At 37.3% G+C, this 64,118-nt stretch overlaps 1 protein-coding gene across 2 annotated transcripts; it reads left to right on the forward strand.

The window, feature by feature from the left end:
- Positions 1-4,171: 4,171 nt before the first annotated feature.
- Positions 4,172-56,188, forward strand: LOC106878491 (BRCA1-associated RING domain protein 1). Of its 2 annotated transcripts, none has more exons than XM_089351114.1 (8): positions 4,172-4,278; positions 14,961-15,041; positions 29,245-29,417; positions 32,201-32,303; positions 35,142-35,271; positions 47,237-47,338; positions 53,529-53,650; positions 54,852-56,188. In XM_089351114.1, exons 4-8 carry the CDS (start codon positions 32,217-32,219, stop codon positions 55,200-55,202), a joined length of 792 nt encoding a protein of 263 aa, XP_089207240.1. In that variant the 5' UTR covers positions 4,172-4,278; positions 14,961-15,041; positions 29,245-29,417; positions 32,201-32,216; the 3' UTR covers positions 55,203-56,188. The 2 variants fall into 2 exon arrangements, with proteins under 2 accessions (XP_089207240.1, XP_089207241.1); XM_089351115.1 differs by lacking the exon at positions 4,172-4,278 and adding an exon at positions 11,839-11,976.
- Positions 56,189-64,118: the final 7,930 nt, after the last annotated feature.

Below are 64,118 nucleotides of genomic sequence, written 5' to 3' on the forward strand. Positions count from 1 at the left end.
CTGGACAAAATCGTATTATCCCCCTTTTATACGATGAAACAATACATAGTTTCTGATCCTTATTGAGAACAGAAAGCACTTTCATGCAGATTGTACCCTCACCTTTCACTATTAAACAGACAATGACTTCCCATTATTCCATTAACTATATATCAGCTGTGCCGATACTGCCCATAAGAAAGGAGCAAATAATACAATGTGCTTGTATGTCATAACACTCGGGCAACACCAGGATGCATTGCTAGTGTATATGTGTGTGTGTGTGTGTGTGTGTGTGTTTGTTATATTTTAAAGATGATATAGTGTGATTTGAAGAAGATTTAGATGTTATTTCTAGCAGATTCAATAATGGTGTAGAGGTTTCCTCATAGGGTTTTGTTATAAAATGTGCATCTTGTTAATATAATTATCACACTTAAATTATAATATTCATAGTGGGCATACACTGTCACATTCACAACACACAAACACATGTACACAGACCAATCATTACATATGTATACCAACACACATCCTAGTTCTTACGCACGCTTACTCATACAGATCTTTCCTCACACACACTTGTGTTCATATTGATTTTCATCTACTTTCTTATTTCATATACTTTCACATACCTCCATTTACACCATCATACAGCCTCACTCACATCTGCACGTACATGTACGTACTCACAGCCTCACACACTCCATCACTCATACGCAACATTACTCACACACACTCCATCACTCACACACACTTCGTCACTCACACTCCATCACTCATGCACACACCATCACTCATACACACTATCATTCACACACCATCACTCACTCATACCTTCTTTCACTTGCACAATCAATTACAAACAACTTGCTCACATGCACCATCACTCTCTCTATGCATACACACATCTCACATCAATTCCCTATACATTCACACACTTAAATACACACCATTTCCCCTACAAATATATACATTACCCTACTCATCACACACACATACACATCATCACTTCATCACCACCATCATAGAGAGACATACAGATACATTTAAGTATTCATGCCTGTAAGTACAAACATGAGAATATAGGTTGACTTAAGTGTTTAAGAATTTCAAATGGTGAGATTTTAGTTGACTTCCTCAATGTTTGTAATTAGTAAGTTCTTATATAAGCTGATGCCATCTGAACCATATTTTATGGAGATTCTTTTATATTTCTCATTCCCTCTTTCTTTTTCTTCTTCATATATTTTTATAGTATATTCATTTCACTTTTTAATTAATAAATATATGTGCTCCAGCATGACCACAGCCGCATGGCTGAAATGAGTAAAAGAATAAAAGAATTTAAGATAGAGAATATACATGTTTATTATATGAAATAACAACTTATTAGTATTTTGTAAGCAGAGCATCATGCTAGATAATAATATATACTATAAGTATTACAATTTAAACATTTATGCTGCAGTGTAGCGTTGTCAGTGCTCAGGTCACATTTTCGAGTGAGGAAAATTTTGACACCATTTTACAAACAATAAAGGTTTAAAGTTTTTGGGTGTTTCTGAATGGCTAACATGACTTCCATGCTGAAATCGTTTTAGTTTCAACACACAATCTCAGATCAAAACACTTGCCTGGCAAATTATATTTCTATTCAACATTATTGAATTGCGTACTCTTTTAATGCATATGAATACATAAAATATATATATATATATATATATAACACACGCACGCACGCAGCTGATTATGTTGGAGTGATACTACATCAAACTACCATCAAAAATGTGTGCAATGGACAAATAGTTATTGTATAACTTTCCGTATGAAATCATTTATGTCCAATGGTATTAGAAATGGAGTGGTACTGAAACAACTGTAACCATCATAATGATGTGCTAAAATTTGTTCTTCATCTTCGTAATTGTATTATATGTTATTTTTTGTTAAGACTCATACATTGCTTTTACCAGTGATGTACTTGGAATTTCTGTACCAGTGGACTTTCAGGAGTGTAGGTTGAGTGCTATATTGGAAATACACTGTTTTCTTCTCTATCAGAACCTACCCTACTGTATTACTTTGTGTATGTGTGTACAGGGCATTCAGGTTTAATTTGACAGTTTGTATAAAAGGGTAAGAGAACACAACATCCTATCCAAAAATTAAAATATTTTAAAAAATTAAAATATTTTAAAAAATTAAAAATCTAACAATTAGATTATTGCTGGGTGATAACAGCTTGCTCAAAGTAGCCACTCTTAGCCTCTACTATGACCTCAAGACCACTCCAGAACTTTTGTGTTCCGCTAGCAAGAGATTCTCCTTTTCCAGAAAATTGTATACTTCATCTGCTACGAAGCCAGTTAATAGTTTCCAGGAAAATGGTAAGCAAGTAATGGCCTATAATTGCTGACTTCCCCTCTCTTTTCTTTGCCCTTCTGTATCAGCACTGTTATTTCTTTTGTCATCCCTGTTGTTGTTCCATCTTTTATGCAGTCAGTAAAGAAATGGCTATATATAAGTGTGTATACTTGGGAGATTCTTGAGCCAGAAACCCAGGCACACCATTTGGTCCAGGAGTTTTACAGTTTTGTATTTTCTTAATCATCTCTTATTTTCTTATCCATGATTGTTATATTTTCTTATGTCATTTCAACTTCCATTTCTCTTTTAAAATCCTGTTTACCAGTCTGCTTTTATACTATATTAGGCTTCTTTACTCCAGATTTCTGCCCAGAATTTCCTTGCTGCTTCAGTATCTGACATGTCATTTCGCTGGTGATATCTACATATATTGATCAGTTGTTTATAGAATTTTCTTTTGTTGTTCTTGAAAAGTCTATTCTGCTGGTACAGATTTGTTCTCTGTTGGTATCTGGGGTTTTTTGTTTTTTTTTTGTATCCAACACTGCTTTGATTTTTTTTTTGTATCCAACACTGCTTTGATTTTTTTTTTGTCTTAATTCCTTTTTTCACAACTTGCAGTCCTTTGTGTTTTATGTTGTATTTCCTTTGCAGTTCCTGTGTTTTTCCCTCACCCTTTTTTTTATGATTGCAGATATCCATTCAAGATTTCTGTTGAGCTTTTCAATTTGGTTCTCAAGCCTTTGTTCCCACTATGGGGCTTTGCCCTTTGTTTTTCTTTCACTTTTAATCCAAGAGTTTGCACAGCAACAGAAGCTGCACAGTAAGATCTGTTGTGTTTTTGATGTAGATTTTTGTTCATCTATCTTTTTCACTATTTTGTAGAGTTTTCCTCTTTTGATTCCTCTCAAAGCTGGAAGCATCTTTCTTTCACTATTTCATGCCTCATTAAGTAGTTAGTTGTTGTTGTTGTTGTTCTCTTTTAAATTCCTGTAACCAGTCTGTTTTGTATATTATGTTGGACTTCTTTACTCCAGATTCCTGCCCAGAATTTCCTTGCTGCTTCAGTATCTGACATATCATTTCCCTGATGATATCTAATTATATTGATCAGTTGTTTTTATTATTTCTCATCTTTGCCTTCTTCATTTTTCATAGCTGGGCTAAGGTTTGTGCTCATACCATGTCTTGTCTCTCTCTAATCCCCACTTTTTACAGTTTCCAATGTAGCATTTTTGCTACCAGATTGTGTCACCACAACTTGTAGTGATTTGCAGCAAGTCTGGGGTATTTGTTCATGACATGGGCAATGGTTTCATCCACTTTATTGCAGATGCAGCACAATGGAGACACTTGCTCATTCCTAAGGTTAACCCTCCAGTTCATGACCAAAACTTGGTCTTGCGCTGCCAGTATAATGCTCTGTCTCTTTTTTTAGTGTTCCTTTCATCAGCCAATCCCACCTAGTTTTTCCAATAACTTCTGTTGTGGTAATATGGAATTGATTGTGTCGTCCTTTCTTGTGTAATTCTTTTCATGTCCTTTTTGTACTTCTTCCCTTATTTTTCCCTTTTTCTCTGCTTTCAATACTCCTTTGTTCCTAACTGTCACTAGCAACGTTTCCTTACTTTGGTTTAGGTATCTCATTAAGCTCTCAAATTCAATACACATGCAATCTTCCACACTTATTAGTCCTCTTCTTCCATTTGTTCTCTTCATGTATAGGCAATCAATGTCTATATGTGGATGATATGATCCATGCATTGTTAGAGGTTTTCTTGACTTCCTGTCCATCTCCTTTAGCTCCTTCTCTGTCCATTTCAGGATTCCAGCACCATATCGAACTACTGAAACTGCACACAAGTTTATTGTTGAAATTATGTTTCTGGCATTCAGCTTTGAAACCAATATTTTTCTCACTTGCTGCAGGTACTCTCTTTTTGTCTTTTCCATCATGTTGTATTTGATTCCATCTGCCTCAAATATTCCCAGGTATTTATAGCTGGATTGAAGTTGAATTATCTTCATCATTTCACCACTTGGCAACCTTATGCCTTCTGTCCTGACAAACTTTCTTCGTCTCATTACCATTGTAGTACATTTTGAGAATCCAAACTCCATCTTAATATCATTGGAGAAAATCTGCACAGACTAGACTGGATTGTCCAGTTCTACCTCAGTTTTTGTGAATAGTTTCAGGTCGTCCATGAATAGCAAGTGGTTCAGTTTTCCCTTACCTCTTCCCAGATCGTATCTTAACTTTGTTTTCTGTAGTATTTCCCTCAAGGGGATCATTCCCAGCACGAAGATCTGGGGGGGGGGGGGGACACTGTCCCCCTAGAAAATTCCTCTCTTGATTTTCACCTTTCCTAATACTTGATTACCTGCTGTCAATTTAGTTCTTCAGCCCTTCATGTTATTCCATATAAGGCTTCTCATATTTTCTGTTACTCTATACTTCTTCATTGTTCTTATTATCTAGGAGTGTGGTGTCATATTGTATGCTTTGCGATAGTCAACCCATGTCATGCTCAGGTTTGTGTGTTTTCTCTTACAGTTCCTGATAATTGGATTATCAAGTAAGAACTGATCCTTTGTTCCCCAGCTCCTCTTTCAGCACCCTTTCTGTTCTATAGGTAGCAGCCCACTTTTTCCCAAATATCTACACAGTTCACCAGTCAGAGCATCTAACATTAGTTTCCACTTTAGTGGAAGGCATGTTATTAGTCTAAAGTTGGATGCAACATTTCCCTTTTCAGGATCCTTGTCACATAACAATGCCTTTCCCTTTGTCATCCAGCTGGGTACTGTGCCTTCTTGCAAGCACTCTTCTAGCTGTTGCGCTATCCTTTCATGGAGCCCTCTCAGCTTCTTCATCCAATGACCTCGGACCCCATCTGGTCCTGGGTTCTTCCAATTTTGGAATTTTCTTAACTGCTTTTTTATCATTTCTGTAGTTATTTTTATGTCTTCTTGGTCTTCTATATTTCTTAACCTATCTTGGGGTTCATGCAGCCACTCTGCTTCATCATTATGCTCTACAGGTTGGTCCCAGATCCCTCTCCAGAATACCCTGCTTTCCTCTGCATCTGGTAACATTGTTATGTGTAATTGTCCATCTAGTTCCTGAAGCAGTTTCTTCTCATTTACTTTAAACTTTGGTTTGAATTGTTTTGATCTATTGTCATATCTTTCCAGTTTTGCTTTGATTGCTACTACTCCTTGTTTCAGTTCTTCCAATATCACATCACACCTTTTATCTCTTATTCTATATGGTCTTTCCAGCATTATTCTTATGCTCTTGTTCTACAATTCCCCTCTTCTCACTCTATCAACTTATCCTAAATGTCTTTTTAACTTTATTTCTCACAAATTTGTCTATGCCAATTTGGTTTTTACGTTCTGTTTGTTCTTTTTTTTTTTTATATCCAACTCTGTCTGCAGCAACCATAGCTGCAGCCCAAATAATCTTGTTAGTTTCAGTTATATTTCTTGTCTGGAATAGCTCAAGGACCAAATCTATCTTTTCGGTTTCAACTTTGAGCTTGCATCGATCAATGTACCTCAGATTAGTGGGTGTTTGATCCTGGTCTTCTCTAATATATTGGTACAGCATCCTCACTATATCGTGTTGGTCATCATTGTATTTTTGTGATATAGCTCTTCCTATTACTTCTGCTTCATATGCTGAGAATGCATTTACACTTTGCTCTATATCTTCACTGCCGTCATTTATTTCTCTGTTCTCACTGGGGAGTTGGGCTACAATTGTAGTCTTTCAATAGAGTTGGTGAAATATTATTGCTATTTTCTACTTTCCTTTTTATCTCTTCAATTTCTATATCTGTTAGTCACCTTTATTATTATTATTATTATTATTATTATTATTATGTTAGATTGTAAAATGAATCCTGTCTGAGTTTATGTATATATCTAGCAATAAGACTTAATGTGCTTTTCATTTTTAATGTATCCTTCCATTTTTAAAGATAATATTGTGTGATTGAAGAAGATTTAGCCATTATTGCTATTTTATTGAATGATAACTTAGAAAGTCCCAGATTGACCTGTTTTCTGTTGTATTTCTAGTTTTTACTTCTTGGACAGTCCTAATCTATCAGACTTGTGATCAAAGATATTCCTGCCAAGATCATCCTGTATTTGATTTGACATTGTTATTTAGAACTACATTATCAAGCATGTTTTACTATTTTTTTGTTTTTGTTTTAAACATTGGGCTGTGATTTAATAGAGATCTGCACTCTATTTCTAGTAGATCAAACAACCACATTGAAGGTTCTTCATTTCCTATTGCCATACATCTGGTTATACAATGTTGTTTCCCACTACTTCCTTCTAATAGTTCTTATCTCATCAAACACTCTACTGAAAGACTACAATTGTAGCCCCACTTCCCTTTCTCGCCTTCCAGCAACCAGTTGTGGACACTTGCATAATTCCCATCACATATGTTGTTACTCTCTGCAGCCATACCTTCATGTATCTCTCTTTTCTTAATTATTCTGTTGCTAGTTCTTTCTTTTTATTTTATTTCCTTCATTCTTTCTCTGTCTTTTCTTTCTGTTCATATTTTCTTCTTTATTTCTTTTTCTCTGTCTTCTAGCTTTCCTTCATCCTGTTATCAAAAACTTATATGAAAAACATATAAATTTTCTCAAGAACTTCTCTTGTTCATAGTTGGTTATCATTTCATTGAAATGCTTCTATTTCCTAATACTTAGATGCTGATGGATATTTTTTTGTTCTGTCCATCTGGCTGTAAGTCATTCGTGATTCCTTCCTAGAGCAGTGTACAATCTGCTTCAATCCTTAGCTAATACTAGATGGTAGGGTTGGAATAACACTGTTGATTTTAAACCAACATAGAATATATTCTGGTAGCATGCAAGTCACCTCTTAGAAAACATATATAGCAACATAACAAGTCATGAATATCTTTATGATGAATTAAAACAAAACAATGCTCAAGCTTGAATGTAATGAGGTGAGAGAAAATATCACAAAGTATACAAAGAAAAGTTAGAACTTGGAATTCTGAATGCTGCATATGACTGGAAAATGCAGTGGATTTAGTAGAAGTACTATAGTTCCCAAACTATATTTCTTTAATGAAGTAATGCCCTAACTTTATGGCTTAATCTAATTTGACCTGTACTTATCTTGAATGATTAGTTTAATCTGTTGTCTGATTTAACATCAACACCTGGCATTTAAATACAATTAACAGGATCCACTCAGGTGCAAGTATTTGGATCAAGCTTGTGATGCTTGTGATTCAAAAGTGTGACCAGTAGTATATTTATTATCTAAAAGACTTTTATCCAAATGACTAAAGACTCTGCCAATTTGCCACCTGCTTAAGTCATAAAATAAAAGTCATCTGCATCATTAGAAATAGTTGTTTCTAATTTAAGCACAAGGCTAGTAAGTTTGAGAGGAAGCAGTTTATTACATTGATCCCATTACTTGGCTAATATTTCTATCAACCCTGGAGAGATGAATAGAAAAGTTGATCTGGGCAGGATTCGAACTCAGAAAGTAAAGTACTGGAAGAAATGCTTTGAGGCAATTTTTCAATTACTCCAGTGATTTTGTCAGCTCACCATCCTTCCATCATTAGAAATAACGGTCAACATTATCCCCGGACTGGCTCATGTGCGGGCGACACATGAAATCTTTCGAGCGGGATTGTTGCCAGTGCCCCTGGACTGGCTCATGTGCAGGCGACACATGATATCTTTCGTGCGAGATCATTGCCAGTGCCCATGGACTGGCTCTTGTGCGAGTGACACATGAGGTTTTTCGAGCGAGATCGTTGGCGGTGCCCCTGGACTGGCTCATGTGCGGGCGACACATGAAATCTTTCGAGCGGGATCGTTGTCAGTGTCCCTGGACTGGCTTATGTGCGGGAGACACATGAAATCTTTCGAGCGGGATCGATGCCAGTGCCCCTGGACTGGCTCATGTGCAGGCGACACATGAAATCTTTCGAGCGAGGTCGTTGCCGGTGCCCCCGGGCTGGCTCATGTGCAGGCGACACATGGGGTCTTTCGAGCGGGATCGTTGCCAGTGCCCCTGGACTGGCTCTTGTGCGGGTGACACATGAGGCTTTTTTTTTTTTTTTCGAGCGGGATCGTTTGCCAGTGCCCCCGGACTGGCTCATGTGCGGGCGACACATGATATCTTTCGTGCGAGATCGTTGCCAGTGCCCATGGACTGGCTCTTGTGCGAGTGACACATGAGGTTTTTCGAGCGAGATCGTTGCCGGTGCCCCTGGACTGGCTCTTGTGCGGGTGGCACATAAAAGACACCATTTCGAGCGTGGCCGTTTTCGTGCGGGTGACACGTAAAAGCACCCACTACACTCTCTGAGTGGTTGGCGTTAGGAAGGGCATCCAGCTGTAGAAACTCTGCCAAATCAGATTGGAGCCTGGTGTTGCCATCCGGTTTCACCAGTCCTCAGTCAAATCGTCCAACCCATGCTAGCATGGAAGGTGGACGTTAAACGATGATGATGATTTCTAGTTTATAAAGCTTACTTTCAATAGGCTTATCTTCTATTTCCATAGTCTTCTAAATGCTTTGCATTTTCACATATGCCTTAATCTATATGCCACTCAAGAACTGGCAAAAGAACTTCAAGTTAATCAGAAAACTGCCTGCAACCTTTTGCATGCGATTGGAAAGTCAAAAGCACTTGACAAATGGGTACCACACAATTTGAAGGAAAATCAGAAAATGCGCTGATATGAAATTTGCTTGTCGCTTCTCCATAACCAGACTGATCCATTTCTCAGCCATATTGTAGCTTGCAATGAAAAGTGGATTCTGTACAATAATAAAAAACTTTCTTCGCAGTGGTTAAACCAAAATGTAGTACTGAAAACCTTCCCTAAACCCAAGCTCTTCAAAAAGATGCTTATGGTGACTTCTTGGTGGTGTGCTGCTGGACTTGTCCACTATAACTTCTCAAAACCTAGAAAAACCATTCTGTAGAAACATATTGCCATGAAATTGCTAAAATGAATGAAAAATTACCACTCCTCTGTCCCTGACTTGTCAACAGAAGAGGTCCAATCATTCTTCATGACAATGCTCAACCTGCATGTTTCACTAATGACACTCCAGGAGTTGAGGAAACTTGGCTATGATGTTCTTCACCAGACCTTTCTCCTACCGACTACCACTTTTTCAAGCACCTTGATGGTTTCCTGCGAGATAAAGAGTTCAAAAATCAAGCCGATGCTGAAAGTGCATTCAAAGCATTCATCAGCTCCAGAACTGCAGATTTTTATGGTACCAGAATAAATAAACTTGTAACTCGTTGGCAAAATGTGCTGATTGTAATGGTACTACTCTGATGAATAAAATTTCCGCATTGTTGAAATATATTGTGATGAATTTCATTTTTTCAAAATGTTGCTTATTTTCTACTCAGCCCGATGTGTGTGTGTGTGTGTGTGTGTGTGTGTGTGTGTGTGTGTGTGTGCACGTGTCTGTATACACACACGGAAACACACACACTCTGTGCAGAGCAAGCAATAACAGTAAATATAAGAGAAAGATGTTTAAACAGTTAGGGGTATATTATCTTCATAGCTAATCCTAGGCAGAAAGTAACAGGTTTAGTTTCCTTGCTTTAATGTTTTTGTAGTAGTAGTAGCAGCAGCAGCAGCTGTAGTAGTATTTACTAATGAAATTTCTCCTCCTCCCCTTCACCCCTGCTAGTAGTTGGTGGGTGTTTCCTTGGTTGGTAAGGATATTTTTGTACATCCCATCCAAAATAGCTATAGACTCTTGTAGTGTAGAGCTGCTGTTGGTTGAGTGCCAGTGCAATGATTGCTGTTTTTTGGCTTCCATCCTGTCTTGGAGTATAGCTGCATTAATCTCTTTTGCTTTAATGTACCATTCATAACTTTGAAAATATTTCCTGTCACTCTGCACTAAGCGTACCATTCCTTATCCCCACCACCACCACTACCAACAATAACAGTAGCAGTAATAACAGCACCCTCACCATCATCACCATTACCAGTAAGAACAGCAGTAGCATCACCACTGCTATCACCACTACAATTGCCATCATCATTAACAACAAGAACAAACTAATAGAATCTCTCTGTAGTTATGCAACATGCTGAAAATAGCAGCCAAATCTCCCTGTAAAGCACATTGTACTACTTCAATAAAAAATTTAAAAAACAGTTGGATAATATAGTCTTAAATATATAAGGTCTTATAATAAGATGCGATGGTCATAGCTGGGAATTCTGTCATAAGTTGTCTTATTCGACTGACCTGAAAATATAACTACTCTTATCACTACCACCACAAACAAGGAAGCTTCTCAAATGTTGCTAAACTGACTAGAAATAATAGCCAAATTTCCTCACATCACAGCCTACCATCTTAAAAAGGTCAGACACGTTGGCCAATCTAGTCCTATCTATGCAAAATGATGGGGTGATCACAGCTAGAAAACCTTTGATTTTGTTTGATCATAATTAATCTAGGATCCAACAACAGCACTGCCACCTACAACAACATCTATGATACCATCAATACTTTTTCCACTATAACCACCACCAATAACAGTAATGACACTACCACTACCAATAACAACATTACCACCAACAACAGTGACAACAACACCAGTACCACCAACCCACCACCATCAGCACCACCACCCCATCATTCAGTTTATTTCCTTATCTATTAGAAGTACATCTTGCTCACTTCTTCCTCACTCATTTCTTCCAACCCACTTCATTCCTCTCTTCACTTCTATATGTACCCCACTACTTGAGATCTAGATATTAAGTTGTTGTTCATTGAATAACACCTCCACATAACATGGAATCCACACAACTGGTTTCCTTTCATCTAAATATTCTTTTTTCTTTCTTCTTTCTCTCTTCTCTCTACCTTTTTCTCCATTTCTTTGTTGTTTCTCTTGTGCACCAGCATGGCCTTTACTTTGATGACTAAAGTAAAGAATTAGTAAGATCTAAGTACAGAATTTAGATGAATAAGTCTAAATACTCCAAGACATGTAGCCTATCATTTGACTATCAAGCACATCTGCCACTGCTTTACCCTTCACTTTTCCTTTCAGGCGGGATCTTGTGACATTAATGGCTTTTCCAAGGTTACAAGGCATTGGAAGGAAATGAAATAGAAAATATTGGAAAGTATCTGGACATTACATTCTGTGACACATGATGTGTTGTATCATTTCTTTGTTCTTTTTCTACTGCCTCTCTAATGGCCTATGCCTGATCTTATGCTACCTCCACTCAAGTCTTCCTCGCTCATTTATTTCTCCTCTTGTCACACATATTATGTCTCTACAACTATGCTCAGTTGATCTTTTCTTAGATGCTCAACCCTCTAAAATATTTTTCCTCGTGCATATCTTTTTCTTGTAGAAATATTCACAGCACTGATTTTCCCATCTCAGGGCTCTGGTGGAAACTGTCCCTTGCTTTTACTAAACTAATTTTAAAAAACCATGTCTTTGTGGGTGAATGATATTGCTGTTGAAACTGGAATACAGTAAACAGTGCCAATCTAACTGGTGAAGTGACAAAGACTACTCTGTGACATGTGAGTGAAAATGGTCTTTGTTAATACAAGAGTACAAACTCAAGTGAATGTAAGACATTAGAACTGTGTAATTGATAACTGAATTGTAAAACAACTCTTATCCTTCGTCTAAGAATCATTTGCAGGTTCCTTGAGACGAAATCTCAAGGCATCAATATGACGATGGAAATTTTTGGTATAATAATAATTGTTCCAAATTTTGGCATGTAATTTTTCTAGCGGGAGAGGTTATTTGATTACATCAACCCTTGTATTTGACTGATACTTTATCGACCCCAGAAGGAGGAAAAGCAAAGTTGACCTTGAACTTAAAATGTAAAGAGTTGCAAGAAATGCTGTATGGCAGTTTATTTGATGCTCTAATAATTTTGTCAGTTCACAGCAATTTTTTTGAGAGGTTCGGATTAATGTCATTGACCCTAGTATTTGACTGATATTTTATTCTATTAACGCAATGTTAATCTCAACAGAATTTGAACTCAGAAGATAAAGGGCCAGAAGAAATAATGTAATACATTTTTTACAACCACTAATGATTTTTATGATTTACTGCCCTTAATGTTTTCAAAGATAAGCCCAAAGTCAGAAATTTCAGGGAGGAAGTTAGCGGATGAAATTGACTCTGAGATGGAGAGATGTGGGGCAGAATTGATCTTACCAGAATTTTAATTCAGACTGTATAGAGTCTGAACAAATACCACTAAGCATTTTTTTTTACACTAATGATTTTACTTATTCACCAACTTAATAATAATTGTCTAACTAAAGCCAAGGTCAGTAAATCTGATTGCACTCACCCCAATGTTTCACTGATACTTTATTTTATCAACCTTGAAAAGATGGACAAAGTTAACCTCAATGGGAATTGAAGTCAGAACACAAGGAGCCAGAGCAATTATTGCAAAGCATTTGTCTAATGCTCTTATGATTCTGCCAACCCATCACCTGAATAACAGTAATAATAACAACAACAATGAATTCTCCTGTTGAAAATTACATAAGAGTGTTCAGCATTTTGCCAAACAACCTGCTCAAATGATTTGTTTATAGTGATCAAATGTATGTGCTGCACATTAGCTCGCTTTCTCCATCAAATCAATGTAGTCTGAACAGGTGCACAGTGTACTACATGTCAGGTGTTGAAGTGATTGCAAGCAACATGAGATGAGGTGTTTTGCCCAAGAACACAATGTGGAAGCTGTTCTAGGAATTGAAACCATGATCTTGTGATCATGACTGCAACACCCTAACCAATAAGACATGCATCCTATAATAATAATAATAATGAGGATTTCATTTATTTGCCACAAGGGTGAAGGATGAGGGGGACAATACAAAGACTAACATAAAGTGTGGAGGTTTACGTATAATGAAATGATAAAAAAAAAAAGGTAAGTATACATGGTATACACTGAAAAAGAAGAGACATATACATAGTATACAAAGGTTTAAAAAAAAAAGTGGGAGAGGATGATAGAGATGTAACCCTCTTGACGCAGAAGGATCTCTAGGGATAATGGAGGAACCCTAATGTCCAAGCTTTCCCTGAATACCAAGAGCAAATACCCTCTCCAATTCCTTCTCTCTGACTTACAGGTCTACACTGAAAGAAGTACCATCTACTCTTGCCATTTTCGCAACTTCCACCCACCTTTCAAAAAACACTCTTGAGGACAACACTTCCCTCACCACTCTCAGTTTCCCTTCCAAGTGAAACTTGAAGTCAATGAGAGCACTACCAAAGAGGAATGTATTTGTCTTCATGCCTTTCAGCCTTGTCCACCAAACAACCTCTTTTGCCACAGCCACTAGGCAAAGGAATACTGCCTTACCTGTCCAACTGAAGGAGGGCGACGGGGCATCATCACTACAGACTCGGCTGACAGACTGATCCGTCCCACACGTGACAGCAGCTAGTCAATATAAACCCACAAGTCAGCAATGCCTGGACAATGAATGTGTGTGTGCAGAACAGTTTTGTCACTCTCCATGCACCTCACACAAGTCTATCTGACAGCACACCTGTGCCTGTAGAGTTTATCTCAAACTTGTACCCCCCCCTCCCACCGGTAGCACTTGCCAGGCCAAGGACATCTGGAAATTATCCATGATAGTTCTTCCTGACTGGAAAGTCCTCTGGAACAGACTAGCCAGTTTGTTTTCATTGGTGCCCAGAGTCTCCCCATCCAGAAATCATTGCAGATGGTGTAACCTAAGAATGTGTCTGCACATTAGGAGCCACTGCATAACTAATCTGCCACTCAGAGGATGCTGGCAACAGATTGCTCACCTGACCGTTAGAACGCATCCCTTCCACAAGAACTTAAACAAGAGATGTTCCAACCTGCTCAAGCAGTAACTGGTACAAGGCACGACGGTCAGGTGGTAAATGATAACGGAGGCGATATAGGCATTCGCCACCTCTACCCGATCTTTCAGGGACAGCCTCCTCTCAGCCCATTTCTGGGTAATACTGGCCACCCTGTTCGCCACCTCATTCCAGTTCTTATCAACCTGGAGGTCAGGACCAAACCAGACTCTGAGCAGTTATAATAAGTACTAACAGTACCCATGAAAATTCCACAGTAAATATGAAATTTTTCAGATGGTTTTAAGTTTATATAGAACCAAGCTACTACAACTACTACTACATAATAATAATAATAATAATGAAGCTACTCCTTTCTATTATAGGCTAAGGTCTGAAATCTTGTGGGCTAGTTGATTACATCAACTCATGTGCTTCACTGGTACTTATTTTACCAACCCCAAAAAATGAAGGGCAAAGTCAACTTTGGCAGAATTTGAACTCAGAATTTAAAGCTGGATGAAATGCTGTAAAGCATTTTGTCTGGCATACTAACAATTCTGCCAGCTCACCATCTTAATAATGTGAATTATCATAAAGATTGTAATTATTTTGCTTTAAATTTAAATACTGTTTCTTTATCTTACATCTTTATGATTTTACTTGCTTATTTCAGAATAATCTGGCAAAAGTACAGGTCCTGCTGACTGAAGGAGCTAATGTAAATACAAAAGACCATGCTGGATGGACACCTTTGGTATATATTATTATTATTGTTATCATCTTTCATAAACCATGTTACATTTTAACAGCACACATTATTTTTTAAATTGTATTTTTTTTTTACCTATATGAAAATTTATTTTTTGTTTTGGTTAATAATTTTATATTTAGGTACAGTTTGCTTTTTTGTGAACTGTAAAGCAGTGTTGACTCAAAGTTTTCTTTGTAATTGTTAAAAAATTCATATCTAAAAAAAAAAATGGATTCCAGCCAAGGAATCATAATGTTTGATGTGAAAGAAACAGAAAGGAAGAGATTAGAGTTTAAGAGAAAGATGAGAGAGAGAGAGAGAGAGAGCCAGCATTGAAAATGTTGTCAGAGTCTCTCCTACAACTAATGCAGGTGTTGCAACCATAGCAATAAAAAGTATTAAAGTCACAGTTGAAGCAATTGTAGTGTCACCATATACAGACAAGTCCATCTGACAGCACACCTGTGCCTGTAGAGTCTATCTCAAACTTGTAGGAAAGTAGCTGTAATACTTGTTCCAACAACAGTGTCTACAATAATAATGACATTAACCAATCATTATTAGACTACAAAGAAAATATTGTTTGCTTCTGTTAAGTACAGTGAATACAATTCATTTACTGGATGGCAAGCAGGAAATAACCAAGAAATATAAGGATGACATAAAAGATAAGAAGCATTATGTGCTAGTGTATGGAAACTACAATGCTCAACCCCAACTCAAATAGGAAAGTGTCTATAAGGAACCTAGTTTACAGTCACCTACATAGCAAGAGGAAGACAACATGGGACTATTATTGCTATCTGCAACAATGAAAAGAGGTTAGATCAATGGCTATAACCATTTACATGTTCTAGAAGTTTATAATGAATCTGAGCCACCAGCATAGCACCCCACAGAGATAGATCAGAGTGATAACAATGGTTGGGGAGCAGAGGTAGTAATGGGATTCACCTCCCAATCCCAGCAAAACAAAATGGAAACATCACTGGATTCCTAGATGTTGATCACACCTGAGGACCTTGCTAGTGTCACTAATCATTTCCAGGTCAAAGTGTGCATGGCAATGGGAGTGGTTGTCAGAGGAAGACAACCTAGAATCCCACATCAGAACATCTGGCCACACAGTAGAGAAATCATCTTTAAATATTAAGAGAGGATATGTATGTAAGTTATGAATGTATACAGGTACTTACTTTATTGAGCATAGAAAGATGATCAAACACATCACCCTCAGAAATAGATCTCATTAAGTACCCAATACATTTAACTTATTGTTCTACCAGTTCTGTCACCTATCATCTAACAATAGCATTAATCATTTGCTACAAGAGCAATGGTTGTAGAGACCAATTACAAAATCATTGGTGGGGTGGTACATAAAATTGAGTATGAGTAAACAGACATGGGAAACCAGTTTTATATCTATAAAAATAAGGATTTCTAACATAATTGCAAGGTTATACACTATTAAATAGAGCAGATATATTTAAAACTTCCTCAGTACTTGATTGTACTTCATTAATACTGAAAGGATAATGGTCAAAGGTGAGCTTTGTGAGATTTGAAGATAGAACTTAAACTAAATACTACATTTTATTCAACATTTTACTAGTTCTGCCCCTCTAACACCATTAATAATACTAATAATGACTTCTTTATAGTCACAAGGCTACAAATATTTGGCAAAGGTGCATATTTGATTTAATTAACAGCAATATTTGACAGGTACTTATTTAATCTATTCTAGAAAGATTGAGAGGAAGAGAGTTCAGTTTATTTATCCCTTATTGCTATTGACAAATTTAATCTACTTTAGAAAGGTTGAAAGATTAAAAGAATATTGTTGATTTAATCAAACATTGTAATTGACAGGTACATATTTAATATACCCTAGAAATAATGAAAAGCAAAGTTAATGAATACGAGATTTGAACTCTGAATATAAAGTAATATAACTTAAAAAATAGTTATTTTATCTAGCACTCTACTAAATTGGTCACCCATGCCCTCACACAGCCACTTATTTTGGAAGGAAAGAGCAGGCTATTACTATTACTCATAATAAATTTTATAGCATCATTTTAAAATGTAATAAAATATACTATAAAAATGCCATAAAATCTTTAAGACTAAATATCCTCCACCACCACCACTGCTCCAAATAATATATAAATAATTAAGTTATACATGTTGTGTATGATTACATAGTTATGAAGTTCTCTTCAAAATTATATGGTTCTATATTCAGACCAGCTGTGTGGTACTTTGGGTGTCTTTTACCTTGACCTTAGATCAGTCAAACTACTGTGATTGATCTGAGTCCACAGAAATAAGATGGAAGCCTGTCATATGGACTGTACACATTGGGTGAGACAGTTTAAATGTTAGCCAACATAACTCTATCACCTGAATCCTTAAGTGTTATTTGTGGAATCTACCTCTTTGCAATAAGATTTCCAGATTCAGGCTAATCCTCCCTTCCACCATTCTTGGTAACTTTGTTATAAAGTCATGTTTTGTCCTACTTAGACTAAGCTGTAAACAAAAATAAACTTTAATGATTGGGTGAAAATGATTTGAAGAGTAGCCCTTTCCCTTGAGAAACACAATTTTATTGAGTTCATATATAATGTTGGAGAGTACTACTTAACGTTACATAAGTAGACCTTTCTCAGCATTTAATAATAAACAAGTATCAGAATACTTATTATTGGACTTCTGCAAAGTGTGGAGGTTAAGAACAGAGAAAACTGCTTTCAGTCCTTCAAAATTATATTTGAAAGGTGTTCACAACAAACAATATTTATAATGATGATGATGATTATTTCTGTCCAAGGCAGAAGGTGGCATATACTCATTGAAGAGTTGAATATAATCAATTAAATGAAATCCTAGTATTTGAATGGTACTTAATTTATGAACTGTAGCAAGAAGAATGGCAAATTCAACCTTGATAAGATTGGAAGTGCAACACAAATGTATGTAACTAAATATGGCAAAGTATTTTGTTTGCCACTCTTCCGATTCTGCCATCCACCAATTTCTAACACTGCCACAAGGTCACATATCTTAGGGGCGAAGGATAGAAGTGATTTAATTTACTATAATTACTCGACTGGTACTTTATTTTATGAACCCTGGTAGGATGGAAAGCAGAGGGGATGAAGTGTTATAAGTTTATACTTCATCACTTACACCGTATATTGGATAGCTTGTGGAGGAATAAATTGTTATTTGGACTAAGTTAGACATGATTAAGCATACCTATATTCAAAAACTTTCTGTGACCATCATGTCTTTTATTCAGACATTCTATTAAGGTCCATATTTGTCCCATATGTGCTCAATAATAAAAAGATTTTAACTCTCTCTCTCTCTCTCTCTCTCTCTCCAGATCACATACATCACCCTCACCTTCCAAATGTCCTGTCACCTTACTTTGCAGTGGTTGGCAAAATTTTTCAGTAGTTTGCCTACAGGTGGCAAATACCAATTTGAAGACGCTGTTCTTTAGGTCGGTCTAACTATGCTGGCCTATCAGCAAAAATATTCCTGCTGTCCTTATCCCATCCTTTTCCCCGAGGACTTTAATTATCTATCTGTCCTTTATTTTACTAAGACAGTAGGTTGTGATTTAAAGAATATTGGCCTTTACTTCTAGTAGATGAAGCAATCAAATAGAAGCTCGACCTCTCCTGTTTCCTTAAGCTTATAAAATATATATTATCAGCAGAAGTGGTATTAATGCCAAGAGGCAATATTTATCCCCACTTAAACATGGATGTTCTGTTAGAACAAACTTTACTGCAGTAGATACCATGAGAGTTTCCACTCTTCAAAATGCTCCTTTTTAATATGATGGTAGATGTGTTAATATACCTGAAATACATAAGATTTTCAATCTAAGCTTTGTTCATAGGAAAATGCTAAAGGGGAAAAAGTATCAAAAGTAGATTCGCTATTTTCTGACAAGTGGCTTAGAAAATATACATTACACTGAAGAGTGGGAATTATTGTTGGGTACCTTATAGATGTAATTAAGAGACCAAACTGAGAAATTTAAACTTGTCCTTTTACCGATTATAAAAGCATTTGATAAAAGGCATACCAGATGTAATAATCTTTTTTTTTTATTTTTAGTTGTAGGGTAATAAGGATTAAATTATCTAGGTTGTTCTTTCCTTATTTAGATAGTAAGATATGATTTGAAGGAGATTTGTTTGCTATTTCTTGCAGGCTTAATGACCATGTAGAGACTCCTTCATTAGTTTGTTGCTATTATTTAGCAACAGGTTAGCCCTGGTTGACCAATTGTGTGACCAAAGGTCATAAGCTGTCTTTTATTCACTCTGATTGTGAATAAATCTGTAATTCAAAGGTGTTAGAACCATCATCTTTTTTTAAGGCATAGTGTATCCTATTCTTCCGAGGGATATGTGGCTGCTATTTTTAGTACATTAAGTGAAGTCATAGCTGCAACCTGTCTTTTTTCTTTTTGGGCAGACTGTAGATTTTTGACTACATTGTCCAGTGTGTTCTTTTCGAATCAGTAAGATGTGATTTAAAGGAGATTTAGTTGATCTGCCATTTCTAGCAAGTCAAGTAACTATAATGAGATTCTTTCCCGTTTTGGGATACATGGTGTGATCATTCCTACAACTTCTCTATTGATAATTACACCATCCTAAAAATCTTTAATTATGTTGTCTATATATTTGCAGAGACTATACCAATACCACAGCTATTATACTCTAGAAAAATTTAAATCAAAATTAATTTTGAAAAGTTAAACTAAAAAGAAAAAAAATCCTCTAAGCTCCATAGATCTTTTAAGAGCCAGTGTTTCATTTGTCTTATGGTATTAATAAATGAGACACAAACATTTGCCCTGGAAAGAATGCTTGCCTGTTATTGATAAACCTGTAATTTTTTCCCTTGTTCAGTTCTAAATTCAGCCTCAAATGCACTTAGTGTATCCATGACCACATCATCCAAAGTGTCTTTTTAAAATAAAAGGGTGTATTTTGTGTGAGATTTGACTGTTATTTCTATTAGACTGAGTAGCATATAGAGGCTCCCTTATTGTCTGTGCTGTTATCTTGCCTCTCAACCCTAATTTGATGAAAGTCAAAGGCTGCTTTTATCTTTTTTTTTTCCCATCCAAGGGAATTTTCAGCCCAATATTTCACAGGCTATTATTTATAGCTTTATCTACTTCAAGTTCCACCATAACAAATAATTTAATTCAATTCTGTCAAAGTTTCTAAATTTTTATAAATGAAACATTAAATTTTATAAATTTTTTTTTTTTTTTAGAAAAGATCTGATTACCTCGGTGGTCCATTTATTGTCAGCCCCAATTCTAACTTATGAGGAATAAAACATGGGATTGCCATATTAAAAACAGTAGTCTGTTGCTGCAGAAATGGCTGCTACATTGAACCAGTCAAACAACTGCATAGAAGTTGGCTAACTGGTCTTGTCTATTACACCTGTTAACTTTGTTAGCAATACTTTGTCATTTAGCTGTTTATTATTGATTGCAGTCAGATTGTCTATTGCTTGTTCTCTAATTGTATCTATAGCTTGTATATTTTGATTTAGATTTTTGATGCTTGATGCATTAAAAACGTTAACACTAGCTTAGCTATTTTTTAATTTTTTTCCTGTACATATGGATGACACCACTGAGTAATTAAACAGAGTGGTATATTTGTTTTAAGTATGTTAATTTTTTATGCTTACTTGTGTACAATATTGTACAACTACTTTGTGAATCTTATTACTTCTTTGGCAAGAGCTGTGAAGGCTTTGCTTCACTGTGGAGGTATAATAAGACTGAAACATATCCATGTCTCCCGTATTTGTCTGAGTAATATTAGTCACTAAGATGATGTTGCTTATTCCTCACCACATAATTAGAGACATAATTAATGTAATACTCATTATCTTAATTATGTTAACTTAGAAATGTCTTCTTTCTTCCACCATCTTACGTCGTCAATAAATATGCAGTTCTTTGAAGCTAAAATGATTTCCTATCTTAACTTCTAACAGAGCCACCATTAATGCTGTAGTCATGCATGCTTCCATCTTCATTGCTAAACATTTTGTGTGATATTATATGTTTGACTTAGCAAGTTCCTGTAAGTATTCCAGTGAAAGTTTGGTAAACTGTCTTCATTTAAGCACTGAAGGAAATCATTAGGGAATCCACTTAGAATTCTTTCCTGTTCCACTTGGAGGAAATTAACTTTAACTTTATAATTGTTTAATCTCATTAATATTCTTGGGTATGGTATGAATGTTAGAACATCCAGTAGACTTCATGACAGTGTTTATGATAATAATTGTTTCAAATTTCAGCACAAGGCCTGAAATTTGAGAAGGGGTTTAGTTGATACCATTGACTCCAGTACTTGAGTGGTGCTTTATTTTATCTACCCCAAAAAGATGAATGACATGGTTGAGTTTGGCAGTATTTGAACTCTGAAACTGAAGAGCTGGAACTAATACTGCAAAACATTCCAACACATTAATGATTGTGCCAGTGGTCCAGAGCAACATTTATGAGGAGGATGTGGTTAATTAAACAAAATTTTAATACTTGATTGGTACGTTATTTTACTAGTCTTAGAAATATTAAAAGGAAAGTCTGAACTGAGAATGTAAACAAATGTAATTAAACACTGAAAGGCATTTTGTCTGATATTCGGCTGATTTTTGCCAATTCACTGCATCTCTTTATTTTTCAGAAGGGTGATAGTTGAGATATTACAAGGACAAATTAGATAAGTTTTTAAGAATCATATTTGTAGAAACAGGCATGGTAATCAACAGAATAAACAGCAGCAACTTGATGTGTACAGCTCTCAGGCCAGGCTCCACTGCTCGTCAGGCTGAGAAAAGCAAACTGTCAAAGTATTGGTTGCTCTCCAACAGCTTGTGGCAGTGGAGACCTCTAGCGTTCTTGGCCCCCGGACCATATCCTTGCTCATTGTTGTCAGAGCAGAGATGGCTATCTGCAAGTGTGAGCCCTGGGAGTCAGAGTGGCTGTTCCAGTACATCTCCTGCGCCATTCTTTGGGGTACCACTTTTTGCACTTTGTCTGCTAGGACCATGAGATGGTCTGAATTACAGGAAATTGAGAAACTGTAGGAATTTTGTAGCTTACTAAACAAACAATAAACAGAATAAACAATACATGAATACACTTCAGTAGGAGGTCAGCCGTCTAAGCTCAATCAAAGAACATTACAGATCCAGGACTACTCTCACTACCAGAGCAAATGATTATGCTCTCTGGCTTACAAGTACAATTAGATTTATTCACTTGGACCATACTTGCCACAGTCATCGACCTTCCAATAAATTTAGTGAAAGGCAGCATTTTCCTTCCCTTCCTATCCATATCATACTTGAAAAAGTTGATGAGGTCTTAGCTTAAAATATATTATTTGTCCTTAGTTCCTCAATGATAATCCATTACAACATTAGAATGTTTTAACAGCTATTTAAATAGGAGAAATCTTGTTCTCTAATTTACAACAATGTGTTTTCTATTCTTTGCCTCAGTCTCGTAGAATTGAACAGTACTCATTGATTCATTTACAGCTACTTATGGGCCTTAAACTTATGTCCAGTTTACTGTCACTTGTGAGACATTGACAAATATAAATTTCAATGTCATTTGTAACCCCTTAACACACACAGCACATTGTCATTTGTGGTTCTTAACTCATCATTTTATTGCTATTTGTGACTCTTTCACAGAGAAATAGAGAGAGAGAGAGAGAGAGAGAGAGAGAAGGCTTCTATGTAATTCTTGTGTCTATGTTCCCAACATGCATAACATCAACAGTTGTTGTCTAATTAACTGATTCTTCAAAATTTCTTGATCATAACTTTTTCAATCACAAAGTTCTATTAAATTTATTATTGAATAACAATATATCACCTCTACTATACCACACCATCACTATTACATCATCATAGTACCACTATCACATATCTTCATACCACATTACAAACCCACCACTACCATATCACATTGTTGTCCCCACTATCACACTACCACCACTACCAGATAGCTACCTCTACTACATTATCACAATGACCACCACTACTACCACATCATAACCACCACCACTATGTTACCATCACAACCAGTGTGTCTTCAGGAAATGGCACTTGACTATCATCCACTCCGTAATCTAAGTTGTTGCTAAATTCTACAAGTGACTCCCTACCTAAACCAATAATTACTTCCGTAATATTCTAAACCTGAAAAGCAAAATTATAAGGTTTAGCAATTAATTTGCTGTTAAAAGTTACGCAGCAGTTAGGATACATTAACCAGCTGGTTAATGTTGGATCACTGTCAGACTGGCTTCATTTCATCAAACTAGTCTTTATCACTAAAAGAAACCCTTATTACTAAAAAGAGACCTTAATATTGCTTATTTGGCTCAGTTACTTGATGCTAATGCTGCTGTACCCTGGGCAAGTGTCTTCTATTTTAACCGCAGGTTGACTAAAGCCTTGTAAGTTGATAATTGTGTGATGGAAACTGAAAAATACCTGTTGTGTGTGTGTGTGTGTGTAGACTGTTATCTAACACTTCATTGAACCTCTAGTGAGAAACTGATTGGTAAGACCAGCTATAATGGATATATAATACTGTATGCATGTGTATATATATATATATATATATATATATATATATACATACACACACACACACACACAAGTGTGTGTGTGAGAGTTTGTGGCGCCTGGTCATGACATCACAGGATAATTCTAATCAAAATGCATTGTGATGAAAGCTGTGTCCTACATTTCCAGTCTTCCATGAAAACATATCCTGACATGGGAGGAATGTTGCCTTAGTTGTAAACAAGTGAAGATTGATATCAAGTTGGATATCTGGCCATAGAAATCTACCTCAAAAAATTCCGTCTGGCTGCACATGCATAGAAAAGTGGACATTAAAACAATGACGACAATGAATATGATGAGCATAAGTAAAAAATTTAATGACTTGCAGGACATAATATACATCACAATGTCTCCAAGGTGATACAATGAACTTTACTCAATATATTAACCTAATCAATACAGCAACTTGAATAGCTGATTTCAAAATAGTGTAGAAGTATCCTTCTTATGAATACATAACTATCCCTGTATTTCACTCTTGTATATATCTATATCTAAATGATATGCTAATTTGTGTGGAGATAGAAAGAACAAACAGACCCATGATCAAAGGTATTTTAGTTGTGGTCACCCCATCTTTTATTCAGACTGGTATAACTAGTTCCACATTATCCAATAATGTGTCCTTGATTCTGAGATGATGACCTGAATGAGATTTGGCTCCTATTAAGAGCAAGTCAAACTGCGTCATAGAAGATTCTTTGTTTGCTTGTATTTCCTATTATGTCTCTGTAAATACCATCCTATTTATATTATTTCAAATATTAGTAAGGTATGATTCAATAACAGTGGATAAACCTGTATTTGTTGGCATCTTTTGTTGTTAAGTTTCATATAATCAGCTTAGTTAAATGAATGCTCAGTTGGATATGATATTGGTGACATATATTTATAAAGTTTATATGGAATTTATTCTACATGATAGTGTTCAGTTGTCAATCTGTTTGTTGGTATAAGTATACACTATGTGATCAAAAGTATCCTGACACCCATCTGATAATGAGGTACAAGTTTGGGCCACTCTCCATCAGGAACACTGGCAGTCAATACTGTGTTGGCCCACCCTTAGCTTTGATGACAGCCTCCACTCTTGCAGGCATACTTTTGATCACGTGACGGAAGGTTTCCTGGGGAATGACAGCCCATTCTTCACAGAGTGCTGAAATGAGCAAGGGCTTTGATGTGGGTTGGTGTGGTCTAGTATGAAGTCAGGTTTCAAAAACATCCCAGAGATGTTTGATGGGATTTAAATCGGGACTCTGCACAGGCTAGTCCATTAGTGGGACGTTGTTGTTGTCAAACCACTCCCCTACAACCCCTGCAGTATGGACAGGTGCTTGGTCATGTTTTGAAAGACACAATGGTGATCTCTGAACTGGTCTTTGATGGTAGTCAGCATGAAAGTGGTTAAAATGTCATTGTAAGCTTGTGCCATGACAGTGTCACACAAAGCAACTAGGGGGCTAAGCCCCTCCAGAAGAAAGAAGACTGTGTCATGACTCCACCATTACTGAATTCCACACTATATAGGCTGGTGCATATCATTCACCAGGCATTTGCCACACCAACACCCTACTGTCAGTTTGCCACATTGTGTACATGATTCATCACTTTACACAATGGTTTTCCACTGTTCTATAGTCCAGTTCCAATGCTCTTTACACAATGCAAGGTGGTGTTGGACATTTGTATGTGATATATGGCTTATGGGTAGCTGCTCTTCCATGGAAACCAAGTTTCTACACCTCATGCTAAATAGTCATGGTGCTTGAAGTAGCTCCTGCTGCAGTTAGGAATTCCTGTGTGATGGTGGTGAAGGGTGATAGATGATTATGCTGTATGACCATCCTCAACATTTGATGGTCTCTAAGGTTTAACATGGGAGGTTAGTCCAAACGCTTTTGGGTTGTACGTGTCCCTACATGTTTCCACTTCACTATTACATTGGAAACAGTGGACCTAGGGATGTTGAAGAAGGTGGAAATCTTGTGCACAGGCTTAATAGACAAGTTGCACCTGACCATGTCGAAAGTCCATTAATTCTGCAGAGCATCCCATTCTGCTGCCTAGTGCTGTCTGTTGACTACTGAGAATGCTCACCATGTGTTCCGTGTGGTAAATAGTAGTACTGTGGCTCCCTCTGTGATAAATACATGTTTTGCGGAGTGTCCAGATACCTTTGATCACATTGTGTGATCAATGTGCAAGTGTGAATGTGCACACATGCATCAAGCATGTGCTGTGAGTAAAATACTCTGAGTATGCTATAGGTATTAATAAAGTAGATTGTCAACAAGCATGACTGTTTGGTAAGAAGCTTACTTCTCAGCCACATGGTTCTGGGTTCAGTCCCTCAAGCTGTTGGAGAGAAACCAGTCTTCTACTATAGCCTTGGGCTGACCAACACTTTGTGAGTGGATTTGGTTGACAGAAAGTGAAAGAAGACCGTAGTATATATGTGTGTGTGTCTCTTTGTGTCTGTGTTTGTCCCCCCACCACTGCTTGACTATTGGTCCTGGTGTGTTTATATTCCCATAACTTAGTGGTACAATAAAAGATATGGAAATAATAAGTACCATGCCTATATGAAAAAAAAAAAGATATGGATAGAATAGATACCTGCTTAGATAGAAAAAAATTAAGCACTGGGGTTGATATATTTAACTAAAAAATTTTTCAAGGTGGTGCTCCAGCATGGTTGTAGTCTTTTGACTGAAACAAGTAAAAGAAGGTAAAAGTTATTTGCACATACAGAGAGAGAGAGAGGTGTTTAAGAATTCATAAGTCAGAAAACATATGCACTCACCTGATCTTACCAATTGGTATCATACTGAGTCTTAAACCAGATGTTAGATGACAACACAGTTATATAATACCATGTGTTCATCAGAGCCAACTGGTATGGAAAAGAAATATGGCAACCGTTCTCTTTTGTTGTGGGTGCTGTGAAAAAAGACAAAACAAACTCAACAAAGGTTGTATCAAGAGTCATATCCCTTAACCCCAAAAGCCTCTGAGTCTACAAGAGTTTTCTGAAAATGTGTGTAGGAGTTAGGGATTGGTATTCATGTAGGGCTGGAATATGTCAAGAGGTATTGCATGTTTAGGTTGTTTTGGGTGGGAGCAGGGGTGCTGGCTGGGTGCCTAAATGCTTAAACACATGTTAGGGCTCATAAATGTCTGTGTTTGTTTGTGTATGTTTTAGTTAAACACTTTGATAAGTTCTCAGGATATGGTCATGAAAGAGCCAAAGGTGAAGTGGTGTTGTTTGGTCTGTAATGAAGGACAGAACCCATGGCTTTTGCAAATGCTCCTAGGCAAGTGAGATCAATGCCATTACATTCTAGTTCAACTGTAGCAAATTGACAGTTGTATGGAAAACATTTACGGACAGGGAATAGCAGCAAGCTAACATTCTTTGGAACAAGAATTGGGCATTATGGTTTGTATCATCTCCATCATTCTAGAATGTTAATAAAAGTCATCTACCATTAGTTTCTTGAACTGAGAGAGCTTAGCCCCTTGAAGACAATGAAGGTCTACTAACAACCATTACTGTGCTACACATATAGAAGATTGTATGAAGTGTAATGCAGCATTGCAGCAAGACTTCAGCATTGAATGCAGAAAGTGTGTGAAGGTTGGAGAGAAATGGAACAAGCATTCTCGAGTGGATGTATCATGTTAGGGTGCATGAATGATGTGGTACAGATGAGCTGTGAAATTAACTAGGTTTAGGAGGAAACAGCTGTAATGTGAAAATACAAAGACTGTTGGTGGTATAGATGTGTGTTGTGTATGGAGGATAACAGGTGGTAAAAAAAAGTTCCAGGATATTTAAGTAGAAGAAAACTGTGGAAGAAGTAAAACCTAAGAAGACATTAAAAAATAGTGAAAGCTATTTTCAGTATGATGAATCCCACGATAAATTACAAGAGAATGCAACAAATGGTGTGATATGCTGGAAAGGACACAACCAACCCATGCAAGCATGAGAAAATGAATGTAAAAAGGATGACAACAGTTATGATGATGAAGCAGGAGCAGCAGATCAACACTTATCTTTGTGAATTGAGATTTAGATATTTCCTATCGAATCTTAAGTAACATCTTTATTTTATTTAAAAATTTTATCTTCAAAGAGTTAACAGTGTCATTTCTTGATTACCGCATCATATATATATTAATTTCTTATACATTAATCTTAAATATTGTCTAACAACTTAATCCATTACAACCACAATCCCCACACAAAACCTCAAATACTTTATCTATCACAGAAGTCATTAAAGCATTTTTACCTCAGTTATTTTATTGTAGAGTTTTAAAAAATTATCCTTACAGTCTAGTATTTTCTTTTAAACAAGGTTTACTTCAAATGTCAAATTTATAATATTACCAGTTTATATTAGAAGCTAGCAGTAATTAGCTGGAGTTGCTTGTGTGAGTTATATTAAGTGAAACTGGTAGAAAATAAAATATGACATCTAAGTTAAAAAGAAGACATTTATAAAAGAAAGTTACATTACATCAATGTGGCTGTTCCATGTCACTACTAGTTTAACCCCAAGCAGGTCTTCCACCAGCTGGTTATCAGTGCAGCGCTGCACCCTGTACACACATTTATAAAAGAACTATATTATAATTCTTTCTGCTATAGGATAAAGTGGCATATTTTGGAGGAAGAAACAGGCCATTATACTGACGCTTGTATTCATTGTTATTTTATTCATTGACAATTAATAAACTACTAAAAATGATATGGTTTCATTATGGAAATGTGTCCACTAAGTTAATATATGTGTGCGAATGAAGTTATATAAAAAAAAAACGTGGAAGAAAAGAATGTATTATATACTAAGTCTGAAAGGAAAATATGAAAGAATTATAATTAAAATATGGAATAGTTTCACTGCTGAAATCAGTGAACAGTTTCACTCTGAGAATCAGTGAATTGAGAATGGCTTTAAGTATGTAGAATGTCCTACATTTTTGTTGTAGTTTCTATTGTATTTATGCATCTTTACACCGACACAGTTTCATATTAAACATTTGTCATGGAAAGATTTTATAATGTCTAATGTCATCTTACAATCAAGCATGAAATTTCAGCTCTGAGTGTTTAACCAGTAAAAAAAGAGGACTGACACATATTTTATTTATAAGATAATATTAATCCTTTCAGCATTTAGATTGGTCATATCCAGCCAAAATATTCTACTTGTTTTGTTTAAACTACCCAGGTCCTGGCTCTCACACATACCCTGCGATATCATTGTTAAAATATACATTCACATCTTCAAAATCTCAAAGCTACAAGATAACACGTGATTAATTCAAAACAATGTGACTAAATAAGCATTACATTTGAGAGAGTAATCTGAATACTAAAGGGTTAACGATAATGTTTATAATTAATAATTTCTTCTGTATGTGTTATCTATGCTGTATTTGTCATACTTGATAATATGTTTCTAATTACCAGCATGAAGCCTGCAATCATGGTTATGAGAAAATTGTGAAGGTGCTACTTGACAGTGGTGCACTTATCAATACACCAGGATCTGAGAATGATACTGCATTGCATGATGCTGTGAGGAATGGCAGAATTGGTTGTGTTAAATTGTTAGTGTCACGTGGAGCCTGTCAGACTCTCAGGTATTATTTCTTTATTTAAAAAAAAAAATTTTAAATCAAGACTGTTCTATACATTATAAACATCAGTATCAGAGAGAAAAGGGAAGCAGGCCGGTTGTGAGAGAACTGAATCATGTAGCTATTGCCTGTTGTAGTTTGGGTGTCTGTCAATTCAATGGATCTATTGTTCATTATCTGTCGCAAATTGATATTTATAATCTCTGATATCATGTACATTAGAACCTTAGTAGTTAATTAATGAATAAATATACACCTTGATAATTGTCTTAAGTGTTTCAATTGTTTAGTTGATGATATGTTTAAGATTCTTCACCAAATGCTGTGTAACCAGGTAGTTAACCTACTTACTTAACATGATCCCTCATTTAAAGTACTAAATATTTGGATTTACTTGTATTTATTTTTGATTTAAGATTTCAGTTGATACATCCTCAAAGTGAATACCACAACTACCGCCAATTATAGGGTTCTACCAATTTGAAAATCTTATTGCCATTTAGCAAGTCTCTCTAATGCTTGAGAACATTTTTAAAAAGATTGAATTCATACTACAAGCTATAATCATAGCACAGTACCTACTTACAGCTTAGTGGACTGAGCTATTTGGAAGTATGTTGGTAGTGGACATGGCACAATGTAGGCAACAATATTCAATTTTGCCCATTTCATCTTGAGTTCAATGTTATTAACAAGACAGAAGGCTAAATATTAACACCAGAATGGCATAATGTGAAATTTGGTAACATTATGGTAACAGAGCTACATGATTAATAACTATTTCATTGCTCCTGGAGGGTTGAAATACTCAGTTAACCTGACTTTGATTGGATTTGAAGTCATATTGTAGAGATACAGAACTAAATACTAAAAGACACTACTTTCTTCTGTATTTCAGCTACTTTATATGTAATGTTACTTGTGAAACAGTAACAGTATTGTAGGTTTTAGAAATTCTGATTATGATTGTAAAATAATATGAAGCTTGTTTACCAGCTATATCTATTTGAAGTTAAGTGGATCAGTTCAGCCAGTAAATTTTGACCTATTTCAGCTACTCACATATACAGACTGTAAAACTCTTAAATTGCAGTTACAGAAATATGTGCTTCATTTAACCAAAGACTATTTTACAATCTCTCTCTCATCATCATCATCATCAATGTTTAACATCTGTTTTCCATGCTGGCATGAGTTGGGGAGCCAGCAGCTGCACCAGGCTCCAATCTGATCTGGCAATGTTTCTACAGCTGGATGCCCTTCCTAATGTCAACCACTCCGAGAGTGTAGTGAATGCTTTTTATGTGCCACTGGCACAGGAGCCAGTCAGGCGGGTCTGGCATTGATTCATGTTCGGATAGTGGCTTTTACGTGCCACCAGCACAGGGGCCAGTCAGTGGGTACTGGCATTGGCCACGTTTGGTTGGTGCTTTTTACGTGCCACTGGCATGAGAGCCAGTCATGGGGTGAAAATAATAAATTAACAATAGTCAAATAGGTATAGGTGGTGAACTTAATCAGTCATCAGGTTTAAGACTGCCATCTGGTCCTTTGGTGATTTTTCACAGAGTTCAATCTGTTGAAAGCTTTTGAGCCATGTTTTTAGTTTAAGGACAGTTTCTTCCTTTCCTTCTATCAATTTCAGAACCCCTGTAAAAATAATGATGACTTCCTCTCCTCATGAAGTCATAAAAGAATTATTAAATATTAATTTTTTATTTTACCATTTCATCCATTATGTTGTACATATATTAATTTAGTTGTAAGAACTAAATTAATATATTTGCTGCTTGTGTGTATAAAAGTTGTTGTTGTTGGCACTCTGTCGCTTACGACGTTGAGGGTTCCAGTTGATCCGTTCAACGGAACAGCCTGCTCGTGAAATTAACGTGCATGTGGCTGAGCACTCCACAGACACGTGTACCCTTAACGTAGTTCTCGGGGATATTCAGTGTGACACAGTGTGACAAGGCTGACCCTTTGAATTACAGACACAACAGAAACAGGAAGTAAGAGTGAGAGAAAGTTGTGGTGGAAGAGTACAGCAGGGTTCGCCACCATCCCCTGCCGGAGCCTCGTGGAGCTTTAGGTGTTTTCGCACAATAAACACTCACAACGCCTGGTCTGGGAATCGAAACCGCGATCCTATGACCGCAAGTCCGCTGCCCTAACCACTGGGCCATTGCACCTCCACGTGTATAAAGGTATATAGACACTAATTACAAATGTGGCTTTACTGAATGTAAGTAGGTTTGATTCATGTGAGAAGTGAAAATTGTGTAATTTTAAAGGGCAAGGGGCTGAAATATAAAACTTTTCACTTCTCACATTAATTGAATTTACTAACATTCCACTTTTCTTATTTTGAACAAATTGTTGCTGGACTTTACTCTGCATCAAGGGTTCTCAAACTATTGTCTTCTAGTGTACCTGTTTGTCAGGTCCAGCAGTGTTAGTATACTCCTTGTGAGGAACGTAGTGAAAATGGTTGCATGTTGTAAAATACAGTAGTGGATACCATAAAATGGACAATGTATAATTTGATATTAATAATATTTGGGAAGTTAAAACTTCCAAACAACATATTTGACAATTTTTTATCTTTTTATAGATAATATTTACTAAATCTGAGATTGCACCATTGAAAAGTATTGGTTGGGGTTACTGTTTATACAAATCTTACATAACCTCTTAACATTTTTCTAGTACATGTACCCCAGGTCTGTGCATTCATTAATTTCTCCCTATTGAAATATTTAATTACATGAAAACACTCTTTTCTATAGGAATGCCCATGGATTAATGGCTAAAGATTATGCCTTCACTGATGCCATGAAAGAAGCCTTAACAACTGATGTGTTGGTTACATCATCCACACCTGAGTTACAGGTAGGCAGCAATTATTATACACCCCCTGATCCCTTAGATTGGTAGGGTTCAGGTTAGATAATGCACACCTACAGTCATATCATAAAACCGCACTTTGTACACAACTATTCCTTCACTTCATTCAATTATATTTCTTCCTATGTTTAATACATTATGGCTATGAATTTATGGGGAAAGGAATGGGATTACATGATTTTCATATCTTTCTTAATTTCATTAGAACTGTAAATGAAGTAAAGTAACTTCAACTAAGTATTGAATCTGGATCAATAATATAGTTTCCTTACTTTATAACACACTTCACCTGGCTGTTTGTAATAATGATAATAATAGTAATCCTTTCTACTATAGGCATATGGCCAGCAGTTTCAAGCAAGGGGGCAAGTCGATTACATTGACTCCAGTGCTCAACTGGTACTTATTTTATTAACCCCGAAAGGGACGAAACGCAAAGTCAACCCTGGTGGAATTTGATCTCAGAACATAAAAGCAGACAAAATACCACAAAGCATTTTGCACTTTTTGTTATTGATTTTGCCAGTTCAACACCTTAATAATAATAATAATAATAATCCTTTCTACTATAGGCACAAGGTCTGAAATTATGGGGATAGTCAATTACATTAACCCCAGTCCCAACTGGTACTTATTTCATCAACTCTGAAAGGATGAAAGGCAAAGTTGACCCTGGTGGAATTTGAACTCAAAATATAAAGGTGGATGAAAGACCATGAAGCATTTTGCATGGTGTGCTAACAGTTCTGTCCAAATAAGGATTTCTAACCTGCACACAAGCCACAGCTGTAGATGATTTTTGGAAGCAATGATGGAGCTGCTACTTGATTGTTAGATCTGATGGAAATAGCTGTTAGATCTTTTTCAAATCACACTGTCTTAAATAAATAAAGGTGATGTTAGTCTTACCTACACTTAGATGTAATGATCATGCCTTTAACCGTAGGCCAACTCAACCAAGGTTGACCTTGGTTAAACAACAGTACTTTCTTAATTGGCCATTGCAAAGGGAAATAGGTAAATGCTGCACAGCATTGGAATAATAATAATTAGAATTCTTTAAAATTTTGACACCAGGTCTGCAATTTTGAGGGGAGGAGGTAAGTCAGTTACTTTGATCCAGTACTTGACTGATACTTTATTTTATCAATTTTGAGATGAAAGGCAAAGTTGACCTCAGCAGGATTTGAACTCAGATTGTAAAGAGCCAGAACAAATACTGCTAAGCATTTTTCCTACACTAATCATTCTATCAACTGGCTCTGGGAAAAAAATAATAAATGCTATTGGCACAAAGCCAGAAATATAGGTACAATGCCAGAAATTATAGTGGCAAGCTAGTCAGAAATTTTAGTAGCAACCCCAGTACTCAGCTGGTACTTATTTTACCTACCATGAAAGGATAAAAGCAAAGTCGACCTCAGTGAAATTTAAATCTAGGATATAGAGAACTGAAAGAACTGCTGCTATGCATTTTGTCCTGTGTATTAACGTTTCTGGCAGTTTGCCACCTTAATAAAAATAATAATAATCTTTTCTACTGGTACTTATTTCATTGACCCCAAAAGGATGAAAGGCAAAGTCAACCTTGGCAGAATATGAATTTAGATCATAAAGATGGATGAAATATTGCTTAGCATTTTGCCTGGTGTGCTAATGATTCTGATGATGTTGATGTATTTCCCATAATAATACCCAATAGAAGAGCATGATATATAATAAAACACAAACTGATTTTGTTTATTGAAAAATATTTCAACAGTATGCCTGACTTTCTCAGGTTCAAGACAGGAATAATGGAAAATATAGAGAAACGAAGAAATTCAAATATTCAACCGTACCCTTCAGGATTTTTTTCATTGTTTTTCTTGTTTTCACTAGTTATGAACGAATATCCACTTTTCCATGCTTGTATGGGTCAGACAGAATTTATTAAGATAGATCTGTAGTTGGATGCCCTTCTTTTTGCTAACTTTCCCAAGCAAAGCCAATATTTCCCCATGGACAAAATGTTTTCATTGAAGACTGAAAACAAATGACACTGCTTATATGATATTCAAAACACCCATACATACACACACACTCTCTCTCTTTCTCTCTCTTAGCTTCTATGTACCAAATCCACTCACAAGGCTTTGGTTGGCCTAGAGGTATAATAGAAAACACTTGCTCGGCCTGCCATGCAACGGGACTAAACCTGAAATGAAATGGTTGAGTAGCAAACTTCTTAGCCACACAGCTATATATAATATCTGTATCCATCCATTTGTACACAAACACACACACACACACACACACACATCCTTTCCATGTTTCAATCTGAAATTGTATTTGTCACTGCATACAAAGATTTGTCTTTCCTTTTATGCTGAAAATCTTCAACACAGTAGTTGTACAGGTGGTGTAGACCACAAGTTGAGCTATCACTTAATTGGTAGATCAGGTAATACGTATTGGAGTCACCTCATCTGGGAAATAGTAAATATGAGTATAGTATTTAAATGCATTTTATTTTTAAATTCTATATACTAAATTGTGAAGAGTTCAAAAGCATTGCAACCACCTGCAGTGCTAAATATAGTGCAAAAGATTTAAACATGATCAAGCACAAAAAGGTTGAACATAAATTTCTTTGAAGATATTACTTAGTAATTGCTCCAAGTCCCATTAGTTGTGCATAGTATGACAGCAATACACCCCAAGACATACACATGTATATATATGCTTTATAATTAAAAACTTCCACCCATAATATCAGGCCCTTCTTCCAGTTGAGGTTATAACATTCTCTCTGACACGGTGCCTGCCATTTCTTTTTAACAGTCATCAACTTGTACAGATGGTGGACCTATTTGTATCCTGGCAACAGCCTTCTCTCGAGATCTGAAGGTAGAACTGAGGAAGTTGGCATCTGTGATAAATGCAAAAATTGTAGATGATGTCAGTCCTGAAGGTGGGTTAACATATTTTATATTTTCTTAGTTTTTGTTCTGATATAAGTAGGATTGGTTTGTAAAGACCTTGACTATTCAATTATGGATTGTTAACTGTTATCTTTCAATGTAAAATGATATTTCACATTATAAACACCAACTTGAGGAAGAAGGTGGCAGCAGAGCCACTGACAGCAGTGCTTAAAGTCTAATTAAGTAAAATAATAGACATGTAAATGTATGTTTGAATGAACAAGGAAGAGATAGATAGACAGATAGAAAGAAAGAAAGGGGGGATGAAGATGGACCAGTGAGTAATAAAGGGGAGAATAAAGAAAGAGAGAGACAGACAGACAGAAACAGAGAGATTGCTGGTAAGGATAGAAACAGCTTGAATGGTCTGAGTTGTAGAAAGGAGACAGTGATAAGAAGATGGAGGGCTAGAAGTGTGAGAGTGATGGATGTCAGCAGAAAGTGGCAGAGGAGGAAGTATTGTAAAAGACTGAGTAATGAAGGTTGGTGCTGTTAAGGGAGTGGAAGTGTTAGAGGTATGAGAAATGGATGAAAGAGAGTTATGTTTAGCAATAAATAAAGGTCATAGTAAATAGGGATCAAATATGTTTAAATTCAATGCATTGGCATTTCTTGGTATGCAGGCTGAGTGATAGGACAGAGATAAGGTGATAGTAATGAGGCACATTGATAGGGTTGGGGTTAGTAATGAGTGAGCATGTAATGAAAAGAAGTGACCATTCTTCAAAGACTTAATAGGAACAAAATGGTTGAGACATTATACATCTCAGTCTTCATCATTACCATAATTATTCAGTTTCATGATGTTTAACTTTGTAAGGGTTGAGCAGATCTTCTCAGAACAGCACTTGGCTAGAAGTCACAATCCATTGTAATCTCCTTTATAATGTTCAGCTTCTTGAGACCAGTGTTTAGTTTGTTTCAGATCTTGCTTGCTTCCTTTCTTTCTTCTACAGGTTCCATCCACTTATAACAGTTGGCACTTCTTAATACAACTAGCATCTTATATATACATCATCTACCCATATCCACATAGTCTTCTTACTTGCATACGATTCTTCCGTTATCTAGTTTTACTTGCAGCCCATTTGTGCTCCCTCGTTTACGTGAATTGACATTATACATCTTGTAGAGCATGCTTACCTCACTTCTTTCTTGCCATCACACACCCTCTGCATTCAAGGCCTACATGATGCAGCATTGCATTTCATACAAGATCTGCCCTTCACTCTGAGAGAAATTCCTTTTGCTGCTAGAAGAGGTAGTAGCTCCCTGTAGGTAAGAGATTTTATTAACCACTTTAAGGGATCCTTCCAAGTGTTTGCAGGAACTTATTTCCCATGCACATACTACTTGCTACTCCTGTGCATGTGCTATGTATGAAATCTGCCCTTCATACTTACAATTAATACATCATATAGAACCCATACTTCTCTCTTTCTTAATACTAAGCTTGACCAATAACAGCAGGTTTTACTTAAACCCTTCCTTCTAGACTGGGAATGAAATGTGCAATAATAGTCTGTGAAACCTCAGTCAATGGTTGTGTATGTGTGTGTGTGTGTGTGTGTGTGTGTGTGTGTGTGTGTGTGAGAGAGAGAGAGAGAGAGAGAGGCAGACAAGCCTTAGAGTTGAAGCTAGTTAGACTATTGATATATGTAACACATTGCTAACTTCTTCAAACAGTGCATTTATATATTATACACATTTACTTAATCTTTTTTGATATCTATGGGTTAGGATGTGTGTATTAACATGTGTATTTGTGGACATTTATGTATACATGTGTTTGGATATGCCTATTTTATTTGTATAAATGTTTTTGTGTGTGTGTGTTTGTGTGTTTGTGTGTGTGTGTTTGTGTGTGTGTGTGTGTGTGTGTGTGTTTGTGTGTGTGTGTGTGTGTGAAACAATAAAAATATTAATTGTTTCAAATTTTGGTACAAGGCCAGCAATTGGAGAGTGAGTAGTCAACTACATTGACCTCAGTACATGACTGGTACTTTATTTTATCAAGAAATTGAACTCAGAATGTTCATAAAGCGCCAGAAGAAATGCTAATATGCATTTTGTCTGAGACTCTAACAATTCTGCCAATGAAAAATTAGTCAGAAATAATGAAAGTTTTCTTGGTTCATTTATTTATTCACAGGTATAAATGGTCTTTGAATTTTCTTAAATGAGACCTTGCTAAATTGTTTATGTTGTAAAATATATGCCTACCACTGGGAAGTCAAACTTTGTGTTTCATAGGGATATACACATTGCTTACTCAACTCAGCAACTTAACATTGATTGAACACTGAATGCTCATTGATGAGACCAATGGATAATCCAGCACCATATGTGTGTGTGTTGTGTTCATACGTATTCATCTTCCCAAGTACTACTATTCATCCTTATAATGTGGGATAGCCATGTATATGTTTAGTCCCCTGTGGGCAATAAAATTAAAAAATATATGTATAAAATTTAAGGTATGTGAATCATTCTATGTTAAAGTATATCTTCATCAATGGCATTGCTGAGAAAATATTTCTCAGGAGAATACTCTGCATACTAATTACAAATACAGAAGGATGTCACATATGTAATATAATGAGTTGCAAAAAACTTCAACCACTAAGATTATCCAAGCAAATAGTTAGCAGAAATTCCCTCCAGCGGTGTTTAGATGTAAAACCAACAAATGAAGAGGATAATTCTAATAAACTCAGATGATTAAAATTTATATCAGTTGACTTAAGCTGATCTTACAATGTATGAATTTCAATTCAGTGTTTCCCACCAAACCGCATATCACTTCACTGTTTCTTACAATATTGTTTGAGAAAGAAAACACTCAAAGTATGTCTTTCAAACCAATCCCTTTAGTGTGGGACATGATATTTCCTGTTTTTTGTATTTATTTATGAATTTATCTTTCCATTTCCCTGCATAATTCTAAAAGAAAGGTTCAGGTTTCTTTATGTAGAATAATTTTGTGTGTGCGCATATGTATCACCATCATCATTTTACATTTGCCTTCCATGCTCACAAGAGTTGGATGGGTTGTCACAGTTGAAGGTGGTTCCCATTTCGAGTTACTGCCTTTACATAAATGCCTTGCATATATATTTATACACATATACACACATATGAATATGAATTTATACACACACACACTCGCATATAGATGCTCATACATTTATATGTACATACAAATATATATATATATATATATATATATATATATATATATATATATATATATATATATATGTATATATATGTATATGTATATATATATACATATACATACAGAGAGAGAGAGACAAGAACACATTTACACACACACACACACACACACACACACACACATTTAGTGCTCCAGCATGACTGCAGGCTATTTGACTGAAACAAGTAAAAGATATATATAGCAGATGTTAAACAACAGTGATGATGATGATTATATATATATATATATATATATATATATATATATATATTTATATACATATAGTTTTGCCAACTTTATGTATTAAATCTACATATACAGGGTGATTCAAAAGTCTCCTTACATAGGAAAGATTTATATTTTTATAAGAAACAGTTCATAAGATCCCCTAGATACCCTGATCTGACCCTCTTGATTTGTCTTTGGGGACATTTGAAAGGCATGGTGTATCACAGAAAGATAAAAGACATAAAACATTTGAAGGAACACATCACCAACTCATTTGCACATGTATCACCAGATGTGCTATTACGAGTTCACAATGAGTGGGGTAAACGTATTGCAATGTGTATTCAAAACAATGGTAATCATATAGAGCCTGTTAAATAAAAAAAGAAACTGTTTTTATAAACTGTTTCTTATAAAAAGATAAATTGTTCCTATGTATGGTGACTTTTGAATCACCCTGTATAATTTTATTCACTAAGTTATCAAACAAACATGCTATCTCAGTACTTTGGTTAATTAATGCATGACACCATACCGAAAGGTATATATCACTGATGTGTAAATGGACAAAAGCATTGTCTGTTATTTAGCTCCTCTCTCTTCCTTTTCCTCCTTTTTTCTTTCACTGTTTTCCTCTCATTATATAGTTCAGATGATGCTGTGACTCCTAATAAGCTGATGATGACTTGGTGGCAAAACTAATGGAGTTTTCTTTTATTCTATTCTTTAGAAAGACTGTGTAACTGTGTAGGCCTTATTCATAGGGTTATATAAATGTGTATTTCTTTATTAAATGTACATACATAAACTTATATAGAAATTTATCCATACACATATTGCCGTTGCTCTTTTGTTAATGTGTGTGTGTGTGTATAGACACAGGTGTGGTTCTGTGGTAAAAAGTTTGTTTCCTAATCTCATGGTTCTAGGTTCAGTCTCACTGCGTGGCATTTTGGGCAAGTATCTTCTACTTCAGCCCTGTGGATTTGATAGGCAAAAACTGAAAGAAACCTGTCATAAGTGTATATTTGTGTGTATGTGTGCCCGTGTTTCTTTGTCTTAACATCACATGATAGTTGTAGATAATTGTCGCTATCATACAAGCAGTATCTGTCATGAAGAACATGTCTGGACCTTGCTTGGAAACAGTTGAGGGTTGGTGACAAAAAGGGTATCTGGCTGTTGAAAAGCTACCTCAATAAACTCTTCCGGCTCATGCAGGCAATGGAAAAATGGATGTTAAAATGATTATGACCATGTGTGTGTATGTACACACACACGCACATACACGCACACACGCACATACACACATTGTGTTAGTTGGGTGTTAAATAATCCTAGCAGTTAACGTGGCAGTATACCAATGTATATTGGGCTAACAAAGAAAAATACAATAATATTCCTAGTCAATCAAGTGGGCAGTATAGAAGTCAGTGTGATGTTAAACTGTTATATAAGCATCCTGTAAATCCATTTATCTAAGCTGCTGCAAATATTATGCAGTGTATAATATAGTAAAGAAACAATGGGGATTTGCAGTATGAAGATGTCTTGGCCTTTTCCACAGGCGGTCATAATCATTGCTTCAATGACATTGGGAAGTAATTTTGTGATAACAAGGCGATACCATTGCACAACGTCAGTGGATTTAAATTCCTTATCAGTATAACAGGGATACCTACTTGAAGAGTAAGAATATGTGGAGGTACACCTGAAGGCTCCAAGGAATTCAAAAATTCAGTGGGATAATCAACTACCTCATCCTGATTTTGGAATGGTGTCTACTGACTTATAGGCTGTCACGTCCCCAGGCAAACACAGTAAAAGGCGTTTGTTGATTGTACTGACCGCAACGTCTTTAGGAGCCAAAATGGCTCTTTGGCAAAGCCAATCTAGATCTCCGCTGTGAACTTCTAGGCCTGGGAAGACCTGGTCCTGAAGACTCTGGATAGTACTGGCTATTGTACAAATGTTACTGATGTCAACATCTTCATTTCCATCTTCTAGAACTTCATCATTGCCAAGAAGGAGAATGTCCTTCACAAAATTTTCTGACAATGGATCCTCATGGAGGTGCGCTCTCATGTTGGATTCTAACTTTAAAGTAACAACATGACCCCATAGAGGTGAAGACTTAAGGCATGCCATTACTTCATCTGCCCTTGTACCTTTCAGAATCACTGGCAAGGTTTGTCTAAAGTCTCCAGGTAGCAACACAGTGACACCCTCCATTGGTTCGTGGCTTTACTTTATGTCTCACAAAGTTCTATCTAATGCCTCAAGGGCACCCTTGTGTGCCATTGTGCATTCATCCCAAACAATCAGTAGGCATTGAGCGAGCAATTGCCCGTTGTCCGATGTCTTTGAAATGTTGCAAACAGGCGTTGGTGAACTTGCGAGGTTAAGGGGAAGCTTAAACGTAGAGTGTGCAGTCTTACCACCAGGGAGCAGAGTAGCAGCTATGCCCAAAGTTGCCACAGCAATTGCGATGCACTTTTGTAGCCTTACTTTTGCAAGAATGAGTCTAGTTACGAACATTTTGCCTGTCCTGCCAGGAGCATTAAGGTAGAAAATGCCACCTTTACGACCCTGGACTTGCTGAACAATAGTGAAGTAGGCGTGCTTCTGGTCATGTAGCAGGAGTGCCTCATTGATCTGTACATATGCAGATAGTTCAGTAATGTCGTAAGATGTTTCTCAAACAATCTCAGAGATCATTTGAGGTAGGCTATGCAGGGGGGGGGGCTGTAAGTGGTCATTATATCACTACCTAAAGCTAAAGTCTTGTTTTCTATCTCAATCAGCGCTAGGTTGTATATTGTATCGGTGAAACTTATGTTTAAAGTAGGGAATCGAAACTGAGCAGCTCGCCAAAAGTCCTCAGACAGGTCATTCCTTAATTGAAGCCATAAAGAATATGCACTACTAGGTGCACAATTGTGCAGTATAACAGCAAAAAGTGTTCTAAGGCTTCCAGGCGATTTGGATACACAAGCCTCTGATAACCAGGTTTACCACTGCCCGTCATCTTCAAGAAGACCATGCTGTTGACATGCCTCCCTGTAAGTTGCAAAAACGTTTTCATCCACAATTCTTAAACCCTGAAAGCAAGTTGGGCCTGTTACTTCATGTAGAAGAAGATGGAGATGAAAGCACTCAGTCTGATTTGGGTGCACTGTATAAACGCACCCAAGGCAATCATCGAACTTAATGCCTTCGTGCCCTTCAACAGTTTTACCTGTCTTCCTTCTCTTCCACGTCTTGCTGTTCCAGGTGTAGTAGGATGGAACTTGTGGATAAAGGAGTGTCCGTGCAAAGGGATCAACCTGACAAAGTTTAAAAAAAACACAGTAAGCATAGTATCTGATGGAGCTTGTGCTATTTAAGCAGCAGTGGCTTCACTGAAATACACTCTATGGCCGTTTTCCAGGTGAACAGCAAGCTGAACAATGGCAGGATACCTTTCATGAATTGGAAAACCGAAAATACGCCAAAACGTTTCATTGCTGCTTATGTACTGTACAGCCTGGTATTGTGTTACTTCATTGTGTTGGTTGGTGCCTTGGAGGCCAAAGATGGTGGCATCGGACCCTTTGTTAACGTATTTGCAGACATATTTCATTGATTTGATGGAATTGCAAAATCCAATGTTGATATGCGCTTTAAATGTCTTTGAAAGAAGCGGACAGTAAGGTACTATCCATCTATCGCCAACTTCGAATTTCCCTATGGTTAAGGTTAAGCCTCCATCGCATGGCTTCCTACGCCTATACAGTGGGTATCCGTCTTCAGTAGTCTGAGTCTGGGACACAAATATTTTGGGATAATTCTTAGAGATTACACCATTTATCAAGCAATCTTTCCTTGCGTAGGCAGGCCCACAAGAGCCATAGACCATATTAGATTTCACTATGCCATGGAGTTCACTATCAACGCCCGGATCAGGTATTTCAGCGGAAATTAACCTGTCTATGTCAGTTGCATTTATTTTCTGACTTAACCACAGAAGTGTGTGTGCGTGAGGCATGCCCCTCTTTTGCCACTCAACAGCGAACATGAAGCTTTTAACATGGCCAGATATTTGGCCATTGGTGAGGAGGTCCTTGAATTTAAGTAGTTTAAGTCTAAAAACTCTCGCAATGACCTCAAGCCTATCATGGGCTTGTTGACTGGGCAGAAGACTCACTTGTATTTCATTCCACCTGGCATTACAAGTGAAGGTTATGAAAAGGTCGGGTCCACCATAGTGCCGAACGTAAATCATGGCATCTTGCATATGTTTGTGCATATATCAAGGACTACCAGTAAAGGAAGATGGAAGTAATCACAATTGGCCTATCCTTCTAGGGGCAACATTGTTCTTGATGAAATCTCTGAGATGGGTGTACTTTTCAGCCCATAGCTTAGCCTGATTGAACCATATGTATTGTAAGCACTGAGACTCAATCTTAACAACATTGTCTACAGCATGTGGTTGATAAAGGTAGTGAGAAAGGTGTAGGTGATTCAAACTGCTGTCTCTAACCATGTACTGATAGGTATAGTAAGCCATACACGTAACTGATTTACTGCCAACAGAACCTGCCTCTGATAGGTTTTGTTGAGGAATGTTTAAGTGAAAATTGTCTTCTCCATGAGTATAAAGTAGGGGAGACTGAAGTGTGTCGTAGGACCTAAGGGTTTCGCAAATTCGCTGGTAATGATCACGCTCAAATGGTGCTATTTACGTGCCACTAGCACGGAAGTCAGACAGCTGCTCTGGCAATGATCACGCTTGGACAGTGCTGTTAGTGCTCCACTGGCACAGGTGCCAGTCATCGAACATTGTTCAATTTCGATTTCACTTGCCCCAACAGGTCTTCGAAGCAGAGTTTAGTGTTCAATGAAGGAGAGGTTGGCATGGGTGCCAGTCGTCGAATTTGGTTCGATTTCGATTTCAAATTCACTTGCCTCAACAGGTCTTCGCAAGCAGTGTTTAGTGTCCAATGAAGTAAAGATATGAATTAGTGAGCTGGCTACACTTCTGGCAGAGGCCACAGATTATGCTCTCACTTGGCTTGCCGGGTCTTCTCACGTACTGCATATTTCCAAAGGTCCTGGTCTCTAGTCATTCCTCGGTGAGGCCTAATGTTCGAAGGTCGTGCTTCACCACCTCATCCCAGGTCTTCCTGGGTCTACCTCTTCCACAGGTTCCCTTAACAGCTAGGGTGTGGTACTTTTTCACACAGCTATCCTCATTCATTCTTGCCACATGTCCATACCAGCGTAATCGTCTCTCTTACACACCACAACTGATGCTTCTTAGGTCTAACTTTTCTCTCAAGGTACTTACACTCTGTTGAGTATGCACACTGACATTACACATCCATTGGAGCATACTGGCTTCGTTTCTTGCGAGCTTACGCATGTCCTCAGCAGTCACTGCCATGTAGCATGGCAGTTTGTACACGTGTCATACAGTCTGCCTTTTACTCTGAGTGAGAGGCCTTTGTCACTAGCAGAGGTAAGAGCTCTCTGAACTTTGCCCAGGCTATTCTTATTCTAGCAGCTACACTTTCAGCGCACCCTCCCCCGCTACAAACTTAGTCACCTAGATAGCGGAAGCTATCAACTACTTCTAGTTTTTTTTCCTGGAGTGTGGCAAAGGTTGTTTTCTGCACATTATCAGTATTTATTGCTCCTGAACATCTGCCACATACAAAAACTATTTTCCTAGTTAGCCTTCCTTTGATATTGCTGTATCTCTTATGTGTCCTTAGCTTACACTGGGTACATCTTATAGAGTTTCTACCTACGCCTTTTCTACAGATCGAGTAGGGCCATCTACCTGAAGGGTTTTGTGGTTTGTCTTCCTTCCTACTTATTTGGACTTCGGTTTTAGCTTGGTTGACTCTAAGGCCCTTCGATTCTAATCCTTGCTTCCACGCCTGAAACTTCTCCTCTAGTTCTGATAGTGACTCAGCAATTAGGGCAAGGTCATCAGCATAGAGGAGCTCCCAGGAGCATCCAGTCTTGAATTCCTGCTTAGAGGAGCTCCCAGGGGCAGAGAGAAACAGAGATATTGAATGAATAAACAGTGTAGAAGCATTGGTCTGATGTTCCTTAATCTTTAGGTAGTGGATAGAAGAATTGGTGCTTTATCAATGTAACTTGTAATTTTTAAAAATATTTTTGTACATCGTCTGGTTCAGTGTTTGACTTTTGTCCTCTTGAAATCAATATAGTAAAATACCAGTTTACAAGTGTTAGCCTTGGTATAATTGATTAAACTTCAGAAGGTGGTGTGTGGCCCAGTATTATCACGGACTAATCACTAAAACCAGGCAAGATGTGTGGCACAGGTGCTTGAAAATTGAGTATACAGAAAACAGGAAAAAACATACAATGGACCTGGACATGCTCAATCGCTCATCAGTTATTGACCCAAAATTATCACAATTTTGACACCTTCCTGTAATATTGTTCAATTTGGTGGTTTCAGCTACATAAGCTGCTTCGGTAGAATATAAATGAGCAGACATGACAAAATTGCACAAACAAGAAAAGTAAGACTAGTACAAAGAAAAGTTATGATCTCTAGACTAAATGGTGAAATGAACTAGTTATGAATAGGAAATATATAAAACAAAAAGCAAGAATAATAACAGTAAGATAAATATATAATAAATAATATTACCTGAAACATTGTTACTTGAAGTTTCATATTTGAATATACAGAAGCAAGTCAATGGACAGTATAACACATTACGATAGAATGGACATATACGAAGTGTATCTGAGGTTGCACAAGCTGTTGTATGGTACACAATTCAATGAACACTATGTAACATTGTAGTGTGTGTAGATAGTGAGTAGTTATAGAGTTAATGTAATTTCTGCAGGTGAGTAGTGAAGGGATATATGATAAATTCTAAGACTTGTTGGAATACACAAAAAAGAGAAAGAAAAGAAGAAAATATTTGATAAATCAATAAATACATCTTCATGTTGGAAATGAAGAGAGATGAAGTGCTATGGAGATAATATTTAAAATGGAAGGTTTTGTGGTACAGTGCATGTCTGGACTGGTAGTAACGTAAAAGATGGGAGAATAGTACTGTTTACTCTTTTACTTGTTTCGTTCATTTGACTGTGGGCATGCTGGAGCACTGCCTTTAGTCGAGCAAATCGACCCCAGAACTTATTCTTTGTAAGCCTAGTACTTATTCTATTGGTCTCTTATGCCGAACCGCTAAGTTATGGGGACCTAAACACACCAGCATCAGCTGTCAAGCGATGTTGGGGGACAAACACAGACACACACACATACATATATATATATATATATATATATATATATATATATATATATGACGGGCTTCTTTCAGTTTCCGTCTACCAAATCCACTCACAAGGCCTGAGGCTATAGTGGAAAACATTTGCCCAAGGTGCCATGCAGTGGGACTGAACCCGGAACCATGTGGTTCGTAAGCACGCTACTTACCAGACAGTCACTCCTACGCCTAGTGCATATAATTGATTATATATTTTTATCAAGTACAAAAGGAACATTGATTGTCTTAGATCTAGGAATACGTCATGTGGTGCTCTATACCTCTGCAGCTATCTACTAAATAACACTGAATCTATCATCCACGATTTAAGAAATAATGATAATGTTGTGTGTGTCTCTGGTCAGCTGAACTGGCTGACTGACTAGGTGTGACCCACAGTTATATTAGCCTATGTATACCAGGTCTTCTCTTAGCTAAGGGTCAATCTGTACATACTGACATGAGGTGGTGAATCATATGGGTTACACTATTAGAATCAGTTGACCTGTTAGGATTATCAGACAAATCTCCTTCAAACTTTACTCTACCCTCTTAATTATTTTCTACTTAGCACATATTTTTTTGGTTCAATCAGGACTATGATATCTAGAAGTTAGGTTGCAAGCTTGTTGGCGCTTATACTTCCTGGGAACATATTGGTTTTATTAAATTATGTATATTTCATGTGAAATAAAATGTCTTGTGGGTGTTATTTATGGGAAAGTAAATACAAGGATAGAGTATGAAACTAAATGTTACTTTCTTTCATTCCTCCAGCTTCTACATGTTAACCCACTGTCTTGAACTTATTTGTTACTTCATCTTCAGCAAAATAAGTACTTGGCATGACCTGTGTCAGTGGCCAAACTAATCAACTACTTCTCCATATCCATTATATCTAGCTCTATACCCTTTCCATATTCATCATGATTCATCAGAAGAGGAAGGGTACTCCAAGACTGGTGAGAGGAAGGGAAACTTTTGCTCTCAGACACTCTACCAATGACACCCCTCACTATCCTCCGTATCCTTATACCCCTATATTTTGCTAATTTGTGTCCTAACAAATGTAAGAAACCATTTGTATAACCTGAATGAATCAGTTGTGTTTGTACAATACACACACACACACACACACACACACACACACACTCACACTCACATAACAGTGTATTTTTATTATTTCTCTTATAGTTACTCATGTTGTGATTGGTGTCAACAAAGATGGCCTGTGTCCTCGAACTCTGAAGTATTTGAAAGCTGTTCTTGCTGGAAAATGGATTGTTACCCTTGACTGTAAGTTTTGAGAAATTATAATATTTCTATGAAACTCATGTTTTTATTCTTGCCCACGCACATAAATGTATATGCACACATAGATATATATGCAAGCACAGGAGTGGCTGCGTGGTAAATAGCTTGCTTACCAACCACATGGTTCCAGGTTCAGTCCCACTGCATGGCACCTTGGATAGGTGTCTTCTACTATAGTCTCGGGCCAACCAAAGCCTTGTGAGTGGATTTAGTAGACAGAAACTGAAAGAAGCCCGTCGTATATATATATGTATGTGTGTGTGCATATGTTTGTGTGTCTGTGTTTGTCCCCCCCCAAACATTGCTGGACAACTGATGGTGGTGTGTTTACGACCCTGTAACTTAGCAGTTCGGCAAAAGAGACCAATAGAATAAGTACTAGGCTTACAAAGAATAAGTCCTGGGGTCGATTTGCTCAACTAAAGGTGGTGCTTCAGCATGGCCACAGTCAAATGACTGAAACAAGTAAAAGAAAGAAAAGAAAGAAATGCGTATTCAGACATTATTGTGTTGTGCTGCTGCCACATAAAAGCACTGGTGCTGGTGTCACATAACAAACACTGATGATGGTGCCATTTAAAAAGCACCCAGTATGCTCTTTAAAGTGGTTGGCATTAAGAGCATCCAGCTGTAGAAACCAAGCCAAAACAGATCATGGAACCTAGTGTGGCTCCTGGCCTTGTCAGTTCCTGTCAAGTTGTTTAACCCATGTCAGCATGGAAAATGGATGTTAAATAATTATGATGAAGTAGAGAACAAAAATGTTTAATTAATTAGAAATTACCTTTGTAGTGAGGAGAGTTAAACATGATTATCATCATCATTGTCATTTTAATGTCCACTTTTCCATGCTTGCATGGGCCAAACAGAGTTTATTGAAGTAGATTTTCTACAGCTGGATACCCTTCCTGTTGCTAACCCCCACATGTTTCTATGCATGGTAATATTTCCCTGTGATTAGGCATGTTTTCACAGAATGTTCAGAATAAATGACATTGCTTATATGACTGACATTCATTTATGATTATGACACGATGTCAAGACAAAGAGACATAGACACACACTCACATACACATGTATGTATATGACAAGCTGCTTTCAGTTTCTGTTTACCAAACCTGGGATTATAGTGGAAAGCTCTGCCATATAATGGGACTGAACCCAAAATCATGTAGTTGGGAAAGGAACTTTTTAATCAAAGTTGTTGTTTTTAAATAAAAAAAAAATAAAGAGCAACCAAATCTTAAATTATTCTATTCTAAAGGTGATCATAGCTGGTCATGTTAATAGTGTTTTGATTCATCAACTGAATGTTACTCAGCAGTTTCCTTGACTGTTTTTGTCTTATGTCCCACTTTGACTTTCCAAAAGACATGTATCCCCTCTTTGAACAGAGTTAGACTATAGCTCGCATGTATCCAAAAATGGCTTTAATAATATTGTTATTACAAGTTTTATTCACTTTTTACTGACACCCCATTCTGAAATAACTGATACCCTACTGCTGGTCAGTGTGAAGGACCTCACCTTGAGAAACACTGGTCCATTGCTCGTATCTCTTCACTGACATGGTTCTGGTCCATGACCAAGTCACTCAGTTCTCAAATGATCCAGTCCAAGGAGCAGTACTGAACACACATATAGTCAATGAGCCTTTTTTTTTTTTTTTGTTTATTTTCAATGAAATGTGATCACCCTTGTTACATTGTCTCTTGTCTTACTTGGAATTGTGGCCAAATTACCATCATCATACTATCTTAAATCTAGTCTAGGCAGTGGTGTGATAACTCGGAAATTTTAATTAATTAAAATTAGAATCATGCAGCATGAACACACACACTGACAAAGTTACACACATGAGGAACTCTTAGTAATTTTTTTTTTTTTGTCTTGCAAGTACTTGGTGACCCTGTCAGTGCGGGCGCACTTAAAAGCACCCAGTCCACACTGTAAAGTGGTTGACGTTTGGAAAGGCATCTAGCTGTAAAAAACCTTGCCAAAACTGACCTCACCTGTGCTTGTTCCATGTAAAAAGCATTAAGTCCACTCTGCTGAGTGGTTGGTATTAGAAAGGGCATCCAGCTGTAAAAATCCTGCCAAAACAGTTACAGAAGTCTGGTGCAAGCTTCTGCCTGGCCGGCTCTTGTCAAACTGTCTCACTCATGCCAGCACGAAAGGTAGACATTTAAACAATGATGATGTGTGTTTGTGTAGTTAACACACACACACATACATACTTACATAGTGACTAGACATACACGAACCTCACAAGGCATAGGTGAGGTTGTCTATTCAAGACATATGAACAGCCTGACTTACAATAATTTCTTTTTTTTTTTTTCGTTACTTAGAGCTTTGATCAATTTCTGTGCAAAATTAATGAACTGGAAAAAATGAATCTCAAATATGCACAGACATGATGATGATGATAACACACACACATTGAGAGTGAGTTTGCTTTGTATCTATGTGGTTTCAGATTCAATGCCACTATGTGATGTCTTGTGAGTAAATTGGTTGTTAGAAACTGTATGGAAGCCCATCGTGTGTGTGTGAATATTTATGTTCTGCACAACTCTTGGGCTAAACAGTGATGTCATGTTTACAGTCCATTTAGGTGATCTGTCTTGTAACTCTGCACTTTCAAAGACTAGTGGAGAGAAAATTAATTTAGTTGAAAAACAGGTAAACATTGGCATCAAAGTAAGCATCTAGCTGTAAAATGCTAGTATGACTATATATGTTACTCACAGGCATGCACAGCAAAGTGTCCTTGTTTGTATGGATTGGATATGTTTAGTGAATGTTTAATGAAATGGAGCAAATGTTTCTATGTTTGTCAGCCAGCCAAAACTCATGTGTTGAAGTTAGCTGTGAGTCTGTCATGTCTACAAGGAATTCTATGCTTAGTTGCTTGACTTGTAGGAAATAATAGCCAAGTTTCCTTGAAATCATACACTCACCTAAACATAAAATCTCACTGAATAGTAATAAAGTCCTAGATATATTATATTTGACAAAGACGGGATTGTCATGGTTGGAATGTCTTATCAGTGCTAGCCTGTGGCTAAACAACAACAGTAACAGAAGACAATAGGGGAGCTTCTATTTTCTCACTTAACTGGCCTGAAATAGCAACCAAATCTCCTTAAAGTTACACTTTAATGTCTTAAAAAATAATGAAGGAAGGACACATTTAATAATGTAGCCATAGATATACTGTCAGAAAAGAAAACACAGGATGGTTAGAGTTGTAATGTCTTTAACCATAGGCATACTGGATCAGGGTTGACTTTGGATTAAACAACAGTAGTTTTGTGTGTGTGTCTCTTTATCATTTCACTTTCAAAACCTTTAAGGAAAAGAATTATCAGTGTTCAAGCCTATTCCTGTCTCCAATCCTTTCCTGGGAGGTTAGCTTTTGACAAAAAAGAGGATATAGCATCACAAAATGTGGAGGACAACTGGTTCCTATGGAATAACCTGTTGAGGGCTACTGACCAGAAATGTGGCTGGTGCAAAGTTCCCTCTCAACCTAAGGTAAAGTGGTGGAGGAACAACGTAGTTGACAGGGTCATTAGGGAAAAGAAACATGGAAGGACTGGAAAAGTGATGGTAGCAGTGAACAGGAGACAGGTTTTCTTAGCCAGAGGGGAAGCAGATAAGAAAACAATTGCCAATGTTCTGCATTGTGAGGGCCAGAGAATTAAAGTGTTTCATATTGCAAGACGGTGTTGTCATAAGAGAGAAATGTGTCCGCATACATGATGGCTCACTTGCATTTAATAAGGCTGCAAAGAGAGAAAATTGGAGATGCTGCTATGAAAGGTTGCTAAATGAAGAGAATGAATGGAAGAAAGAGAGTCTGCCAAATGTCAACCCAACAGAGGGACCAGCTATTTGAATTGACAGTACCTTGGTAGAAAAAGCAATTAAGGGTATGGAGACGGAAACTCCTCAGCCCATCAGGAATCACTGCTGAGATGCTTAAAATATCTGGCTATTGTCTAGTCACCCATATAGTCAGCTAGATGATACATGAAGGAGTCATGCCTGATGACTGGTGTAGCAGCACCATAGTCAACTGCTACAAAGGTAAAGGTGACGCATTAGATAGGAATAATTACAGAGGTATCAAATTGTTGGCTCAGGTGATGAAAGTCATGGAGAGGGTCATAGCCCAACTAATTAGGGAAAGAGTTAGTTTAGATGAGATGTAGTTTGGGTTTGTGCCAGGGAGAAGCACCATTGATATATTTCTGGTAAGACAGCTGCAGGAGAAATTCCTAGTCAAAGATAAACCTCTGTACTTGGCTTTTGTTGACATGGAGAAAGCCTTTGACAGGGTCCCCCAATCTCTTATCTGGTGGTCAATGCAGAAACTAAGGATAGATGAGTGGTTGGTGAGAGCTGTATGAGCCATATACAGGGATGCTGTCAGTGGTGGGGGTTGACAACGATTTTAGTGAAGAATTCTGGGTAGAAGTGGGGGTTCTTCCACCCCCTCTTATTCATTATAGTCCTCCAGGCAATAACAAAGGAATTCAAGACAGGATGCCCCTGGGAGCTCCTCTATGCTGATGACCTTACTCTAATAGCTGGGTCACTACCAGAATTACAAAAGACGTTTCAGGTGTGGAAGCAAGGTCTAGAATCAAAGGGCCTTAGAGTCAATCTAGCAAAAACCAAAGTCTTAGTAAGTAGGAAGACAAACAAATCCCAAATCTCTTCAGGTAGATGGCCCTGCTCGATCTGTTGAAAAAGTGTAGGTAGAAACTCCATATGATGTACCTGGTGTAAGTTATGGACACATAAGTGGTGCAGCAATATCAAAGCGAAGTTAACTGGGAAGATAGTTTTTGTGTGTGGCAGATGCACAGGGGGCAGTAAACACTGAAGATGTGCAGAAAACAGATTCCATCACATGCCAGGGGAAAAAACTAGAAGTAGTTGATACTTTCTGTTACCTAGGTGACCAAGTCAGTTTCAGAGGTGGATGCTCTGAGAGCGTAGCTGCTAGAATAAGAATAGCCTGGGTAAAGTTCAGAGAGCTCCTACCTCTGCTGGTAACAAAGGCCTCTCACTCAGAATGAAAGGTAGACTGTATGATGCATGTGTGTGAACAGCCATGATACATGCCAATGAAATATGGGCTGTAACTGCTGAGGACATGCGTAGGAGATTGTAGCCATGGCTGATGCCAGTGTTGCATAACTGGCCCATTTAAAAGTGCCCTTCAATCATCGTGCAATATGCTGTGCTTGAGAAGACCTATTGAGTCAAGTCAAATTGTAGTCGTGGCTGATGCCAATGCCACCTGACTAGCACTTGTGCCAGTGGCATGTATAGAGCACCATTCAAGTGTGGTCAATGCCAGTGCCACGCCTGACTGGCTCTCATGTCGGTGACACATAAAAAGCATCCACTATACTTATGGAGTAGTTGGCATTAGGAAAGGCATCCAGCTGTAGAAACCTTGCCAGATCAGATTGGAGCCTGGTGCAGCCTCTTGACTTGCTATTCCTCAAGCAAGCCGTCCAAACCATGCCAGCACAGAAAGCAGGCATTAAATGATGATGAGGATGATTAATTATGGACAAATAACCTATTATTTATTTCGGGTTAAATAATCTTATCAACCTGTTGTGACATTCTAGCTATAACCTTTAATTTTTTTACCTAGATGTAGAGTATTTAAGAAAATGTTGATTTAAAAGTAAGGAGGAAGAGTGGATGGTAGAATTCATAAAACAGTGGTAGATAAATTCTTGTGACGGAACTGGTAGATTGTTAGCTATAATGTTTTGTGGTATTCAGTTATGGTAGAATTAATAGCACATCAGACAAAATGTCTTGTAGTATTTAAGTATGTACTTTTACATTCTGAGTTCAAAACTTGCTGTTGTCAACTTTGATAAGGTTAATAAAATAATATACTGGTCATATACTGAGATCATTTTAATCAACTATTTTTGTACCAAAGAACTGCCAATGTTAGAAATCACTATTATTTTATGTTAAATGTTGTAGATGTTTATTTATGATATTTCTTAATAATCATGGGGTTTAATTCTTTTTGGAAACATTGAATGAAGGTTTAATAAATTATTCTTTTCAATATGTCCACTAAATTTTTCTTACCATTGTTCATGTATCACTATCATTATGATAGGGTTACGTACTTGCGTTGAATATGGTTATCAAGTATCTGAAGAACCTTTTGAAGTTGCAGGCTCTACCAGCAACCCATTTTCTTTTGCCCCATTTAAAGGTCGTATGAATAAATTAAAACAAGTAAGTTGATATTTCCTTCACTATGTTGAAATGATGTTCTTGAACTAGCTAATCTCATAATATCTAAAATCATATTGTTTACTTGAAGTTATCTTATCGAACCAAACCTCTATATCTGCAAATGAGTAGAACCGACTAATTGTTTTGGGTGCCCATGTAGTTACAAGCAAACATAAACACAGCTTTGGCTCTCCCACCCTTGGGCCAGCAGGAACTCCAGCATGCGACTGCTGGAGGAAAAGAGGGTTGCACCAACACTATTTTTGTATTAATTTTTGAAACTGAGCAAACTAAACAATGTGAAATGAAGTACCTTCCTCAAGAATACAACATACTGCTTGGTCCAGGAATCAAATCCATGACCTTGCAGTTGTGAGTCTAACACCCTAATCATTATTCTTCACACCATGCTGTCTTAGTAAAATAAATAAATCATAGAAATATATAGATTCTGATAAGTCAGTTTGTATTGCCTATGTTTTGTATTGTACAGAACCACCAATATTACTCTAGAGTGATTTGACAATGTTAGAAAGTCATTTCAATGAGATGATTTCATCATATCCTCTGTGTGTTGCATATGCTTTCTGCAAAATTATCATGTTCAACATAGCCAGCACTCCATTTCTGGATTAATTCAGAAATGCTAGTTATGTAGGTATACAAATGAAGTAGATCATTCAAGATTGTTATAGAAACAATTTACACATCCCTGTCTACACGAATGGAAAGTATATAAAAGAACATAGAAAAAGATTCAACTGATAATTATCCAAACTGAGTGTCTCCTGAACTCAAGTTAACCAATAATATTGCAGAATATCTTATAAAACACCAGTGGATGTAGTAAGAAATTATTCAGAAACACACAGGAGATGGGTGATGTATCACATTCTGATCAGACAATACTCTACAGATAATTTTAAAATCCCTTACAATTTCAAGTCTCTGATTATAATCAGTAAATTACTACAACTTGTATAAATTACCCAAGTTACCAATGTTCCAATTGAATATTCACATTCCAAGGAAACTTGTGGTGGTCTGTGTCAATAAAAGGTATAGTTGTTTCACTCTGCTATACTCATCTTACTTCAGTGAATTTTGATCCAGTATGAGAAACCAGTGTAACTATGGCTGTTGTTATTTCTACTTACATGTTTTTGTCAAGCCTTTTATTCCTATTTTTCCCTTTCTACAGCTACCTCGATTATTTGATGGATGTCAATTCTACTTTCATGGAGCTTTCAACTCACCTGTACCAACCAAAGAAGAGCTGATGGATTTAGTTAAGCAAGGAGGTGGTCATGTGTTGTCTCGAGAACCAAGACTTCATACACTTGATGAGCTTAATTTGACTGTTCCGTATCATGCTGTTAACTGTGATAACAACATTAGCCAATGTGGACTGTTTATTGTATACGCTGAGAAAACTAATGATCTCACCTTTCACCAACACCCTAAACTATGTACTGTCTCAGTGTCTTGCCTTATGGAGAGTATAGCAACCTTCTTTCTGTGTAAACTACATGGAATTATACCTCAGCTTTAATGGACTCATCATCACAACTTTCTACTGTATTGAGGTTATACATGATGTTTGTCTTATGAGCTAAAGTTTTTCTGTTGAGCTGTTGAAGTTATCTGCAATCATTTTTTTTAATGAACAAAATCTATCTTCCAATATTTTTTTAATAAACAAAATCTATCTTCCAATATTTTTTTAATAAACAAAATCTATCTTCCAATATTTTTTCAGCTAAACTGAAGCTACTCTACAATATTTTTTTACTGAACTGAGTTTACTTTCCAATATTTTTCTAACAAACTGAGGATATCCCACAGTATTTTCCGACTGAACTGTGGCTTTCCTTTAATATTTTTTTATTGATCTGAGACTACACTATAATATTTTTCTATTAAACGGATGCCATCCACTCTTATATTTTTTTGTATTTATTGAAGTCAAGAGGCAGAAACACAACAAGGTCCATATTCTTTGTTAATTATAGATTGAAGGTTTATAAGTGATAACTGGATGAAGATTCTGTTAAATTGTTCTATGTTATTTATCTTGATTACTAAACTTTTTTTTTCATCTGAAGGAGAGAGCAGGGCTCACAATCCCTTTAGGTCCTCACAAACTAAAATATAGGGATAACTTTGTTAGGTATGTAATAAAACCAAAGGTATTGCATTAAGTGCTTTACAATAAATTGTTCCTCCCACTATCTTGTAAGTTCAAATCCTACCAAGATCAGTGTTTTGCCTTTCATTAGTGGTAAAGTGATAAAGTAACTATCAGTGCTGTACTATCAACATATCACTCCCAATTAGTTGTGATGTAATATTTTGAATGAGACAATTGAAGTTTGAAATTGTCTGTAACTGTGCAAAGATAGCTGAAATCTGAACTAATCCTTACAGTTGTGAATTTTGTAAAATTATTTTACACTATTGTGATATTATAGTTTTTGTTTTAATATATACCAATGTATTATGTTTTGTTTGTTGTAATATTTACTGTTTTTCATACTAGAGAATGTGTTGTTTTTATATATATATATAATAATATTGACCATTTGTTTTAATATACTGGAGAACGTGTTATGTGACTTTTTATGCAGTAATATTAACTATTTGTAGTTTAATATAATGTCTGTTATCTTGATTATTTCCGCAGTAAATTACTGTCATTCAATAGTTCAGTTAATGTGGCATATTTAATGTAGTCAGCATCACGTACTTAATTAGAAATTATATGGTCAAGAAAAGGCAATGTTTGCTATTATATCTCAGCAAAAATAGGAGACAACTGTGGACATTATTTACATTTGACGGATATTTGTCCTCATCTTGTTTGTTGTTGACAAATATCTGTCAAATGTAAATAATGTACATAATTCCTCATCTCTTAAATATAGAACTGAACTGTGGACATGTTTTCACCTTATTGGACCCGTTTCAACAAAGCATACATTTCATTATATTTTAACTTCAGTGACTTGTTTTTTAAAATATGTTTCCACTCATATTTGCATTACTTGTATAGTGTTGTATATAGACTTAATTGCTTTCTCATGACTCTGGCAGGGAAGGTAAACTGCTTCACAGAAGAAGTCTAATAAAACAGTTGTCTCCCATACTTACCACAATAATGAAAATAGTGTCATTAAGTTAATGTTGCCTTTTCTTTGACACGTAATTATTTCTAATCAGATTTTTTTTTTTTCTGATGCTTTGAACATTAATTATGTTAACATTAACTTGACTATTGTTTTTTTCATGCAGATGATATGTCTGAGTAGCTATTCTTGTGATTTATTTTGTTATAATCTTGTTAATTAGGAAGGTGGATCGGCCCAATTGCCAGAGCATTGTATAAAATTGACCCTAATGCCCAACATAACTCCTGCCATTAAATTGATGGCTTTGTGTCTATGTAAGAAAATATAATTCATTCAGCTCTCAGTTAAAATGATGACACCAGAATATTAAAAGTACATTGACTCCAGCTGGATTTGAACTCAGAATGTGAAAGAACATAACAAAATATTACATTTTGACAAACAGTTACCAAATCTACCTTTTCTACTCAATATATATAATAATAATAATAATAATAATGATTTCAAATTTTGGCACAAGGCCAGCAATTTCGAGGGTGGTGTAAGTCGATTACATCAATAGACGAATTGTTACTAAGCATTTTGCCCAGCATGCTTATGATTCTGTCAGCTCTCCACCCTAATAGTTATAATAATAATGACAATTTCTAATACTGGCACAAGGCCATAGTTTATGGGTCATGGGTTATCTATAAATATGAAACAAAGGATGTCTGTGTGTGTAATAGGTATGAATTTCTACAGTTTTTAACCAATTTTCACCAAACATTATATACACATTACTTAAGTGCTACAGCTGGTCATGCACTATAATATTTTGCCCAGAGCTCCCACATAATGCAACAAACCAAATGTGAAAAAAAGTATTCACATTTCTCACTCTATTGAAAACCGTTGTGTAATATTGCTTCACTTTTATTTTCTCACTATTGTTTATGTGTTTGCATGTTCAATGCATGCAAGATAGTAAAGGATATTTCAAACTATGACGATGATGTTACATATATGAGTGTGTATATGTCTTTGAATGTATGAGTGTGTATGTCTGTATGTATGTGTGTTCCCATGTTAGGTACGCTATTAAACACACAAACATCTACACATACATATACACATGATGACTGACATGCGTGAATGTATGTCTAGGTGTCTCTCTTACTATATGCCTGTGTCTGTATGTGAGAGTGTATGTGGGCATATCATCACATTTTGTATATGAATGTGTCAGCAAGTGTGTTTGTGTTTGCACACCTGTTACGTTATCAAACACACACACACATCTACACCAACTCTTGACAAAAAACAATTACATGGAAGGTTCAAGTTATATAAAAATACACATCTACCATTCCATTAACAGTTCATAATTATCACAGCAGTTGCAAGGTTGCAAAGTATTTACAATTTGCTTATATTTAGTTACCTTACACTCCATACATACAACTGCTTACAAAAATAGAAATTAATGAATTTTTTTTCTATATACATAATTTTTTGTTTAAAATATTGAAAAAAAATATGCCACTATAGGAAAAATGTAATCTCTCCAGAAACACCTATAAAACAAGGAGAAGTGCAGAAAACTGAAGGTGAGAGTCTCAAGAGAGAAGGGAGATGAGACTTTGTCAAGATCAGCAAAAGCATGGTACAGCACATCAGATGGAGTCTCAAGGGAGAAGGGAGATGACACTTTCCCAAGATCAGCAAAGGCATGCTGCAGTACTTAATGTTGAATCATTAAAACAATTTAGCATGCCAGATAGAATAGTCCTCCGAAACAGACCGTGTACAAATTCGTTCTTCACAACACCCGGAGCTGTTTTCAGATATGATCCATCCCATTCTTATAAAAATGATAATTCTGTCCAAATTGGTGTGCTAAACTCAAATTGTCGTTTATGCACAGCTTTAACATTTACTCCACAAATGTTTTGTTGTCAATGCTGCACTTTCTTGTATCACCTGTTTTAACATGAATATAATATATATAAGCTGAACATTAGAAGCATCAGTTGTGGTGTGCAAGAGAGACGATTGCGCTGGTATGGACATGTGGTGAGAATGGATGAGGATAGCTGCGTGAAAAAGTGCCACACCCTAACAGTTGAGGGAACTCGTGGAAGATGTAGGCCCAGGAAGACCTGGGCTGAGGTGGTGAGGCAAGACCTTCGTACATTGGGCCTCACCGAGGCGATGACTACTGACCGAGACCTTTGGAAATGTGCTGTGCATGAGAAGACCCGGCAAGCCAAGTAAGATCGTTGCCAGTGCCCCTGGACTGGTTCTTGTGCGGGTGGCACATGAGATGCACCATTTTGAGCGTGGCCGTTGCCAGTACCGCCTGACTGGCTCCCGTAGGATTTTCGAGTGAGATCGTTGCCAGTGCCCCTGGACTGGCTTGTGCGGGTGGCCGTTTTCGTGCGGGTGACACGTAAAAGCACCCACTACACTCTCTGAGTGGTTGGCGTTAGGAAGGGTATCCAGCTGTAGAAACTCTGCCAAATTAGACTGGAGCCTGGTGTTGCCATCCGGTTTCACCAGTCCTCAGTCAAATCGTCCAACCCATGCTAGCATGGAAAGCGGACGTTAAACAATGATGATGATATAGATACATCCAAACTATGCTGTTTTAATCCCAAGCAACGCCGAGTACCTCTGCTAGTAGATTAACTACAACAACTCGAATACTTCACAGATATCTTATTTCATTCACTTTGGAAGGATTAAATGCAAAATCAGGTGATAGAACAATAATAATTTCTAATTTATGCATTTGATCAGCAGTTTTGAGGGGAAAGGGTTTAGCTGATACCATTGACAGGTGCTACCGCTAGTAATAATGTTGCATTTAGTGGATTATTCAGTTTATAGGCCTGAGCGATAAAAATGAAGAGACACAGTTGTGGCTGTATGGTAAGAAGCTTGCTTCCTAGCCACATGGTTCCGGGTTCAGTCTCACTGTGTGGTACCTTGGGCAAGTGTCTTCTACTATAGCCTCGGGCTGACCAAAACCTTGTCAGTGGATTTGGTAGATGGAAACTGAAAGAATCCCATCGTATCATCATCATCATCATTTAACGTCCATTGTCTATGCTAGCATGGGTTCCTATCGCCAACCACTCCGAGAGTGTATTGGGTGCTTTTATGTTCCACTGGTGTGGGTGTCATTTGTGTGACACCAGTATCTTCCATGACTACAATTTTATTTGGCTTGATGGGTTTTCTCAAACATGACATAATGTCACAAGTCTCAGTCATTGCCTCTGTGAGGTCCAATGCTTGAAAGGAGCTTTTCATAAAGCCCAATGCTTGAAAGGTGCCAGTTACATGACACCAGCATCAGCCATGTCTATGATTTCACTTGACTTGACAGGTCTTCTCAGATACAGCATATCACCAAAGGTCTCGGTCACTAGTCATTGCCTTAGAGGCCCAAAGTTCAAAGATCATGCTTCACCACCTCATCTCATATCTTCCTGGGTCTACTTCTATCACAGGTTCTCTCCAGTTAGAGATCAGCACTTTACACAGCTGTTCTCATCCATATGCATCACATGATCATACTAATGCAGTCGTCTCTCTTGCACACCACATCTGATGCCTCTTATACCCAACTTTTCTCTCAAGATGCTTACATTCTGTTGAACAGGCACAGACATTGCACATCCAGCAAAGCATAGTGGCTTCATTTCTTTCAGGCCTACACATGTCTTCAGCTGTCACAGCCCATGTTTCACTGTCACGCAGCATAGCTGTTCGCACACAGGCATCATGCAATCTACATTTCACTCTGAGAGAGGCCCTTTGTTGCCAGCAGAAGTAGGAGCTTTCTGAACTTTGCCCAGCCTATTCTTATTCTCACAGCTACCCTCTCAGAGCATCCACCACCAACTTGGTCATTTAGATAACAGAAGCTATCTACTACTTCTAGCTTAACCCACTGGCAGTTGATGGTATGTATTTGTGTTCCCCCCCCCCCCCCATCATTGCTTGACAACTGGTGTTGATGTGATTATGTCCCTATAACTTAGTGGTTCAGTAAAGTGGCCGATAGAATAAGTACTAAGCTTAAAAATAAGTCCTAGGGTTGAACTTGTTCGACAAAAACACTTCACGGTGGTGATCCAGCATGACTGCAGTCAAGTAATTGAAACAAGTAAAAGAATAACTGATTAAACACATCATCATCATCATCATCATCGTTTAACGTCCGCTTTCCATGCTAGCATGGGTTGGACGATTTGACTGAGGACTGGTGAAACCGGATGGCAACACCAGGCTCCAGTCTGATTTGGCAGAGTTTCTACAGCTGGATGCCCTTCCTAACGCCAACCACTCAGAGAGTGTAGTGGGTGCTTTTACATGTCACCCGCACGAAAACGGCCACGCTCGAAATGGTGTCTTTTATGTGCCACCCGCACAAGCCAGTCCAGGGGCACTGGCAACAATCTCGCTCGAAAATCCTACAGGAGCCAGTCAGGCGGTACTGGCAACGGCCACGCTCAAAATGGTGCATCTCATGTGCCACCCGCACAAGAACCAGTCCAGGGGCACTGGCAACAATCTTACTTGGCTTGCCGGGTCTTCTCACGCACAGCACATTTCCAAAGGTCTCGGTCAGTAGTCATCGCCTCGGTGAGGCCCAATGTACGAAGGTCTTGCCTCACCACCTCAGCCCAGGTCTTCCTGGGCCTACCTCTTCCACGGGTTCCCTCAACTGTTAGGGTGTGGCACTTTTTCACGCAGCTATCCTCCTCCATTCTCACCACATGTCCATACCAGCGCAATCGTCTCTCTTGCACGCCACAACTGATGCTTCTAATGTTCAGCTTTTCTCTCAAGATACTTACACTCTGACGGGTATTCACATTGACATTACACATCCAACGGAGCATACTGGCTTCATTCCTTGCGAGCTTACGTATGTCCTCAGCAGTTACAGCCCATGTTTCACTGCCATGTAGCATGGTTGTTCGTACGCATGCGTCATACAGTCTGCCTTTTACTCTGAGTGAGAGTCCCTTTGTCGCCAGCAGGGGTAAGAGCTCTCTAAACTTTGCCCAGGCTATTCTTATTCTAGCAGCTACACTTTCAGCGCACCCACCCCCACTACTAACTTGGTCGCCCAGATAGCGGAAGCTATCGACTACCTCTAGTTTTTCACCCTGGAATGAGATAGAAGTTGTTTCCTGTTTGTTTGCAGTCTTTATTGCACCTGAACATCTGCCACAAACAAAAACTAACTTGCTAGTTAACCTGCCTTTGATGTTGCTGCACCTCTAATGTGTCCATAGCTTGCACCGGGTACATCTTATAGAGTTACTACCTACTCCTTTTCTACATACTGAGCAGGGCCATCTACCTGAAGGGGTTTGTGTTTTATCTACCTTCCTACTTATTAGGATTTTGGTTTTAGCTAGGTTGACTCTAAGGCCCTTCAATTCTAGACCTTGCTTCCACACCTGAAACTTCTCCTCTAGTTCTGATAGTGACTCCGCAATTAGGGCAAGGTCATCAGCATAGAGGAGCTCCCAGGGGCAACCTGTCTTGAACTCCTCTGTGATTGCCTGGAGGACTATGGTAAATAATAGGGGGCTGAGGACGGAACCTTGGTGGACCCCTACCTCTACCCGGAATTCATTGCTGTACTCATTTCCAACCCTCACCTTACTGGCAGCATCTCTGTACATGGCTCGCACAGCTCTCACTAACCATTCTTCTATCCCAAGTTTCCTCATTGACCACCAGATAAGGGATCGGGGGACCCTGTCAAAGGCTTTCTCCATGTCAACGAAAGCCAGGTACAGAGGTTTATCCTTAGCTAGATATTTCTCCTGCAACTGTCTCACTAGAAATAAGGCATCAGTAGTGCTTTTACCTGACACGAACCCAAACTGCATCTCATCTAAATTGATTCGCTCCCTAATTAGTTGGGCTATGACCCTCTCTGTAACTTTCATAACCTGATCTAACAGCTTGATGCCTCTGTAATTATTTGTATCTAAAGCGTCCCCTTTACCTTTGTAGCAGTTGACTATGATGCTGCTACACCAGTCATTGGGTATGACTCCTTCGTGTATCACCTGGTTCGTAATACGGGTGACTAGGCTATAGCCAACACTGCCAGATATTTTGAGCATCTCTGCAGTGATTCCTGATGGGCCGGGGGCTTTCCCGGTCTTCATACTCTTAATTGCTTTATCTACCCTGGTACTATCAACTCGGATAGCTGGTCCCTCTATTGGGTCGACATACGGCAGGCTCTCTTTCTCCCATTCATTCTCTTTATTAAGCAATCTATCGTAGTGGCATCTCCAGACCTCTTTCTTTGCATCCTCATTTAATGCAAGCGTACCATCATCCATGCGAACACATTTCTCTCCTACATCACTATTCTCTCTCCTACACTGTCTTGCAACACGAAATACCTCGAGTCTTTGGTCCTCACGGCGCAGAACATTGGCAAATCTTTCCTTATCTGCTTCCCCTCTGGCTAAATAAACCTGTCGCCTAGCCTCCCTTCTGGCACATTGGTACAATTCCCTGCTACCACCGTTCTTCCAAGCCTGTTTCTTGATGATTCACCAGTGTGCAAATGGTTTAAAACAACCATTTGGCTTTGTTTGGCTACAAGTATATGATGACCTTGTAGCACTTATGTCTGATAATTCTATTTTATGGACACCAATTAAGTATTTAAGTCCTCAATTATTTCTGATGGACCAAAAGATATTTTGTTTATATTGCACAATGACATCTCAACAATATTGTCTTGGTAATATGAAATAGTGTTAGGGCTGCGAGCTGGCAGAATCATTAGCACATTGGGCAAAGTGCTTAGTGGAATTTTGTCTGCCTTTGTTACAAGTTCAAATTCTGCTGAGATCAGCTTTGCCTTTCGTCCTCTCAGGGTTGATAAAATAAGCACCAGTTGAGCACTGGGGTTGATGTAATTGGCTTAGTCCACTCCCTGAAATTACTGGCCTTTGCCAAATTTGAAACCAATATTAAAAGGTTGGTAGAGCATCAGACAAACTTTATTTACTTGTAAACTCCACAATTCAAATCCATTTGAGAGCTACTTTGATTCAATGAGCCCTGGCAATTATTTTTATCAAACCCCAAAATAATTGCCAGGGTTGATTCAATCAACTATATTTCCAAACAAAAATAACTTTTAACCTTGAACCTGTGTTGGAAATCATTGCTATTGTAGTTTAACCCTAGGTTACCTCTGATTGAACCAACCTTTGACCAAAGGTGCCCCGAACTTTGGTAGAAATTGCAGCCTAATCTCTCTAAAATTACATACTTCTAGATACATAGTGACTGAGAGGAGG

The sequence above is a fragment of the Octopus bimaculoides genome, chromosome 4, assembly GCF_046866305.1.
Source record: "Octopus bimaculoides isolate indiv1 chromosome 4, ASM4686630v1, whole genome shotgun sequence".
NCBI lineage: Eukaryota > Metazoa > Mollusca > Cephalopoda > Octopoda > Octopodidae > Octopus > Octopus bimaculoides.

What these genes read in the sequence shown, in the direction of transcription:
- LOC106878491 (XM_089351114.1), top strand. Translation starts at nt 32,217, where the DNA reads ATGGCTAAAGATTATGCCTTCACTGATGCCATGAAAGAAGCCTTAACA. An exon ending in CATCCACACCTGAGTTACAG is followed by an intron (nt 32,304 to 35,141) that starts GTAGGCAGCAAT and finishes TCTTTTTAACAG; the next exon opens with TCATCAACTTGTACAGATGG. An exon ending in ATGGATTGTTACCCTTGACT is followed by an intron (nt 47,339 to 53,528) that starts GTAAGTTTTGAG and finishes TCATTATGATAG; the next exon opens with GGTTACGTACTTGCGTTGAA.